This window comes from Cajanus cajan, chromosome 8 (assembly GCF_000230855.2).
Source record: "Cajanus cajan strain Asha chromosome 8, NIPB_CcT2T_4, whole genome shotgun sequence".
Classification (NCBI taxonomy): Eukaryota; Viridiplantae; Streptophyta; class Magnoliopsida; order Fabales; family Fabaceae; genus Cajanus; species Cajanus cajan.
This window is the reverse complement of record NC_138524.1, coordinates 18,314,417-18,386,505: the sequence shown is the minus strand read 5'-3', so window position 1 is coordinate 18,386,505 and position 72,089 is coordinate 18,314,417. Positions and strand designations below refer to the sequence as shown.

General features: G+C 35.5%; 5 protein-coding genes and 1 pseudogene across 7 annotated transcripts; 4 read left to right on the top strand and 2 right to left on the bottom strand.

The window, feature by feature from the left end:
* Window positions 1–8,981: 8,981 nt before the first annotated feature.
* On the top strand, window positions 8,982–11,082 carry LOC109819029 (beta-1,3-galactosyltransferase pvg3-like). Its single transcript, XM_020384605.3, has one exon. It carries the CDS (start codon window positions 9,801–9,803, stop codon window positions 10,707–10,709), a length of 909 nt encoding a protein of 302 aa, XP_020240194.2. The 5' UTR covers window positions 8,982–9,800; the 3' UTR covers window positions 10,710–11,082.
* A 25,941-nt stretch (window positions 11,083–37,023) lies between these two features.
* On the top strand, window positions 37,024–41,474 carry LOC109819028 (G-type lectin S-receptor-like serine/threonine-protein kinase At4g27290). Of its 2 annotated transcripts, none has more exons than XR_014428498.1 (7): window positions 37,024–38,489; window positions 39,464–39,589; window positions 39,700–39,839; window positions 39,918–40,128; window positions 40,218–40,455; window positions 40,582–40,688; window positions 40,806–40,827. XR_014428498.1 is itself a non-coding variant. In XM_020384604.3 (7 exons), exons 1-7 carry the CDS (start codon window positions 37,214–37,216, stop codon window positions 41,103–41,105), a joined length of 2,442 nt encoding a protein of 813 aa, XP_020240193.1. In that variant the 5' UTR covers window positions 37,030–37,213; the 3' UTR covers window positions 41,106–41,474. The 2 variants fall into 2 exon arrangements, 1 of the variants encoding a protein (XP_020240193.1); XM_020384604.3 differs by having other exon boundaries at window positions 37,030–38,489; window positions 40,538–40,688; window positions 40,806–41,474.
* Window positions 41,475–42,425: 951 nt separating this feature from the next.
* Window positions 42,426–42,779, top strand: LOC109819032 (calcium-binding protein KRP1). The gene has a single exon (XM_020384607.3). The coding sequence runs from the start codon at window positions 42,426–42,428 to the stop codon at window positions 42,777–42,779; it is 354 nt and encodes a 117-aa protein (XP_020240196.1).
* A 4,141-nt stretch (window positions 42,780–46,920) lies between these two features.
* LOC109819023 (G-type lectin S-receptor-like serine/threonine-protein kinase SD1-1) lies at window positions 46,921–49,434 on the bottom strand. Of its 2 annotated transcripts, none has more exons than XM_029268974.2 (7): window positions 49,070–49,434; window positions 48,520–48,630; window positions 48,253–48,410; window positions 47,969–48,179; window positions 47,658–47,895; window positions 47,427–47,577; window positions 46,921–47,339 (listed from the first exon to the last, which is right to left on the bottom strand). In XM_029268974.2, the coding sequence occupies exons 1-7, from the start codon at window positions 49,398–49,400 to the stop codon at window positions 47,031–47,033; spliced, it is 1,509 nt and encodes a 502-aa protein (XP_029124807.1). In that variant the 5' UTR covers window positions 49,401–49,434; the 3' UTR covers window positions 46,921–47,030. The 2 variants fall into 2 exon arrangements, with proteins under 2 accessions (XP_029124807.1, XP_029124801.1); XM_029268968.2 differs by having other exon boundaries at window positions 47,153–47,339; window positions 47,423–47,577.
* Window positions 49,435–50,479: 1,045 nt separating this feature from the next.
* LOC114915027 (G-type lectin S-receptor-like serine/threonine-protein kinase At4g27290 pseudogene) lies at window positions 50,480–55,456 on the bottom strand (annotated as a pseudogene).
* A 9,863-nt stretch (window positions 55,457–65,319) lies between these two features.
* Window positions 65,320–67,141, top strand: LOC109819030 (flavonol 3-O-glucosyltransferase UGT89B1). Its single transcript, XM_020384606.3, has one exon. The coding sequence runs from the start codon at window positions 65,508–65,510 to the stop codon at window positions 66,921–66,923; it is 1,416 nt and encodes a 471-aa protein (XP_020240195.3). The 5' UTR covers window positions 65,320–65,507; the 3' UTR covers window positions 66,924–67,141.
* Window positions 67,142–72,089: the final 4,948 nt, after the last annotated feature.

The following is a 72,089-nucleotide window of genomic DNA, read 5'->3' as shown; positions in this document are numbered from 1 at the left end:
CCAGGGATAGACCCCAAGTTCTTATGCCACCGGTTAGCCGTATGCCGAGACGCGCGACCCGTCGCACAAAAGAAAAGAAAGATGGGGGAGGAGAAGCGAAAAGTTGCGGACGCCGAGGCGAAAAAGTTGTTAGAGGCTAAATTCATAAGGGAAGTCAGGTACACGACTTGGCTAGCTAACGTGGTTTTGGTAAAAAAGCCGAATGGAAAATGGAGAATGTGTACCGACTACACCGACCTCAATAAAGCATGCCCAAGGACGCTTATCCACTCTCTTGCATCGACCGACTTGTCGACGGAGCGTCCGGGCACACGATCTTCAGCTTCCTCGACGCCTATTCCGGCTACAATCAGATAAGGATTCACCCTTCCGACGAGGAGAAGACGGCATTCATCACCGAGAACGCCAACTTCTGTTACCGAGTCATGCCTTTTGGATTGAAGAACGTCGGGGCAACCTATCAGAGGTTAATGGACAAAGTGTTCTAGGGGAAAATCGGCCGAAACATCGAGATCTATGTGGATGATATGGTGGTCAAGTCCAATTCTCTCACCGAGCACATCACGGACCTAGCCGAAATCTTCGGCGAACTCCGCAAGCACAACATGAGGCTAAACCCCGAGAAGTGTACTTTTGGGGTCAAGGGAGGCAAATTCTTAGGCTTTATGCTATCGGCAAGAGGCATAGAAGCGAACCGAGACAAATGCCAGGCTGTGCTGAACATGAGAAGCCCAAGCAACCTCAAGGAATTGCAACGCCTCTCTGGCAGACTAGTCGCCTTATTCCGATTCCTCCCACGGTTCGGCGACAAAATTAGCCCGATGACAAAGCTCCTGCGGAAGGCGTCGGCCTTCTCGTGGGACGAACACTACGAAGCAGCCTTCGCAGCCTTGAAGACGACTTTGGCGACGCCCCCGACCCTTGCAAAGCCTGACCCTCTCAGCCCAATACTGGTATATTTGGCCGTGTCCAAGGAGGCGATCAGCTCGGTTCTAGTGCAGGAAAGAGAAGGCAACCAAGCTCCCGTGTATTTTGTCAGCCGACTGCTACAAGATTCAGAAACTCGGTACCAGTTGATCAAAAAAGTGGCGCTCGGTCTAGTACACACTTCCCGACGCCTGCGCCATTATTTCCAAAGCCACCAAGTTGTTGTACACACCGACTGCCCCATCGCTAAGGTGTTAAGGAAGCCCGAACTCGCCGGAAGAATGATGGCCTGTTCGGTAGAACTCTCGCAGTTTGACATCACCTTCAAACCGAGGGGACCGATCAAGGCTCAGTGTTTGGCCGACTTCATAAATGAACTTCACCCACAAGGCCAATTCGAGGAACCATGGTGGACCCTCCATGTGGATGGATCCTCAAACAGCCAGGGGAGCGGAGCAGGAGTGATCCTAGAAGGACCTAGAAGGATAACATTAGAACAATCTATGCGCTTCCGGTTCAAAGCCTCGAACAACCAAGCCGAATACGAAGCTTTATTGGCAGGATTAAGACTGGCCGAGGACATGGGTGCATCAAAAGTCAAATGTCGAACCGACTCCAAAGTGGTGGCCGAGCAAGTTGGGGGAAACTTCCAAGTAAAGGATCACAACATGATGAAGTATTATCACGCTTGTCAAAAAATAAAAGAGGGCTTTCAAGAGGTGTCGGTCGAGCACATCCCACGCGAAGACAATGCCCATGCCGACCAGTTGGCTCGGCTGGCCGCGACCAAAAAGCCGGGACATTTGAGAACGATAATCCAACAAGAGATCGACCGCCCTAGTGTCGATGCAGAAGTGGTGGCAAATGTCAATGCCGACTGCGCCAATCAGGACGATTCCCAAGACTGGCAAGCCGAAATCAAAGAGTTCCTCGTAAGTGGAAACACGCCGACCGATCCGTCCGAAGCCAAACGGCTAAGAACCCAAGCCGGCAGATACGTTGTCATCGTCGACCAGCTGTACAAACGCGGTTTCTCTACCCCGTTACTCAAGTGCCTCAACTCCGCCGAGGCTGATTATGTGACGAGAGAAGTGCACGAGGGTATATGCAGACTACATTCGGGAGCGAGGAAAACCGTTTCCAAACTCCTACGAGCTGGGTACTACTGGCCGACCATGAACACCGACTGCGCTATGTTCATAAAGAAGTGCCAGCCGTGTCAAAAGCATGGCAATTTGATCCATCAGCCGGCCGAGCAATTACATTGCATTCCCCCAGCATGGCCGTTTGCCACTTGGGGTGCTGATATACTCGGACCTTTCCCGGTCGCCAAGGGCCAATGCAAATTTCTCATCGTTGTCGTCGACCTGTTCACCAAATGGATCGAAGCCGAGCCCTTGGCGTGTATCTCGGCTCATCAAGTCCAAAAGTTTCTATGGAAGAATATTATCACCCGTTTCGGTGTCCCACACACTCTTCTGACCGACAACGGCCTGCAATTTACCGACCGAAAACTAAACGAATTCCTAGCCGGCTTAGGAGTGCAGCACAAGGTCACATCGGTCAAACACCCGCAAACGAATGGTCAGGCCGAGTCAGCCAACAAGGTCATCCTTTCAGAACTGAAGAAACGTCTAGGGGAAGCAAAGGGAGCATGGGCCGAGCAGCTACCCGAGGTGTTATGGGCATATCGATGCACCCCCCAGTCAACCACACAAGAAACACCTTTTCGGCTGGTCTATGGATCCGACGCGATGATCCCGGTGGAAATCGGAGAACCGTCATTCCGCCGAGCCCACTTTGACGAAGCAAGCAACGAAGCCGAACTCCGAACAAACTTGGACACAGTAAAAGAGATTCGTGACCGAGCACTAGTCGTGGCCGAGGCCACCAAGCAACGCTACAAGCGAAGATCGACAGCAGGGTGAAACCAAGAGAATTTCGAGAAAGAGATCTCGTTTAGAGAGCCACAGGTGAGGCAAGAAAAGATCCGAGACAGGGGAAGCTAGCCCCAAATTGGGATGGACCATTCCGCATCCGACACAATCTAAACAACGGAGCATTCAAGCTAGAATACCTGTCAGGCGAACCTATTCCTAGGACATGGAATTTGACACATTTAAAGATGTATTACAGCTGATATAATGGTGCACTCTTTTCCTTAACCGACTCTTTTTTCCCTAAGGAGGGTTTTTGGGTTGACAAGGTTTTTAATGAGGCACTTCATTAATAAAAGTTCAAAATTTCATCATATCGTGTTTTTATTCTGTCTAGGCCGAGCACTACACCCAAATACGACGGAGCCGAGCAATACTCGACCGACGACGACAAAGTGAACTCGTGCCCAACAGGTTTCCCTCCCGAGTACCCTCCTCGGCTAAGGATGTACCTGGGCCGAGCACTATTCCCAACCACGACGAGGCCGAGCAATACTCGGCCGACGACGACAAAGTGAACTCGTGCCCAACAGGTTTCCCTCCCGAGTACCCTCCTCGGCTAAGGATGTACCTGGGCCGAGCACTATCCCCAACCACGACGAAGCCGAGTAATACTCGGCCGATGACGACAAAGTGAACTCGTGCCCTAGGCTGACCACTACACGTGACCCGTACTGAGCCCGAGCAATCCCCGGTCAACGTTCAAAATGTGCACTCGCGCACAACAGGCTTCCCTACTGAAAGTGCACTCGTTCCCTAGGTCGAGCACTACGCGCGATCCGTGCCGAGCTCGAGCAATCCTCGGTTAACCATATGAAGAACACTCGTACCCTATGCCGAACACTCCGAGTAAATCCCGAGTAAATCTCGAGTAATCGCTCAAAACACGTAATTTCAACCGAGCACTCACCAAAACCGTACACTCGGTTAAACACACGAAATATCTACCAATCATCAACACTAATCGCGAAATACGACCACTCGGTCACCCATACAGGTCGGATTGTGTCTACATTACTAAGCGTTATAAACATGCGAAAAATCAGTATCATTTATAAAAATAAAAGTATGGCCGACCAAAACGGCTACTTACAAAAAAATTAAAGTCTACCGGCACCAATGGCCAAAAATGACAAAAGGCACTTACGGCCCGGTTACAAAAAATAGGTAAACCTAAATCGTCAACGGGCCGATCCCTTAAGTAGCTGCAGAGCTCCCAGGATTACCTCCGTCGCCCTCCCAACCACGTCAATGATCGGATCTTCGTCCTCAGCTGGTTGCACGGGAGCTTGGATGGAAATACCGTGACGAGGGGCCTCGGCATCGGGTTGAGTCCCTTGGGGAAACTCAGACTACCTCATAAATTTGCCGCCTAAAAAGTCTCGGCCAACATCGAACTGAAAGTCAGCCGGAACCTCGCAAAAATGATAGGCCTGCCTGACCGCATGCCGGAAGCCAGCATCATGTTGCTCAAGTATCTGCTCGGTAGCTTCGAACTTTGCGGCCGCCTCTTTCAACCGAGCAATCTCGTTCGCTGATGCGACAGCATCGGCCTTCATTCTTTGTACGGCCAACTTCAAGTCGTCGGCCTCCCTTCGGTGGGCATCGGCAAGCCTCTTCAGTTCTTCCGCCGACTCAGTTAACTTGGCGTTCGCAGCCAACGCCTCTTTCACTGTGGCCTCGGCCTCCTTGAGTCGGCCGTGGATCCTCTCCTCGGACACGGCATGCCTGTTCATGACATGTTTCGCCACAAGGGAGGTCTGAGTATCGAGTTCGCAGAACAGCTTATATGCGGCCTCGGCAGACATGCCCTCCAAGTATTGCAGTCCACCCCCAGTAGCAAGATCTAAACCGACTAAATTTTCGGTCTGCACGTTCGGGGCAAGGAAATTGGAGCCTGCGACAACAGCTGGGATAGCGAAGTTACCGCAACCTGATTGCTCCAACGACAGCTGCTTGGCCCGCTTGGTCGAAGAGCTTGGCCGCTCCGGCTCTATATTATGCTCGGCCGCCCTCACTCGGGAGGTGCTTCCTTTCTTTTTGGGGTCGGCGGCAGGAATCAGCACATGAGAAGGCTTATCCCGAGCCATCTTCAGAGCCGACCGCGTCGGGGGAACCTGCCCACTAGCCTTTGCTTCCTTTGCCCTTTTCGCGAGCATGGCAGTCACGTCTAGCTTACCTCCGGCCATTAAACCTGCAACAAAGTAAATCTTAACATCAATTTAAAAACTGATTAAGTAACCGAATCCTAGAACGCATACCTAGCAAGGCCGTCTCAAAATGAGACGTTTCAAAAATGTCCAAAAGGCCTTGGACAGGCAAGCCTTTCGGTAGCTGATCTAACAGGTCCACGATCTCCTTATCCTCGGCAGGGAGTTTAGACGCCGACATCGCTTCGTAACGCGTCGGGCGCTTCGTCCAATAAAAGGGAAATAGCGGGTCGCCTTCTCGGTCATAAAAGCAATTCTTCATCTTCGACCCCCAGCGAACCTTGAAGAACCCATCTTTAAACCCTTTGTAGGAAGAAGTGAAGGCTCGAAGAAATCCTCGCTTCGGCACCCGAGACAATGACACCCACTTTGCCGGTTTGCTCGGGCGACTGGTATAGTAGTAAAGGAAAGCCAGGGGTCGGGGAGTCAGACCCGAACACAAGCATAGGTTCTGAAACGCCTGCATCGCGGCCCAGACATTCGGGTGCAACTGAGTCGGTGCCACGTTGAGCACTCGGAGAACCCCCATTTGAAAATCGTCAAAGGGTAGTTGAACACCGAGGTCTTCGAACCAGCACATGTAGGCGTAGAAGTAATCGTCCTCATCGTCCCCCGACTCCAAAAATACGAAGTCAGTCTCCAGTCTGTCGTCCATGCATGCCTCGGCAAGTAGGGGAAACTGATCCTCCCCACTCCCGAAACAGTTCTCCAAAGAGACAAATGTGTCTAACAACCCCTGGTCAGACAGCTTCAAAAGATAAATGTCGACCTCCCCGTCGACCCACTCGTAACCAGGCATCTCCACAGTTCCGTAGTCGATCCGTGCTCTTACCCGAGTACTCGGTCCGACAGCCCTCTTGCCTCGTGCATCACCGACCACCTCCAGTTCGTCCCCGCTTATATCAACTTGCAACGCTTGCGGTTCCGGCTGACCGACTCAACCTAAACCTCAGCCATCCACCTCGGTTGCCCGTGCCAAGGCCACGACCAATGTTGTCGGAGGCGATACCTCGACCACCTCATCCCCGCTATCCTCTTGTTCGGGGTGATCGGAAGGGAAGACAACTTCACATTGCAGCGGCGGTAACCTCGATATTTCACTTGAAGTCGACCCCTCTTTGTCTGATGAAGTGCCCGACGCTTCCGAAGACGTCCAACTCCTAGCCGAATCGTAACCTTTATCCATTTATTGCTAAAATTAAATAATACAAAATTTTACCTTGCTCAGGTTTTTCGGAAGAATATGATCTTGGGAGAGTTCGGAAAATTTACAGCGCGTAAATTTTCACGTCAACACCCCTATTTATAGGCAAGGTAAATCGGGGGAGGTAAAAAGACGCCCCCGGGCCACAACCGTTCGATCTACATCATCCAACGGCCCAGATTTAGTAACCGTTAGGCCTGTAACCGCTAGGGCCAACGTGGCAAGCCACACCTGCCGAGACCTTGGCCCAAGTCATCAATATTCAAAGCCCCAGCGCAGGATCTCACGTCCAAGGCCTCGACTTGACCTCATATGGCTGAGGTCTTGACCCAGAAAGCCTGCAAAAGGCCTCGGCCTGACCTCATATGGCTGAGGTCTCGACCCAGACAGCCTGCAAAAGGCCTAGGCCTGACCTCATATGGTTGAGGTCTCGACCCAGACAGCCTGCAAAAGCCCTCGACCTGACCTCACATGGCTGAGGCTCGACCCAGACTGCCTGCAAAAGGCCTCGGCTTGACCTCACATGGCTAAAGTCTCGGCCTAGACCGCCTCCAAAAGGCCTCGGCTTGACCTCACATGGCTAAAGTCTCGGCCTAGACCGCCTTCAAAAGGCCTCGACTCGACCTCATATGGTTGAGGTCTCGGCCTAGACCGCCTCCAAAGGGCCTCGACTCGACCTCACATGGGTGAGGTCTCGGCCTAGACATTGCCCGCAAAAGACCTCGGCTAGAGCTCATGGTCAAGGTCGGCCCAAGCATCATCAAGACGGCATCGAGATACGCCCATACCGACCCTTATTCCTCAACATCGAATACCACGTCACCATCTTCTTTGTACCGTCTTCGTCTTTTCTCATCCTTGACGCTGCGGGGGTTGTATACCGTATGGTGCCTGAATCGCCCGAATACCCGAGACCATTACTTATGCCGAGTACCTGAACCCGCCGACCACCCCCAGATGGGGCGAAACGTGTCGGCGGAGTCGGCCGAGTATGTCGGCATCATCTAGATGGTTTAGGAGAGATTAATTAACATAATGCACAGGATTAGACCCGTAATTTTCCGGGGCTCAGTCCCTAATTGTAGCCCAATAAGAACTACTATAAATAGGACCCCAACGAGGTATGTAATTAACTTTTAACTACCGCATTTATTACGCCGAGCTCTTACTTGAGCGTTGGAGTGTCTTTGCAGGCACACCTCCCCTCACATCGGACTACCCGGATAGGAACGAGAAGACCGAGACCCAAGATCAGACCCGTTGTAACAAGGATAAGTGAAGTGTGTATCCTAACACAAGAACACTACTAGAGTCCGTTGCAATGCAAACATAAAAAAAACAATAATTTAATAATAAAAATCACTCAAACTTTTCTTTTATATTTTTTTTCTCTCAGCACTGCTTTTTCCCTTGCCTTGAGCCTATCCTCCCAGCATCTGCATCCCAATGAAGCCATCATTAGTTGACTTCTTCTCTCTCACCAAATACCCCACATGACACATCACACATAGGAATAAAAGATTGAAATATGAATATTTGTCTATTTTTTTTTACAAAAAAGTGAAATAGAATGTTCTGAGACTTTATTGACTTCACAATAGTTTTGATTACGAAAAGTTAAAATTTAATAATTAATTCTTTTATGATGAGTGACAATGATACATTATATTATTAAAAAACTGTTTATAATATTTAATTTTATAATAAATATTAACATGATATTTAATAATATTATTATTAAAATAATAATATTATTAATTAAATGAGAACATATAAATTCATCGCATAGAAAATATATATATTAACATTAATTGATTAAATTTAATAACTTAATTTAATAAGTATTCGATTAATTAAATAATTATTAATTAAGTTGACAAATATGAGCCTGTATCTCCAATAAAGAATTCTGATGAAATTACAACAGTCTATAGGACCTCACACTCAAAGTGTGATTGAAAATTTGTGTTGTGACATAAAACTCTAATACCTTTCAATGAAATAAGGAATTATGATGAGATTACAATAAAATTTTGATTTTTGGGTGATAAAAATATAAATAATCAAACTAATTATAATTATCTTTATTTAAATTTGGAGTTAATTAAAAGTACGGGTAGCATAACCAGTTCAAACAAATTTACATGGTATAACGCTTTTCTGCAAGGAAAGCCCGAAATCTCTTGCCTGCTACAATTTGATTCAACAAATCATTGCCTTCAGAGATAAAGGAGTTGTTCTCCAATGGAATCACACCTTCCGGAAGCTAATCACTGGTTGCTGATATGCGATGGCAAAATATGGATTTTCTCATTATTCACTTCGTGTCTTTTGATTTCATCCTTCATTTTGTACGCATGCTAACATATTCTTGGCTCCTTTTTATTCAAAGAGAGAGAGAGATAATATAGCATCTTTACGTAGGATTTTCAGTAATCACAATGACGAATCTCGTATCATTAAATTCTAACCAAATATTCAAGTTCACTAATAAGAAAATTGATATATAATGATACACATCCCATATAATAATATAATAAGTATTACTAAAAATTATTTTTATCTACATAATAAATATAATATATATTAATTATTAAAGTATGTCAAAATAAATTATAATAACATATAAAATATATTAAATCTTATTTAAAATTAATACTAAAATAATGTATAATTATATTTATATATATTACATCTATAATAAAAAAAAATTGTATGTTATTATATGTAATATTTGTTATAATAGTTACGTACTATTTCAATTTCATGGCCAATGAAAACGCTGGCTTCGTGGCTAGGTAGTCAAGTATGGCGTACGTGAATAGTGTGAAATTAAGCCTCTCTTGTTCATGCAAATACGCCTAATTACGAAGGTTGACTCAACCACTTTACCACAACGTAACCAAACCATTCGAGACTCAAAATATAAATATAAGTACCCAAAAATTAGGCTCATCTCCACCGTCTCTCAAATCTCTCCCTTTGCCAGTGGTCAATTACCTAATTAGAAAATTAATGAATTTGCTCAACACTGGAAAAGTGGTACAACATACCATGGAAAATGATTAAGTTTTATTTTCTTGAAAAAAGTATAATTAAGTACTTATTTATAAATTTTTTATTTCATAAGAGTTTAAATACGCTATGAATTTACCAAAAGTTAAATTTATTAAAAAAAATTTAAATAAATTTTGATCACAAAACCCATTTTCTTAAAATTTATCAAAATAAGCTTTGAAATTATTTTCCTAAACCCCATTATTCAAACATGGTTAATTGATAAAGCATATGATTTCCACCCAGTGCTAATAACACTTGAAGAAAAAATATTTCCATCCCTCGCCACTTGTACCAAGAACAAAATTCAAAAAGAAAATCTCAACCAAACCATAATGCCAAGCACCAAACAATCCTCAAACTTTCATCCATGATCCATTCTATTAGTACCATCCCCACACAAATTGGCAACCCTAGTAGCATTACATTGCACATGAACACTCCGATTCCAATTCCCAACCCAACATGAAACCCTCCAACACAGACAAAGGACGCTTCATTGTCTCATGCTTCCTCATTCTAATCTTCCTCTTCATGCTAGCCTCCAACCAAGTTCCACCACACACTTCAATTCTCTCCAACAAACTCTCTCCTACAACCGCGACCAACACTTCCTCCGACAACAACCTACGAATTCTCATAGGCATCCTCACTCTCCCCGACCACCACCTCCGCCGCCACCTCCTCCGCCTCGTCTACGGCACGCAACCGCCACCTCCCGGCGCCATAGTCGACGTAAAATTCGTATTGTGCAACCTCACAAAGGAGGAGCAGAAAGTTCTAGTAGCACTTGAGATCATGCGCTACGACGACATCATAATCCTCGACTGCGAAGAAAACATGAACAACGGGAAAACCCTAACCTACTTCTCGAGCCTCCCCGAGCTGTTAAACGACACCGCTTCGCCTCCTTACCACTACGTGATGAAAGCCGACGATGACACGTATTTGAGGTTGAACAGTTTGGTGGAGTCGCTGAAACCGTTGCCGAGGGAAGATTTGTACTATGGCTATGTCATACCGTGCGGGAGCATGGACCCTTTTGTGCGCTACATGTCGGGGATGGGGTACTTGGTGTCGTGGGACATTGTGGAGTGGATAAGGGATACGGATATTCCGAGGAAAGGGTTTGAAGGTCCTGAGGATAAGGTTTTCGGAGAATGGATGCGTGAGGGTCGTAAAGGTATGAACAGGCACAATGCTAAGTGGTCTATGTATAATTTTCCTGAGCCTCATACCAAGTGTTCTCACGAGCTTTGGCCTGATACCATCGCGGTTCACTTGTTGAAGAATCAGGAGAAGTGGGTTCGGACTCTTAAGTATTTCAATGTCACTCGTCATTTGAAGCCGTCCAAGTTGTATCATATAGCATAGTGTGTGTGTTTAGATCAGTTTGAAATCACGATCCAACATTTTCAAACACAGTCTTAATGGTTTTCCTTGGATTGAAGCCGTGAAGCCACAAGTATCTCTGAATTTACTAAACTAAAAACTAATCTCTCTTGCAGTGATACGAGTGTTGCTAGCACAATGAGTGTTTTCGCACACCACAAGAATTGAATACAGATTCCTTGCTACATAAACCGTCCCACAGTGTGTAAATGGCATGGTGACTAATCACTACTTCAGTTTTCAATCCATCGGGTTATATAGCTTAGTGTTTGCTGATTCGGGGCTGTGCCTTTTTAGCTTTACCAAATTGATTTTTTAATTATAATGTGGAATACGAACTATCAATTTGACAAATCATTTATTTATGTTTTTAGTTGTTATATATATATATATATATATATATATATATATATATATATATATATATATATATATATATATATATATTATTAATTGTAGACACCCAATTTCGTCCGGGAGACACAAAACAACAAGATAGGACATCAGAGGGCCCAAAGGCTCAAACCAATTTTTTTAGTGGCCCGGAACGGGCCGTTCCCAAGTCCGGAACGGGCCGTTCTCAATCAGAACCGGCCGTTCTGGGGCTTACAAAAAGCCTAAAAATTTTAGGTTGGAAAGGGCCGTTCTAGACCAGAACAGGCCGTTCCGAACCAATTAAGGGGCTTATAACCTGTACCCCAGAACGGTCGTTCTGAAATCAGAACGAGCCGTTCTGGTTCCTCGGAATGGGCCGTTCTGAAACCAGAACGGCCCGCTCTGATTTCAGAACGGGCCGTTCCAGGGTGCAAAAATAGAACACAACGTTCGGATCTGGAAAGGGCCGTTCCTAATACAGAACGGGCCGTTCCGGCCCACGTCTGATGCCTATAAATAGAAATCTTGGCTAGCAGTTCAAGGGACCGAAAAAAATTTCGTCCAAAGCTCCATAGAGTTCGAAATTTCTCCCTTTTTTCTCTCTCTCTTCTATTGTACTTCTTGAGTTTTGTGAGGCTTATTGTAGTGTGAAAAGTTGCCACAAAGCACCTACACTAGTGGAAAAATAGGATACTACGTCACTCCTTTTACGTCGGATATAGAAACACTCGACGTAATAAAAATGCGGTGGCATGAAACGAAATTTAGTTTAATTATTTACGTCGGCCCTAATTGGGTCCGACGTAAATTTTAACATTTACGTCGGTTAAGCATTGTTGCCGACGTAGATTGTAAAATTTACGTCGGACCCAATTAGGGCTGACGTAAATAACATGTTAAAACATGACTGCGCACCAGCTAAATTTCAAAATGTGACCTTCATCCCGCGCCTCCTTCTTCTATTTTTCCTTCTCCCGCGCCTCCTCCTCCTTCTCCTTCTTCTTCTATTTTTCCTTCTCCTGCGCCTCCTCCTTCATGGCGTTCATCTGCATCTTCTTCTGTTTCTTCTTCGCGTGGTCATGGGCTTTTCTGGGATCTAGGTTCTATGAGGTAGCATCTTCCATCAAGTTTGTGTTTTTTTGTTTCTGGGCTTTTCTATGAGGTTCTATGACGTAAATGATGTTTTTTTCTTCTGTTTGTTTCGAGTTTTTGAAGATGGAGAAGGAGAAGGAAGTGAAGTCTGGGTTCGGAGAATGCGTTCCTGGGTATATCAAGCAGAACGGGCCATTCTGCTTGGAGAACGGGCCGTTCTCCAAGAAGAACGGGCCGTTCTGCTGCACTTGTTTCCTTTTTTTTTAAATTTTTGATGACATTTTACGTCGGACCTTGGCATGTCCGACGTAAATTTACGTCGGTTTTCGTGCCCCGACGTAAATTTACGTCTCCTGCTTCTACGTCGGACGTTTTTCTGATGTAAAAACCCCTAAAATAACTGACGTAAAATGTGTATTGTGTACTAGTGCTAAAACCTCCATAGTTGAAGATCCAATAAAGCTTGTTACGAGGTATTACTCATTAATCTCTTGTTTTATCTTTCTCTTCCTTTTGTTTTACATATTACTATAATAAACGCAATTATGTAGATATTTTAGGAGTTTACCGTGTAATTTAATTTTCATGTAAATAATCATTAATAAAGGGGATTAAATATTTAAACTATTAATTATTATTACGTTATCTTCATCATAGGGTACCGATTTAGGGCGTTGTACGGGTGCTTAATACCTTCCCTACACGTAACCGACCCCCGAACCCAATTCTGGTTATCAAGGCCATTATTGGACTTTTAAAAATCTTTTCTTTTTCCAATGTTTTGAGTAAAACATTGGTGGCGACTCCACGAACTTATTTTCAAAACCGTTGATTAAGGATTAGTCTGGTGTCCGGGCATTCCTTAATTAATGAGACTTTTAAAAAGGATGTCTAAACCATAGGTCGCAAGATCGGAAATTTTCGGGTTGCGACAGATGGCGACTCCACTGGGGAAGTTTAAAGAGGGTCAGACCCATTTAATTGATGAAGTTAATAAAATAAAAAATAATAATTTAAATATTTTTTCCCCTTTACCTTGTTTATTTTCTTTGTTTGACTTTGATATCTGTTTGCTTATTTAAATTCTGCACCTGTTTGAAATAAAATTGTACACAAACCTTTGCACACAACAGTTCCCCCCTACACCCGGGGGCATGAGGGTATTAAACATAGGGAGTGGTTGACGTACGACCGACCCAAGTTTGGCCTTGGAGCCTGCGAGCCTTGTCGGAAATCACACTCAAGGTGATAACCGGTTACTCTAGCTCGAAATACTGCGACAAACCTTAGAGTTTGCCAGGTGACGGCGACAGAGATACTGGGTCCCTATAATGAGGGCACCTTGGGGGCCTTAAGACCAGTGAGGATAATTAGAACCGCCTTGTACAATGCACTTTCTTAATAGGGACCACAGACCATGGATTTATACACCACTGTTCGTGGGTGTACGTTGATTGAGCATGTGTGTGTGCATTTGTTTGTACTATTTCTTCTAATAAGAGTGGATTGAAATTTTAAAATTAGCAAATAGATAATAATAAAATAATAGAAAAAAAAATAGAGAAATTTATACCCTTTTGTACATTCTTAGGTCATCATATCATCGCATCATATAAGTAGTTTCCTTTCCAAAAAAAAAATATGTACAATACCTTAAAAAATATATGTATATTCATATTATGCATCATATCTCATAGTTAATTAAAACATGATAAAGTTTAGACAAAAACAAAAGTGGCATGCATTCTAGGTTAAAATTAGGTATCAGCAACATATAGAGAAAGTTAAGAAAAGTGAATACTCTAATATACGACAAAGCCCGAATCGATTTTATAAACAAAAAAAAAAAACACTATGGTTGGGCCTTTGCTTTGATTTGTTAATACTGTCAAAATCTATTTGAGCATTCACAAATAAATAAATCAATGAGACTGATATTTATTATTCTTAACTTTCTCTTCATTCTGCATTGCATTCATTTAGAACATATCCCTCCTTGTAAAAGAATAAATAAGAATAAAAAGAGAAATTAACCTATGTGCGTTAATCGGAAGTAATGGAAACAAGTCATGCATAAAGAGTTGAGGGTAAAGAACTCCACAATCATTAAGACGCCAACTCTTACCCTAAAAAGATAAAGCCGTGTCGTGCAACCGTGAAATCCAAAGGGAATGGATGGATCCACACTCTTAACGAGTTGCAAGCTAATAAAGAGAACCTAAGGATGACGAATCTCTCAAACACTAAGGCAAAACGATTAGAGCTTTCTCAAAAGGTGATTTCAACAAGAGAGAAGCATTGCTTGTCAAGAAGCTGCTAGAATGAAAACCCGCAAAGGGCGTTCTAGGCAAAAAAAAAAAAAAAATGTCTGTTCGAGCTAAAAATCGAGAGACAGCTTTAATGTTCCTCTTCAGATTTCATAGAAAGCTCTATCACCGCGTCTCCCCATTCCTACATCTCAGGAAAGATACGGGTTGAGAAAACCTTCATGAGAGAAGAAGCCAAAGGCCCTCCCGCTACACGAAATCTTCTGAAGCGCCACATCCAAGCAAGTGGAGGACTAGCTCTACAGTTAGATGACCTAAGCCTCTCTAAGGGGCAACCTTCTTCTTTTTCTTTGTGTACGAATCACGAACTTAGGGCATGCCCGGGCCCTCAAGCTACATTAAATGGGCACGTGTAAATTGACAATTCTATTTTAATGCCATACACTTTTCTACTTCATTTCTCTTCTCCCTTTTCTCTACTCTAAGCCTCGTCAGCAAACCCTAAATGAACAAGTACATTTGAAATAAGGACGTCATTAGAAACAATGGCTTTATACAAAATAAAATATAAAGATCAATCAAACTTGGCATGACTTGTGGATAAAAGCCCAATTGAAATCAGTGCAAGGGGCACCCCCCTTTATTGAAGGAATGAAAGATGATCACAAATGTTGCAAAGACAAAAGCCCCGCAAGAAACTCATTAAATGGGCAACACAAAGATTAGGGCAAGGTCCGCTAGGAGACCCACAAACAAAAGGGTAGCCTAGGCAAAAGTGAGGATCAAAAAGAAAATGTCCGCTAGGGAACACACCTCAAGTAACCTAGGCAAAAGTTAGGACAAAGCAGCATCCCGAACTGAAAACTGAAAGGCGGCTCGGGAAGATCATTTAATCAAATATGCAATACTAAGTCATTGCTTAACTTTGAAAGAAATAATGAGCTATTACAGAAAATGATTTCCTCACTTTGAACGTGCTTGTTCATCAGCCTAAACCACTAGCCTACCTCGGCCAGCCATTCTTCTAAAAACCATTTTTGCAAAATCCTTTCTAACCACTACAAGAAAAAGTCAAATTTCCCACGGATTATTTCCTACGGACCAAAATCCGTCGGAAATTTCCCACGGATTTAGATCCGTGGGAAATTTCCGACGGAATTTCCGACGGATTTTTACATGAAGGAATTTCCGACGGACTTTCCGACGGATTTAAATCCGTGGGAAATTTCCGACGGAATTTCCGACGGATTTATATCCGTCTGAAATTTTTGACGGAATTTCCCACGGATTTAAATCCGTCTAAAATTTTTGACGAAGTTTCCCACGGATTAAAATCCGTCTGAAATTTCTGACATAGTTTCCCACCTCTGAAATTATTAAATAAAATTTAAGCCAATTATTTTTCAAATGCAACCAATCCTAATCGCATCAATACACACAACAATGCACTATATAATATTTTCATTATTATATGGGTGTTTTCAAAATATAAATAAGAAATATAAATCAAAGTGTGTGAGGTATGACTTATATTACCTTTATATAATTATATGTTTAGGTTATTATAAATTATAAACTAATTAGCGTAAATGTGTTTTTTGTTACTTATTATCTTGAAAAATACCAACACATGACGTTCAAATTTAAGAATAACACATCTTTTCTTTAATTTTTAAAAGTCACTCATCTCTTTGAAAATAACGTTATTAATTAAATAAGGGGGAAAAGAGTTAAATTATGTTCTGCAAATCATATATATGTATCTATCATGTATTTCTAAATTACATCCAATACTATGTCATTTTGACGAAAACTTTCATTGATCTTCAATTTTGAAAATAATAATTTTTTCAATTCATTTTTAAAATTATTACTTAAATTTAATATATTTTTTTAAATCACAGTGTGCATGATATTTAAAATAAATTTCAAAAAAGTTGAAATAATGAAATAAGAAATCAAATCTCATTTAATTATTGATATTTGTATTAATAAATTATTTTGCCTTAATAGTATATAAACAGTATTATCATATATAAGTAGTTGTATGTGCCACTTAAATAAATAAATAAGAAAATTAATACTCACTTAAAAATTTGAGAAGAGATATTTGTATGACGTTATTGAGAAAAACTTCAAGTAGGGGTTAATGGAATTTTTTCTATATTAAATCTTCTTTATTTAAAACTTAAAACATTAAAGTTAAAATAATTACACTAAATAATTATTTTTGTTCCTAATAACTGATTGATTTAAAAATCTCTCTTTAAGTTGTAGTATTTTCTTAAATTTACATTTTATTGATTTCTGAATTTTATATTTAAGTAAATCAGTAAAATACAAAGTAACGAGTATAAATATGCGTATTTAAAACTTCAATGAATCTATATATAGAAAGTAGAGATAAAGACAGAGAAAATGAATAGAAGAAAAATAGTTAAATATATAGTTGTTTGATTATCTATATAATAGATAAAGAGAAATATACGTCATCTTGTAACTGATTTTGTCTAACAATTAATAGATAATCATACCCTTAACTAAATTTTATTTTATATATTCTAATTTTATTTGAAATAATATGATTATATATTTAAATAGTTTAATTTTAATAATTTTTTAAGTATATTTTTGTCTTTTCACTTAAAATATTTGAATTTCTATATTTTAATTTAAATTATTTTTTAAGTATATTTTTGTCTTTTTGTCTTAAATTTTTGAATTTCTATATTTTAATTTTAATAATTTTTTATTTCTATTATTTATTAATTCTTTTCATTTTAAATATTTTATAACATTAATAAAATTTTATAATTTTAATCTCTCTAATTTTATCTTACTTTTTATTTTATAAATATAATTTGGATTATTCATTTTATAATTAAATTAAATTTTTTAAATTTTTTATGAGTTTACATTCTAAGAATTTATTGAAGTTCCTCAATATTTGATTATTAGATAGCAACAACATGGATATTCTGATTATTAGACATTATGTTATAATTCTACTACTGATCGTACTATATGTTATTTTTAAATTTGAACTCCTAAACTTTATTTGTTATGTATGACATTTTATTTTGTATGAATGAACTTGTTTTTATTTACATAATTATGATTAATTTAATATATTTAAATAAGATAATTATTTAATAAAATTTTGAATTTTAAAAAAATAATTTTTCACAAAATTTCCCACGGATTTATCCGTGGGTAATTTCCCACGGACTAATCCGTGGGTAATTTCCCACGGATTAGTCCGTGGGAAATTACCCACGGACAAATCCGTGGGAAATTACCCACGGATTAGTCCGTGGGAAATTACCCACGGACAAATCCGTGGGAAATTACCCACGGATTAGTCCGTGGGTAATTTCCCACGGATAAATCCGTGGGAAATCCGTGGGAAATTCTGTGAAAAATTATTATTTTTTAATTCAAAATTGAGGAGTTTCAATACATTCTTAGAATGTAAACTCATAAAAAATTTAAAAAATTAATTTAATTATAAAATGAATAATCCAAATTATATTTATAAAATAAAAAGTAAGATAAAATTAGAGAGATTAAAATTATAATATTTTAATAATGTTATAAAACATTAAAAAAGAAAAGAATTAATAAATAATAGAAATAAAAAATTATTTAAATTACAATATAGAAATTCAAAAATTTAAGACAAAAAGGCAAAATTATACTTAAAAAATAATTCAAATTAAAATATGGAAATTTAAATATTTTAAGTGAAAAGACAAAAATGTACTTAAAAAATTATTAAAATTAAATTATTTAAATATATAATCATATTATTACAAATAAAATTAGAATATATAAAATAAAAATCAGTTAAGGGTATGATTATCTATTATTTTTTAGACAAAATCAGTTACAAGATGACGTATAACTTTATATTAAATGTGAATTTTGTAAATTCAACCATTAAATTAAAAATATTTTACTCTTAAATCATATATACAAAATGTTATATTAATCGAAGATGATTTCTTATAAAACAAAATTAAATCTATTGAAAAATTTATATTTTTGATGAGAAAATTTTTTTAGGAAAAGCTATATTATTGATGAAATATTTCAGACAAATTTATATTTTTTGAAAATGTAAGAACAGATTTTAAATTTGATATGAAAATATTATGATATTATTAGATAAGATTTTAAGTTAGTATTTTATTAATAGTTGATAATTAAAAAATAAAACAAGGATAAATACATTTTTTGAATTTTATATGTTTGATTTAAGATAACTTATAAAATAACTCTTTGATAAAGTTATTCCGCTCAGTAACTCATGGCGTGTGTTGAATTTCATCGATATAATTAATTGTTAAATTAAAAGTTACTAAATTTTACTAATAATTAATATAAAAAATTAATTAGTTTTGGAATAAATTATTTTTGAATTAACAATATAATTGAAACATTAGTTATTTTAAATTATTTAACTAAAATCTTATTGATAATTTACTATATGATCTTAATATTTTTGTATAATTAATATCTGGTTTTACTATATGATCTTAATATTTTTATATAACTAATATCTGATTTTAAATTTGATATGAGAATATTATATATAATTAGATAAGATTTTAAGTTAGTATTTTATTAATAGTTGATAATTAGAAAAAAAAAACAAGGATAAATACATTTTTTGAATTTTATATGTTTGATTTAAGGTAAATAAATATATTAAATTAATTAATATTTTATTTAAAATATTAAAATTTAATTTATAAGTATGTATTAAATAAATATTTATAATTTTTTAAATTATATTAGCATTATAAATTATAAAATTAAATAATTTAAATTATAATTTTAAATAAAAATAAGTAGACGTTAATTATAAAAGTAAGTACATATAAATAAATAATAATTAAATATATTATTATTATTAATTATTATTATTTGTAATATAAAATTATTATATATTATTATTATAGTATAAATATGAGATTGTATATTTGAGGATGACTTAAATGAATTAATTTGTACAAGTTATACTGACAATATACATATACATTTCGGTAGCTTACTCATAAGAACTTCACAGTTAAGCGTGCTTGACTTGGAGTAGTACAGGGATGGGTGACCTTCTGGGAAGTTTCCCAGAAATTGCACAAGTAAGGTTAAAACACACTAAACAATGAAATATCGTGAAATAGAACCCTTGAGAGGCCAAATACGAGGGTTGTTACATTAATAAATTTATTAAAATTAAAAAAAAATTATAATTTTCGGGTAATTTCCCACGGATAAATCCATGGGAAAATCCGTGGGAAATTACCCACGGATAAATCCGTGGGAAAATCCGTGGGAAAGTTACCCACGGATAAAAATCCGTGGGTAAATTTCAGACGACCAATTTACCGACGGATTAGTGTCCGTCGGTAATCCGTCGGAAATGCCTCATTACCCACGGATTTTGGGCATTTCCCACGGATTTTTGCCGTCTGAAATACTGAATTTTCTTGTAGTGAACAAAACTTCAAAAAATATATGTATATATCTTTTTCCTCTCTTTCCTCTTGACCTATATGGCATTAAGATAAATTTGAGAGATACACGGAGTATGCACAGTGAACACTCACAAGGAAAAGATGGAGGTGTCCTAGAAAAGAGTCTAGGTACACCTAATCTAAAGGCTAACATATCATATCCGGCACAAGCGAGAGGGCTGAACTACACAAACCTTAGGTTCAAAGAAGCAACACAGAATTCGACAAGGCTAAAGGCTAACAATCCATGTCATTGATCAATGCGCATAGATTAATTTCTTGAAAGTAAAAATAAATTTGCATTTTAAGCATTAGCATAGAAGCATCATTGCATAACATGCATATGGCACAAGTGTGCACAAAAGGGTATAAGTTTATTTATAAAAAAAAAATCCAATCCATTCCTGCTTCGCATTTTCTTTTGCATTCTTGCATTCTTTGTGTGTGTCTATCCACCCCCCTTGTCGGAGGAATCAAGAGGCCGAAGCACTCGTAGAAAAGATCAACAACTAGACAGTTCCTTAAAGGCAAGGTCATGTCAAAAAGCATAGCCCCAACAAGGGCATTTCATACAAATGGTTTCATATAGCCACCAAGAAACAAAAGACATGTCAATAGCAAGATGGGATAGAACCGGACGAGGAAGAATAATCAAGTCCACAAGCATGAAGAGGTCATCATGCCCTGCTCCTCAATTGAATGAAGGATGATTCAAGAGAATGCCAAGACTAAGAATGGTTTCCTTACCAAAGCCAGGAATGACTTACAAAATAATACTCATCAATAAATATTAAGCAGATGACATCATCATGGGTTGGGATCCCTCCACCAATGATGATAACAAAAGATAAAACAGAAAAAGGCAAGCTTCATACATGTTGAAAAAGCCGAAGCATTTAGAAAAATAGCAAAAAAAGGCAAGCTTCAAACATGAAAAAGCCGAAGCTAAACAAATATAAAATTCAGAAAAATCTACCACAAGCAGACGCTTGGAGAGGCATCACAATACTCACATGGCAGGGGAAACACCAGAATCCCTATCACCCATCTATCGCCCATCAACACAGGGGCACATCAAGTACATCTTGCCCATCCTCCTTGGGGCATTTTCCATCACAAGTCAACAACGAGGGTACCGTCGAGTACCTTAAATCGAAAAGAAATTACCATTAAGTATCCACCCAAGATTTTAAAGGTCCTCCTTCAAAGGATATCAACAACCATCCAAGTTGAGAGCCGCCACCGAGCTGCTCAAATCAATGAATAACAACAAGGGTACCGCCGAGTTCCTCGAAATAAAAACCGGGATTGCCGCCGAGCTCCCACCACAGGTCGGTTGAAGCCTTAAAATCAGCCAAGCTTGATCAAGAGCCGCCATCGAGCCACTCAAATCAATGAATGACAACGAGGGTACCGCCGAGTTCTTCGAAGTCGAAATTGGGATGCCGCCGAGCTCCCACCGTAGGTCGGTTGAAGCCTTAAAATCAGCCAAGCTTGATTAAGAGCCGCCATCGAGCCGCTCAAATCAATGAATGATAACGAGGGTACCACCGAGTTCCTCGAAGTTGAAACTGGGATGCCGCCGAGCTCCCACCACAGGTCGGTTGAAGCCTTAAAATCAGCCAAGCTTGATTGAGAGCCGCCGTCGAGCCTCTCAAATCAGTGAACGACAACGAGGGTACCGCCGAGTTCCTCGAAGTCAAAATCTGGGATGCCGCCGAGCTCCCACCATAGGTCGGTTGAAGCCTTAAAATCAGTCAAGCTTGATCGAGAGCCGCCGTTGCGCCTCTCAAATCAGTGAACGACAACGAGGGTACCGCCGAGTTCCTCGAAGTCAAAACTAGGACGCCGCTGAGCTCCCACCGTAGGTCGGTTGAAGCCTTAAAATCAGCCAAGCCTGATCGAGAGCCGCCGTCGAGCCTCTCAAATCATTGAACGACAACGAGGGTACCGCCGAGTTCCTCGAAGTCAAAATCGGGACCACCGTCGAGCTCCCACCATGGGCCGGCTGAAGCCCTAAATATCAGTCCAGCCTGGAGAGGCTGAGCTCATAATATACTCCCTCTTCAACAAGCAACAAATAAAGAAACACACTACCATGAGACAAGTAGAAGCAGTAGGAAGCATCTACATCAAGACTAGAAGCCTAGATGTTTCGGTTTACCATTCTTATCACCCAACAGAGCATATAAACCAACACTCAGTTGCTCTTAGGGACAAGGATACAGGTAAACACCATCTACCCGAAGGAAATGATGTAGGGGGCATCTACACTATTGAAGTAAAGGAGAAGATTCGGACACAGAAAGCGACATGGGGCATTCACATGGATCTTGAAGCCTAGATGTTTCGATTCACCATCCTTGGCACCTAATAGAGCATACAATCCAATACTCAGTTGCTCCATGGGGCAAGGATATAGGGAACACCGTCTATCCGAAGGAAACAACGTGAAGGTATCTATTGTCAAAACAAAAGTGAAGATCTGAATTTTCACCTCACTGTCACAAGAGAAACAATAGAGCTTCTACTTGAAGACTAAAGATCAGATGTACAGTTTGTCAGCCTTGTTACCCAACAGAGTACGCACCTGCTCTAAAGGATGATGATACAAGCAAATACATCTATCCAAGGGAAGCTGTAACGACCCGCCACGGTCTCTACACTTAGTGGAATCGCACTACAACTAGTTAACTAAGAGAATATTAAACTGGATAACACATACATACAGGCATAAATATAAAGATCGAAATAATTAAGTTTCTGTATATAAAATATAGCACCATATATGTACAGTCATCCCAAAATATTCCTTAGTGCCGGTCAAGCACTGACAAAAAAAATGTTACCCAGAATGGTAACTCAAAACACGAGACTCAGCTCCTCGTCTCACAACGATCATCTCTACTCCCAAGCTATCCCTGACCTGCTCCCATACCAAGTATGATTGTGAAGTCCCACATCGGCTAGTAAGGTGAACGAAGCATGCCATATATATGGGTGTGGATACCTTACTCTTGAGGACGCGTTTTGGGGTGGTGTTGGCCATTCCCGAGAACAAAGCCGTGAGGCCGTGAGCCAAAGCGGACAATATCCTCATGCGGGTTGCTTGGGCTGTTACATTTGGTATCAGAGCCGGGACCCGGGCAGGTGTGCCAGCGAGGGCGCTGGGCTCCCCGAGGGGGGGTGGATTGTGAAGTCCCACATCGGCTAGTAAGGTGAACGAAGCATGCCATATATATGGGTGTGGATACCTTACTCTTGAGGACGCGTTTTGGGGTGGTGTTGGCCATTCCCGAGAACAAAGCCGTGAGGCCGTGGGCCAAAGCGGACAATATCCTCATGCGGGTTGCTTGGGCTGTTACATTTGGTATCAGAGCCGGGACCCGGGCAGGTGTGCCAGCGAGGGCGCTGGGCTCCCCGAGGGGGGGTGGATTGTGAAGTCCCACATCGGCTAGTAAGGTGAACGAAGCATGCCATATATATGGGTGTGGATACCTTACTCTTGAGGACGCGTTTTGGGGTGGTGTTGGCCATTCCCGAGAACAAAGCCGTGAGGCCGTGGGCCAAAGCGGACAATATCCTCATGCGGGTTGCTTGGGCTGTTACAATGATCATCGCAGTTCCACCACATGGAAAACAGAAGGGTAAGCTAGAATTCAAAGATCAATAATACAAGTATAGAATAAAAATTCTATACTACACATGCATCCCAAATCCTGTCCCTAAGGAACCTTTCATCTCAATCAATCATTCATTCACCAAACATGAAGTCAAACACCACACTTCATCATATTAATAATCATGCAATGAATGCAACTCATGACAGATATGCATACATATCAATCATCTAATGCGTCGTCACGCATACACCTAGGATATCTCCATAACAATAGAGTTGTATAAGTGACATTCCATCCTACCGAAACCACCCCAACCGTTTTCACGCCCAAAGCGCCCGCTCGGTCATAGCTAAACAGGATATAATCCTCCCTCGGGTTCACTCGGATGATGTCACTTACACACTTGGAAGTCCAGATCCACCGTCAGGTATAGCACAGCTGGGTACGGGCTTACCACGACTTTGGCATGCATTAACCAAGTCAATTGTGGAGTTCGCCCACCGACTATCCGCAAGGATCCACGCACCTTCCCGAGTACTTGGTTAAGGGAAAAACCCTCGACCTCATACCCCGCTCCAACACTAGCTAAGGACTTAGAGGAGACTCACCCAACCCAGTGGCCTATCTGAGCACCACTCTCCCAAATCCAGTGGCCTCCCAGAGCACCACTCTCATATATTAGTGGCCTATCCAAGCACCACTCTCAAGAGACTCTATGTGAGCTCTTCCAGTTCGAAATATTTTTCCTCTCCTCAAGTCCTAGGCTAGACTCATGCCATAGGCATCACATGCAATCATGCATCATACATCATAATGGTCTGCCCACCATCATGATCAACAACCATACACATGTCATAAGACATCACATGCAATAATGCATCATACATCATAAATGGTCTACCTACCATTATGATCAATACATACCATATGAACGTATCATATTCAAACATTCATATATATCATCACAAAGCATACATATGAATCACACCTCACCATACATCATATATCATACATACATGATCTAAAACTTCAACTTTAAACATGCATAAGCATCAATTCATTCATAAATATATTCAAGCACAGTGCCGTCAACTCGCGCCTGGCCTAACACCAACCCAAGAGCTCTAAGCTCTTCCACGCCTGATACGCTCAACCTGCGCCCGGCCTAAAACTATTCAGAGAGTTCAAAATTCTCATCCAAACTAACAAATTCAGCCACATGCAAACAATCTAGCTTCCCTTACCTGAAGATTGGCTCAGATAGCCAAAGACTGAATCAAAAGTATAATTTCCCCTCGAGGCTCAACTCGAAACTTCAGTCCTCCCAAAACAAGCTTTCTAATCTGAAATTCAAGAAAAGACAGAAGGAGTTATTGATCTAGAGGAGAAAAGGAGTTAAACAGAGAAATTTGGGAGAGAAAGGAGCTCACTGACCCAGAGACCTTCTCTCTAAAACTTCTCTCTAGAACCAGAACTCCTCACGGCCCCCCCTTCACCCCTATTTATAGGCAATCCGGAGTGGCCAGAACGGCCCGTACCGATACCGGAACGGCCCGTTCTGAACTCCCAGATCACGCACAAAATCCACGCCCAGAACGGCCCGTTCTGAAAACAGAACGGCCCGTTCCGGGACTCATCCAGAACGGCCCGTTCTCCCTCAGGAACAGCCCGTTCTCCCTCCGGAACGGCCCATTCTCCCTCCGGAACGACCCGTTCTCCTTCCTAGAACGGCCCGTTCTCCTTGCCGGAACGGCCCATTCTCAACTACAATATGTAGTTCAATTCAGTAGTGTGGAACGGCCCGTTCCAGTTTGGGAACGGCCCGTTCTAGGCTACTGAATCAGCCTCTCTTTTTTTTTTTTTTTTTTTACAATGTTACAGAAGCAACGTAGAAGCATCATACAAAGAGACAAAGAGAAGACCCGGACGAAATGTCTACGTCTTTACTTGCCTTTGGAAAAGCAACACAATTATTCCAAAGGACAAGTAAAGAGGGGCAGCTGTAGACACCCAATTTCGTTCGGGAGGCACAAAACAACAAGATAGGACATCAGAGGGCCCAAAGGCCCAAACCAATTTTTTTAGTGGCCCGGAACGGGCCGTTCCAAAATCGGAACAGGTCGTTCCCAAGTCCGGAACGGGCCGTTCTCAATCAGAATGGGCCGTTCTGGGGCTTACAAAAAGCCTAAAAATTTTAGGTTGGAACGGGCCGTTCTAGACCAGAACGGGTCGTTCCGAACCAATTAAGGGGCTTATAACCTGTACCCCAGAACGGTCATTCTGAAATCAGAACGGGCCATTCTGGTTCCCCGGAACGGGCCGTTCTGGTTTCAGAACGGGCCGTTCCAGGGTGCAAAAATAGAACACAATGTTCGGATCCGGAACGGGCCATTCCGGCCCACGTCTGATGCTTATAAATAGAAATCTCGGCCAGCAGTTCAAGGGACCGAAAAAAATTTCGTCCAAAGCTCTATAGAGCTCGAAATTTCTCCCTTTTTTCTCTCTCTCTCTCCTATTGTACTTCTTGAGTTTTGTGAGGCTTATTGTAGTGTGAAAGGTTGCCACAAAGCACCTAAAACCTCTATAGTTGAAGATCCAATAAAGCTTGTTACGTGGTATTACTCATTAATCTCTTGTTTTATCTTTCTCTTCCTTTTGTTTTACATATTACTATAATAAACGCAATTATGTAAATATTTTAGGGGTTTACCGTGTAATTTAATTTTCATGTAAATAATCATTAATAAAGGGGATTAAATATTTAAACTATTAATTATTATTACGTTATCTTCATCATAGGGTACCGATTTAGGGCGTTGTAGGGGTACTTAATACCTTCCCTACACGTAATCGACCCCCGAACCCAATTCTGGTTATCAAGGCCATTATTGGACTTTTAAAAATCTTCTTTTTCCAATGTTTTGAGTAAAATATTGGTGGCGACTCCACGAACTTATTTTCAAAACCGTTGATTAAGGATTAGTCTAGTGTCCGGACATTTCTTAATTAATGAGATTTTTAAAAAGGATGTCTACACCATAGGTCGCAAGATCGAAAATTTTCGAGTTGCGACATTAATAAAAGAATATTTTTTTAAAAAAAATTTAGACTCAAAAGCCAAAACTACAATCTCAGACTCACTTGTCTTTTAACATTTTTTTTTGCCTTTAAGAATTCAAATATTTCGTATTAATTTTAAAGCTAAATTACTAGCCTTTAATTAAAGATACTACATTTTTAATGATTTTTAATACTAATTATGTATTTACAATTATTTTTATTTGATTTTTTTTTATAAATTTTTTGAGTTTTCTATTAGTCCATAAATAAATTTTTTTTTTCACTTTTCACTTTGTGTTCTCCTCCTACACCTCTTATTAATGTGTACTTTGTTAGTTTTTTTTTTTGTGGCAACGATTTTTTTATTCAATGTTTTTGTTTTCTCTATAAATGATGACAAAACTTAATATTAGTTTAAAAGAATGTGCATGATTGAGAGAATTTTAGTATTCTCTTCTTTCTATATTTTCTTCTTCCATAAAAGTTTACTATAAATATAGTTTTATTACTTTTACAATTCAATATATTCTTCATGATTCTATGTGAATTGTGTTATTAATAAGTATTCAATTTTTTCTATATTGTCCAATTTTGTTTTCACATTATGTCCGTTGTTAAGAAAATGAAAAATATATTTTCACCTTTTATTCTTATTCTTCTCATTATTTTATCACACTTATTTTTGAAATTTAATAATGTCTTTTACATGAAATGGACGATTGAAAAGTTAAAAAATATTGTACTTTTATTGTAAAATTAAGTTTTAAGTGTTTTTAGAAATTAATAAAAATTATACAAAAAGATTATAAAAAAAAAATAATAATAATAATAATAATAGTAATAATAATAATAATAATTATTATTATTATTTGTGATTCAATGCATTAATTAAACATGAATTATAATTATTTGCTAATGCAAAATAGTTAATTTTGCAAGAAAAATGAAAGAAAGAGAATATGCTAGTGTTCAATTGGAAGGGTTAATATACTTCACTAAAAATTTAAACCTCTTATGACAAATACTAGACAAGCTATATATATTATTGGAACCAAAATACTTTATTTGTTTATAAAGAATTGTACACGGCAAATTTGATATATTTTCTATTGTCTTAATTTTTTCCTGCTTCCTTTCTTAAATAAATCATATTTTTTAGTATTCAATAACAAATAATTTGAAATTTTAATTAAAAAATCAGTTATAAAAAATAGTAAATATTGTGTAATATTTATATATTAATTATAAGTAATAAAAACAACTTTTTGTTAATTTATGAATATTTTATAGTTTGTTTTATGTTTAATAATAAATATTTATTTTATAATTTACTAAATATAATTTATAATTTAGAAAATATAATTTTTATTAACCCACTTAGATTCTGCCAAAGTTCATTTTCAGTTGTCCTTAGTATCCTTTTCATATTTTGTTAAAAGTATCTTATTTTCTTTTATTTTACTTATAATAAAGCGAATAACTTATTGATATTTGATAAGTTATTTATGCAATATTTTTTCATAAATGATGATTATTAAGTACATAATTTTCATATGTTCTCCATGCAATAATTCTTCTTTAAAATTACTATCAAATTGCATGCATGTAACTAAATTGATATTACTAAAAAATTATTTATTTATATATTGTGTAATAATTAATTGGAGTTTTATTTGATTTACCTAGCATTAATATATATATATATATATATATATATATATATATATTAAAAATTTTGAAATTAATTTCACAGGATTAATTTATATGTAAATTATATTTTTCTCTGATATTAATTTTATTTTTTTGGTTCTTCAACTCCTAAATAAAAATAAATAAATAAATGCTTATAAAATGGGAGCATATTAAATGATATATTAATATTAAATATTTAAAAATTTCAAACATAAATTGTATTATATAGACACTTCTATTATAATTCAAGAGACAAATTAAAAAAGAAAACATTGTAATAAATGGTGTTTGAATGTATTAAATAATAAACATAAATATTTATAATTTTTAACATAAAAAATAATCTTATTATTAGTGACAAGATAATATATTAATAATTTTATTTTTGGTAATATAATTTTATGATTTAATATTTTTTATAATTTTTAAATATGCATAAATATTTTATTCAATTTAGGCAATTATTAATATATTTTATGCTTATAAATCTTTTTTTTAATATAAAACACTTATACAATTAAGATTTAATTTTAATTTTATGATTTAATTGTTAAATATTAGGTATTTTTAATATTTTTCTTTGTTGAGATATAACATAGAGAGAAATAATTTGGAAGCTACAAATTTCAATGGAGAACCATAGCTCAGAGCTAGAAGAACTCTGAGCTAGCCAAATTCACTTAGAGAGACCAAATTATTGCTTGAAACGAGCAACAATAGAAACATCAGCTCGCTCAAAGCAAGTTAATTAATTACCTGAGCAGACTGAGTTAGAACAAAGAGCATCATTACAGCACTGATACACTCGCACAAAGTAGGCTACATGGGTGCTCCAAGGGAGCATATCTAATCTAAAAAGCCATTAGAAAATATTATGAAAATAGGGTCGATCTCTAGGAGATCTTTAAATCCAATTCTTATTTTTTTAACATAATTCTAAAGAATTCTTGTGAGATTATTCTTATAATCACAAATGGCTCAAAGGTCTCTCTTCTATTGTGTAATCCTTAATTATGAGTAACTAAGTTATCTATTATTAAATATTAATATAACTATTATACTCATGTAATCTTTATTGTTCTCTTTCAATTTTTATTCAATTAATCACTTTTACTTTGTATTTTATACTTGCTTTGGCAAATGCATATGATTTTATAATTTTAATCGAGGTTAAGAAACCCTTTTAAAATTATGATTTAGATGAAACATTGATAACATTTATTAGCAAAGAATTTGGATAAACTTTATCAGTCGACTTTTAGTCCTTAATCTTAATGTAGAACTGTTTAACAAAAATTAACATGGAATTGATATTTCTCTTAAACTTCTTAGAATTTCTCACTTGAAGAATTAGGATTTAAATATAATTGTGGGCTATTGAATTAATTGTATAATTTCTAATATTGAATGAAAATTGGAGATGATTTACATGGAGAAGGTTAGTGAAATCAATCTCTAACTAATCTTATCATTATATAAATTAAAATTCTTTATTTCTTTTCATATGTTTTTCTATAAATTTTCATATTTCTTTCTAAATAATTTTAAATTCCTTTTATTTATCTGTTTAGTACCAAAATTATATTAATCAATTATAAATTCAAGTCTATGTGGATTTGATACTTGAACTTCTATCCTCTTTACTCTCTAGGACAATTGATATACTTGTCAATTGCATATCATTCTTTCATCAATTATATTTAAGTTTTATATTTGGGCTATAATTAATAATTAATGTAACACATTAAATTATATTATTATTTTAAAATAAAATGAATATATGTTGAATGTTTATAAAATTTTAATTTAAAAGATATGTGCATATTTAGTTTATATGTTATATATAATATACATAAAATAAATATAGGTTTTTTCAAAATTTAAATATATCTTCTTATATTGCATTGCTAACTACACTAATAAATGTATATTTTAGCTTTTACAATGACATACAAGTATATTTTTTCAATTGCGTCTATTATGTATTCTTAAGCAATTAAACCTTTCATATCTAATACTATTTAATAAATTTTTGACTTAAATGCATTTTGATTCTTTATGTATTGTTATTGTACAATTTTAATTTCTCAAATATACAATTCTATGATTTTGGTCCATTATTTTTGTGAAGAAAAGAAAGAGACTAGAAGGAAAGGTCGAATAGTGTCAATAAAAAAAATCTAACCGTGAAATAATATCCAAACCTTATGAGTGTAGACGGAAAGATAAAAGAAAAGAACGCATAATATTTTATACTGGTTCATTTTAACCACCAAGATTGTGTCCGATTCTTAATCAACTCGATCAAGCTTCATTATCTTTTACAAATATACAAATATTCTTTTACAAGTTACTTCTGTCTCAACCTAAGTGTTCTTTGACTTGTCTCTCAAGCAACTATCCAAGTATTCTTTAAATATGAAGCCTTTTTATACTTTAATAACCAAAGTTTTTTTACAATCAAATCTCTTCATGCTCAAAGCAATAATACAAAATTAAAGTTGAAAAATCACTTTGTTGTTTTTCATCTTACTACCAAAACATAATACAACCAATTTAAGTACAATGTCTTTTACGAAAAGAATGAATATGAAATTTTACAATTGAAAATTCTCTATTCTTTTTGAATCTTCAAGCTTCTTTCTATAGGTGTTTCATGAAGATGATTGTTGTAAATCCTTGAGCATCTCTTGTAACATTGTAAGTTGTGATAGTGTTATAATTATTCCTAGTCATTTTATGTTGTTAAGTTGAGTTGTTAATCTATGCTGAGAGACTCTAGAGTTTGAGAATCCTTTAAGAGTTCTTGTAGTGTTGAGGGATTTTCTCTAGTCAGAGATTTGATTTGATCCCAAAGGGAAGAATATATAAGGTTTTTATTTTGTATAGAGTCTCATAAACTTATTTCCCTCAAAAGTCTAGAGAAAAGGTTTTCAGTTCATGAGTTTTTTTTCCTCTCAATCCCCTCCTTTTCTTTCTTTGATTCTCATTAGAGTTGTGTTGTTGTTAGATTCAGGTCAAGAGTAGTAAGAATCTTATGGTTGATTCATCAGAGCAATGTTGTGGATTGTTGATATTTCTTCTCTTCTACCTCGGTCCCAAGTTACCTAAGATAAGGGAAGTTAGACCTGATGATTTTTGAATTTTGTCTCTAAGTTGTATGTTACATGAAATTCCATTGAGATTCATGGTTGAGTTGGTCAATCGAAGTGGATTGCAAAAAAGAGTTGAGGTTTCGCTTCATGAAGATGAAAATTGTTGAAAATGTTGTTGTATATGAGTTGTATATAACATGTATGGGGTATATTTTTGTGTTGTAGGTGTGGTATCTTTGTTGGATTTTAGGTTATATGTTTAAATTAGGTTTTGCTGATGCAAAATTTTGATATCGTACTAGGCACACCTTTGTGGCATCGAGTATCATTCTAATGTGAGGCTCTCTGTCTCGATCATGTTGGGCACATGCAAGATCAGTGGCATCAAGTTTAAGGAGAGAAACTCGTCTCAAGTTGGCATGGCACTGAGCGTGATTCAAATGACACCGAGCATGAAAATGTTGGGAGTTCTTTGACTTGGTGATGTCAAACCCAAAGTTGAGTGGCACCCAACATGGCCAAGTCAAAGCTCTATGTCTGGATGATGATGGATGCCAATTGGGCAAGGGTTACGTAATATTTATGGGTAAGGTAGAAAGCTCCCTGCTTGAATTGCATCAAGCACTGGATGTGTGGCACTATAGGCACTAATTGCTGAAGAAAAGCATGTTGATATAATTGAATTAAGTGTTGAATATTTGTTGATTTAGTTGCTAAATGAATAAATGATAAATGTTAATTGTGTTATGAGTTGTTAGTTGAGAAATTGAATATGAGTTGAGGTGTGTGTTGAGAGTTGTAGAGTTGTATGTTGAGTGTGCAGTTGTGTTGAATATATGATGAGTTGTTATGTTGTTGAGATAATGAATGCTGAGAATGTTTCAAGCATTTAGGCATGATGTTATTAAGTTGTGATGACCATTTAGGATTAGAGAAAAAGTTTTAAAAAGTTGCTAATTCCATTGTCTGGATATTGTGTTATGGTGTTTTGAAAGCCTAATTTGTTGAAAACCCATCTTGAAAAGTTGACCCTTAAAGTGAACAACTATGTTGATTCTCCTCTAGGACTTTGTTTGTACCGTATGTGGACAAAATTGAAACATATGTATAAATCAACCATAATATAGGGATCAAATCGATTTATACTGATTATATACTACAACAAATGTTCAAAATAATGGATGTTATTTTTGTGTTTAGTGGAAACTTGTATGACACTTTTTCTCTATTGGCAAATTTAACCACAATTCTCTTGTATTGCTTGCTCTTGCCTCGATCAAAAGATGGTTTATCCATCAACTTAATGTGAATAATGTGTTCTTTCATGGTCAACTCAAGGAAGATGTTTATAGGGAAATTCCTCAAGGAGCTCAATGAGTCAAAAATAATATGGTATGCAAATTAAATGTCTTTATACGATTTAAAATAGGCTAGCTGCAAGTGGTATGAATGACTATTCATCTTGTTTATTCAACTTTTAGCAGGCAATTGTTGATCATCCCTTGTTCACCCTAGTGACTGAGCATAACTTCACAACATTGGTAATGTATGTTGATGACATTGTATTGGTGGGTAACTTTATAGTTGTTATCAACTCAATCAAAAACATAGTTGACAAGCAATTTGGGATCAAAGACCTTGGTATTCTTAAATACTTTTCGGGCTTGGGCTCACTCTCCTCGAGGCATATCTCTTTACCAAATACAATATTATCTTGATCTAATTCATGATGTAGGAGTCTTAGGCAGCAAACTAGCTAGTACTCCTTTTGATCCTGACACTCGACTTCAACTACTGAACACTGCCAAACTACTCAACATGTGCTTCGTTACTTGAAAGGAACACCTGGAAAGGGATTATTTTTTCTTCGATTTTCCACACTTCATTTATCATGTTTTACTCATGTTGATTGAGGCAGGTGCATTGACTCTATGAGATCAGTAAGTGGTTGTTGTTTCTACCTTGGAGATTCGCTATTTTGTTGGCGTGTCAAGAAAAAAATTATTGTTCCTCACTCCTCTTCATAAGCAGAATATAGAGCATTCACATATGTTTTATGTGAGCTCCAATGGTTGCACTAACTCCTCCAAGAGTTGCATGTCCAATGTGAAAAATAGTTTCTCATTTATTATGATAATAAAAAAGCTTTATACATAACAACTAACCTGATTTTTCATGAACACACTAAATACCTAGAGATGCATTGTCATGTAGTAAAGGAAAAGTTGATAAATGGTCTCATGAGGTTATTACCAATTACTTCTCTTGATTAGACAATAAGCATTTTCAAGAAGGGACTACATTTTGTTCACTTTCAATGGTTGGTGGTCAAGCTTGGGATGGCAGACATCTACCAACCCTCAACTTGTGGGGGGCTATTACATAATGAGAAACAACAGAGAGAGGAGTTTGTTAGTAACTAATTGTTTTTTACAATAAATTTTCTAACACACTCGCGCACACATTTTGAATGGGTGTTAATTACAGTCTTTATATTTTTTTTTATTAATATGATTTATTTTAAACATATTTTGTTATTTCATGTAAATATATATATATATAGGAGGGTTCAAATAACACCGGTGTAACTTTTACTGTGTGTTACACAGCTCAATAACTTTATATTAAAATTATTAAATATAAAGTTTTTAAAGATTTTTTTAAATTTTTTATCTGATTTTTATTTATCATAATTTTTATGAATTAAAATTTAATATTTTAAAAATAAATTATCAATAAGTAAAATTAATATTGTGTTATAATTTAATTATTTATCATAAATCTAAAATATATTTTATATATTTAAAACATCTATTTATATAAATTTTAAATATAACTTAGATATTCTAACATAATACTTATTTGTGTATATGATTTATTATAAATTTTAGTTATATATAATAAATATTTAACTTAAAAGCAGGCTAAAATACTAATTGTAATAATAAAAAAAAGTACTATAAATATCCATTTATCAACGATAATAATAATAGGAATAAGAAGCACCATTTAGATTTTTTTTCAATATTATAAAAAATGATGTGCATGAAAAATGACAACAAAATGAGACATGGTCAATGCAGATTTTAATATCTTCATCTTCATTTTCAAGTTCATAGCCTATGCTTATTTTCATCTCTATATTTAACAGGTATGAGATTTGTGTCTCATTCTTGTCCTTGTTAAGTATCGTATAAACGTGTCTCTCTAAAAATTAATTAAAATTTATTTTTGCAAAAATATATATAAAAAAATTCTAACATGATGTAGAAATTATAAAACTATATTGATTAAGTTGCATTTAACATAAATTTAAAATTGAGTAAGAATTATGCAAATATCAAGTAAATTTTAAAAAAATTAAATTAAATTTTTTAAAATTTAAAGTGAAAACATACATGAATAGAGACAAATAAATATATATTTATTTTTGTTCCCATATATAATTTAATAAATTAAATATTACTGTATCAATCTCTATTCAAATTAAATATTCTTCATCAAATTAAAAAAAAAATATATTAGACACATACTGAGATTTATTTGGTATAGGTTTGTTATCCTATACCAACGCTTTAATGTTCAACGGTCAAATTAACTTCACTTTAGTGATATGTCAAAGGTGAAATTAACTTTACTTTTTTTTTTTTCCTTACAAAATTAACTCTACTTTAGTTAGTAACAAGTCCATTTGTATAAATAATTTGTAAAAGTGTTGCAATTCGGTCATTCATAATAGCGTATGCTACGTGAACAACACCACGTATATCTTCTTTTCAAATTTAGAAAAAGAAAAAACATAACATGGCATAAAAAATATTAATTTAATTAACGTTTTATTGATTCAACAGTCAAAAGACTCAAAAAAGAATATTAATTTGATTAACTTTTTATAGATTAAACAGTCAAAACAACCACAATTTAATACTCACTGCTAAAATAATTGTCACAAAGTAATTATCATTTTAACTTTTTAGGTAACTTAATTATGTTTTTTTTTCTTTATACCCTTAATAAAGTTCTTTCTCATATTTATTATTTTTGGTAAAATTGAATAAAATTAATTGATTAAAATTATCACTCTCATTTATTTATTATTTTTTCTCGTTATGTATAAAGCACTCAAAATTGGCAATCATTTTGAGACAAATGGAATAATATGTTTAAAAACAAATCCATTTTTGATAAATAGTTTCTACAAGTGTCGCGAATTCGGTCAATATTAACCCAAAGTTCTTTTAAAAGAAATTAACCCATTTTTTAATATATGTAATATGAGTAATTTCTCGTATGTAGATCGAGGTAGGGATTCAAACTTCATCATTACAATGAAGGAGTCTAAAGACTTGAGCCATTTGAACTTCCAGCTCCTTGGTGTATAGCATATTTCCCACTCATATATCTCTAAAACTACCAGAGTATGCACCTTACTTCAATTATTCTTATTATTCTATTTTATTTTATCATTTTGTACACTTTGCTTTTATACTTTGTTTTTTTGTAATGAGCTTCTTTGTTCTCTTTCTGTCCCTATATTTGTTGTGCAATTTAACATTTTGTAAAAAGTTTAGAAAGCTATATCTAAGTCAAGCATTTTTCTTATTGCAAAACTCTTATGACTTTAAGCAGTGAGTTACGATAGCTTGGTGACTTGATCATGTTTCAATTGCCTCCACTACCCCAGTAAAATTTGCAAGTTGAAATTTTCTAAATAACAAGACTCATGTCATTGTCAGTAACAATCTCACCATTAATATTGTCATCAAAGTAGTGCGTTGTATCGTTCATCGTACGGTATGTTTATAGCCACAAACCAACACAGTCGTCACCTTTTGAATATTCTTGCTTGACATTTTCTAAATAACAATACCTCATGTCATCATCAGTGACAATCTAACCATTAATATTGCCACCAAAGTTGTTCATTGAATAGTGGATAGTACTTAGGGATGGCAAAAATATCTGCACTCATGCGTATTTGCGGGTAAAATTCGTTATAGATAATAAATTGATAGGTTAATTGGGTACCCGTGAATAATGGGTATGATTTTTTACCCGTTTATAAACTGGGCGAGGGCAGGTATAATGATATTTATACCCGCGGATACCCGTTTAATAATATTTCTTAAATATCATAATTATCCTTGTATCACATAACCTTAAAACTACACTCTCACATCTTTGTGATATGAGACTTTCACTTACTGGTGAGATTAATGTATTTTAAGTTATTGATTATCTTGTATTTTTATTATTATTTCAATAAAATTAACATTAAATACAAGTTCAAAATTAACATTAAATTTTTATTTTTAATATTTCAATGACATTAAATATAAACTTAAAATTATTTGTAATATAATTTTTTAATTTCTTAAAAATTTATAAATATCCATGGATATCGGTAGGTATTCAAGAAATTCATGGATACTCGCTTAATGGATATTCGCACGGATATGAAGTGAGTATGGGAGCTAATTTTCATCTAGCAAGGCTGTGACGGATTTACTATTACTTGCTTCCACGGGGTCCATTGGCACCCTAATCGTACTGTATAGTTAGTCATAACCACAAACCAACACATTCATCACTTTTTGAATTTTCATGACCTTGACTACATGCAGCACTCCTTGGAAGGTTTCTCTCTTCCCCCTTTGGTTTTAACTAACCATAGGCACTAGGATCAACACCACACTTGGTCAGGATAGGCATCAGAATAGCACCACAACCACTTTGTTTAAGAAAGAAACCGTACCAAAATCAATGCAAAGCTTTGAAATGCTTGGTGTGTGCATTTTGTTTCTCTCCTTGATAACCATGTCCTCCACGTTGGACATGACTACTCCAACCCAAGCCGTCATCAAAGATGGTAAGAATGAAAATGAAACTCTTGTTTCAACAAAAGGAACCTTTGAAGCAGGTTTCTTCACCCCAGGAAATTCAAACAACCGTTACCTCGGAATTTGGTACAAAAACATATCTCCCATAACAGTTGTTTGGGTAGCCAACAAAGGAGCACCACTAAATGACTACTCTGGAGTCTTAGAATTAGATGGTGATCAAGGCCTTCTTAGTATCAAGGATGGTACAGGAGCAACAATATGGTCCTCAAACGCATCGTTGGCACAACCAAACAAACCAGTTGTGGTGCAGCTGTTGGAATCAGGAAACATGGTTGTGAAAGATGGACTTAAAAACCTTGTGTGGCAAAGCTTTGATTACCCTGATGACACTTTACTTCCAGGAATGAAACTTGGAAGGGACTTAAAAACGGGTCAGAATCGCACTCTTAGATCATGGAAATCCTGGGAAGATCCTACTCCAGGTAAATTTTCATTTGGTGTTGATACTCATGGCCTTCCTCAATTAGTTATTACAAATGAGGACAGTAAGAAAACAGCATATAGAGCAGGGTCATGGAATGGCCTTAGTGTCACAGGACTACCCGAAGAAATAACTGACCAATTCACCAAATCCCTTTTTGTTATGAATCAACAAGGGGTCTTCTATGAGATTCAATCCTTGAATAGTTCAACTTTACTTAGAAGCAGATTGAGCCCAGATGGATATCAAGTACGTTTAATATGGTCATATCAGAATAAAAAATGGGATATGCAATTCCCTGGTTCGTTTGATGTGTGTGAGACATATGACTTGTGTGGTCCAAATAATATTTGTTTAGTTGGACCAACTAAACATTGTGAGTGCTTGAGAGGATTCAAATCCAACTTTACAGATTCAGCTTGTGCTAGAACTACTCCTCTAGGCTGTGATAAGGGAGACACATTTCAGAAGTACGAGAGAATGAAATTGCCAGATACATCTTCATCTTGGTATGATGAGACAGTTAGTCTTCAGGAATGTGAGAAATTGTGTTTGAGCAATTGCTCTTGTACTGCATATGCTCAATTGAATATTAGTGGCACGGGAAGTGGTTGCTTGCTTTGGTTTTTTAATATTGTTGACATGAGAGCACTTTCAAAAGGTGGACAAGATTTTTATCTACGAGTGACTTCAGTTGCAGCATCAGAGTTACAAGGTATTGTTTATTTTCCCATTATCTCTTCAATCAATCTATTACTTTTTCATACTAACTTGTCATTCTGGTAGTGGTACTTGAGGCTTCTTAAGCAAAATGCTAAAATGTAGAAAAAACACCTTTTTTTTTTTCAAAAGAGAAATGTTATTCGTATCCTAAATTATATAACTAGGAGAAAGAAACAGAAAAATAGAAGTAATAAATTATGTGATATAGAGATAGATAAAAAAAAATATTGTGTAAATTATTATATGAATAACATTCTTTTTTGAGAAATGCACAAAAAAAATATAAATTTACAGCAAAAAAATGTCATTCTTTTATTGTTAAAAAAAATGATTGATCTAGGGCTTAAGACACACCTAGTTATACTTCAAGCCGCATCTAGTCCAAATAGAGTCATACTCAAACTACGTACAAGTTTTCAAAAGCAAATTCCTTTGAATAAGTAGCTAATTGTATCATACATGTTCTAGAGTAGGTTTGACAAAATTAAGTATGTCTTAGAGATTTTATATCAATTAATAATAATATGAACCAAAAAGATGTATATAAATAATCAAGGGTTAATTTTTGAGGTTGAGTTAAGCTCAAATTCAAATTAAGGAATTAAAAATGATTTGTGATATGTTTAAATTTAACTGATTTTTCTTTTTAATTTCCAAGTAGCATTGTTCCTTACTTAAACTAAGAAAGTGGTGCCTATTGAATGTTAGCCCTTCTTCTCATACTCTGAACTCTTTCATTTATCCATTTCTTCCCTAAATTATTTCGAAATTCACAGTCCTATCTTCTATAATTCCATTATAAAATACTCTGCACTCTTTCATTTATCCATTTCTGGCATTTATAAGCTCTACCAGATGTTCTATATGCTACTTTTTCTGTTTTTAATTGTATTAATTTCTTGTGTATGCTCCAACATGTGACTCTTCTGAGTTAATTATTACTTGATTATGTTCTTAATATTTCAGATCACCGCTTCAAAAGGAAGAAGATAGCAGGAATTGCTATTGGTTGTTCTTGTGCTATTTTCCTCGTTGCTATTGCAGTATTAGGATTGAAATGTTGGATTAGGGGGGAGAAAATCAAGCACAGAGGTGAACTCCTGATAATTAAATATTGAAACTTTTCTCGTATATTTTACTTTTAAAAGGTCATTTATGAAATGTGATAACAGAAGATCTGAAAATATTTGTGTGCATTGCAGAAACAAATTATTGGAAGAACAAGAGTAAGAATGGTGACATTGATTTACCAATATTTGACTTCATGTTAATTTCCGATGCCACAAATAACTTCTCAGAGAGAAACAAATTGGGACAAGGTGGCTTTGGACCAGTGTACAAGGTATGAAAATTAAACTTAACTCAGGAATTCTTCTTCATGCAAATAATTTTAATATTTCCAAAATTTATATAATGTTAGGGCATATTACTAGATGGGCAAGAGATTGCAGTTAAGAGGCTTTCTAAAACTTCTAGACAAGGTTTGGATGAGTTCAAAAATGAAGTCATGTTGATTGCAAAACTTCAACACCGCAATCTTGTAAAGCTTCTTGGTTGTTCCATTCAACAAGATGAGAAGTTGTTGATTTATGAATTCATGTCAAATAGAAGTTTGGACTACTTTATTTTTGGTTGGTGCTTTGTTAGAATCTAATCCTCCCAATTTTTTAAAAATTCTATCAAATAGTTGTCATGCTTACTTGGTAGTGATTTTTCTCAGATTCAAAAAGATGCACATTATTAGGTTGGGCTAAACGATTTGAAATTATCCGAGGAATTGCTCGAGGACTTCTTTATCTTCACCAAGACTCTAGACTAAAGATCATTCACAGAGACCTTAAGACAAGTAATGTTCTTCTTGATAGTAATATGAACCCAAAAATATCAGATTTTGGTATGGCTAGGGCATTTGGACTAGATCAAGATGAAGCAAACACAAATAGAGTGATGGGAACATAGTAAGTTTTATATAGTTGTTTTCTCTTTCCCCTTTTACAACTGTTTCTAGCTTATCATCTCGTCTCTTGTTTTTCTGTACAGTGGTTATATGCCTCCTGAATATGCTGTACATGGATCTTTTTCAGTCAAATCTGATGTCTTTAGCTTTGGTGTAATTGTGTTGGAGATAATCAGTGGGAGGAAGAATAGGGGATTTTGTGAACCACACCATCACCTAAATCTTCTTGGACATGTGAGTTGTGAATAATGATGTTTTGTTCCTTGAAACAATGAGCATTGTTTAGTAGTTTCCAATATGGAAAATGAACTCAATAGTTGCACTAAATAATGTTTTTCATGTAATTTTCAGGCATGGAAACTATGGATCGAGAAAAAGCCAATGAAACTTGTGGATGAGTCAGTGGATGATCCAATTGTTCCATCTGAAATATTTAGATATATTCATATTGGTTTGTTATGTGTACAACACAAACCAGAGGATAGGCCAGACATGTCTTCAGTAGTTTTAATGTTGAATGGTGAAAAGATATTGCCTGAGCCAAGTCAACCTGGGTTCTACACAGATAATTCAACCACCACAGATTCTTCTTCAAGAAATTGTGAAGCGTATTCACTCAATGAAATGTCTAACACATTGGAGGCAAGATAAAGAAAGCTGAAATGGTACAGAAAATACAAAAGTTTCCTACATCCAATCCCAACAAGTACTACTATATGTGTGGAAGAAATAGAATTGTCCCTAAAATCTGATTTTTCTTATCCAACCTATGACTTGAATCAAATCCCTCTTTCTTCAAAAATAATTGTCAGTTCCTGAAAATTCTTCCAAGCTAAATTCAAGACCTCATCCTGAACCATGGGTTGACAGTGAAATTTGTTGAAGGATTTTTTTTTTTTTTTTTTTTGTATTTTGGAAATGTATTTGGACTTGAAGTCGATCATAACATTGTTTCACTTTGTTTCAAAATGACAGTATTGGAGGACTCAATTAAAATCCACTATGCGTTATAGTATGCTAGTATCGTTTAGCTTTCGAATTCTTGATTCAATATTTTGATAAAGAAAAATAATCAAATTCAATTTGATTGTTGAAAATCGAATTCAATCGACAAAATTTCTTTGTAATCTTGAACAAGTATAAATACTTGCACAGGATGTACAAAACGTTTTCAAATTACTTTATCTTACATAATTAATACAAATACTAAAATACTAATTTGAAGTATGAAACTTTTTTAATTATAATTATAATTATAATTTTATTACAATAATTAAGAAATAAAAGTTTGCATTGAAAAATTACATCAATTAAAAATCCAATTTTAATGAATAATAATCACAAATACTAGTAGCATTTAAGAAAATATATCTTATTTGTTATAAGTGGTAATAATTTATATCGTTTAATAAATTATTAATATTGGTATAGATATTTTGACTGAATACCAAAGTTAAATAAAATTAAGAAATTGTATCTAATTTTTTATTTTTATTTTAAATATATTTTTTATAATGCATTGCTATTAAAATGGTTGGTTGGAGCGTTGAGGTCTTCTAATCTTTTCTCATTAAAAGACAACATTGTGAACAGAGACATTACCCTAAAATAAAATTATGATGGGGTCCCACTTTAATTAGCCTGGAGCCGCTCCACACTCTGCAGTCCCCTAGAAGCCGGAAACTAGCAAATAGACAAGAACACCAAAGCATCTCCAAATTTGCTGGTGGACGATTCTACCCTCGTGCCACCTTCTGCGAAAGTCCTTGGCAAGTAACTCCACCTTCTTCCTCATCTCCACCTCATTCCCTTATCTTCCATCAATCAATGCATTTCATTGCCCTCTCTTTCTCGGAACCTCCCCCATCAACCCCTCTCCCTACATATACCATTCCCCTCTACACCCTCTCTTCAAACAAGTCCCACATTGAATAGAAATAGGCTTGAAACAGAGTATATAAACAGGAAGTAATGGCATCATCACAGAACCCACATCCCCATTTCCAAGACTGCCTTCCCCTTATGGCCAACAAGCTCGGCGGCGACGGCCTCATCGACGAGCTCTGCAACGGCTTCAACCTGCTCAAGGACCCCCACACGGGCCTCATAACCTTCGAGAGCCTCAAGAGGAACGCCGCTTTGTTGGGCCTGGATGGGCTCGCCGATGAGGACCTCCGCTCTATGCTCCGGCAGGGCGATTTCGACGGCGATGGGGCGCTGAGCCAGTTGGAGTTCTGCGTTTTGATGTTTAGGTTGAGCCCTGAACTCATGGAGGGGTCTAAGCTGTGGCTCGAGGAAGTGCTGCAACAAGAACCTGAATGTTGATGTTTGTTTTGTTTGTTTGGTCCTTTTGTTTTTTCGTTTTCACTTTCTGTTTCCTCCTCTCAGTTTTGGAAATTGAAATTGTTCCACCTCTTATTATTGAGTACTTGTGAGGAGAAACTAGAAAGATAGATTTTCATTTGTTTACTCACACCCAGAGTATTACTCAATTTGATTATTATTTACACTATTTTATAAATTAAATTAGTTTTACATTTAGCATATGATTAAATATTACTTTCTCATCATGTTCAACAAACTGAGCAAAACTCTTATACATAGTTTTGTTTGACAGGGGGCTCTTTTACATAGTTAATTAGAAATTATATATAATTTTTAAAGTGATTACTTAATAATTTTACTGTAACACTCATGATTGCGAGTCACTAGATCAATATATTTCATGTTGGAAAACATATTATGAGTCACAATGATGTTTGATTTAATTACTTGATTAATCTAATTAATTATTTAATAATAAGAAATTATTACAGAATAATAATAAGAATTATTAAGAATCTAAGCATATTTTATTAGTTTTTAATAGAGAATTATTATAATAATAAGTTAAAGGATTTTTAGTGTTGTCTATAAAAAAAAAAGTTGTATCTTTTATTGTCTAATAGATCAAAAGAAAGATAAAAATCAAAAGAATTCTCTTAATTTCTCTAAATATTTAAATATTATTAGATATTTAATAATTTGATAGTTACAAGAGATATATTTTCGGTATTATAAGTTAGAGAGTAAGGTTTTATTTTTCTTACATTTGGTATCAAAGCTTATTTTGTAATATTATTATTCAACTTATTTTTATTTTGACTATTAATTTAAATTATCGAGTATTATATTTTTTTATTGAATCGTCATTACCTATTAATTGTTATTGAGACAATTGATTATATACCTATTATTGTTATATCTGATACAATCATATATGTATTAATGATCAATGATCTATTATTTTTATTTTAAATGAATGGATTAATATATTGTCTAAAATTTATAGTTCAATTATATTGGATTATTTGAATTAAATGCATACATCTTCTATATTTAATCTCTTTTTCATAATTGATATGTTTTTTAATCGAATAGATTTATAAAATAAAAATATACACAGGAATGAATATATTCATGATGTTGATGGGTTATTATTGTTCCAATCCTTATTGTGCATATATGTTTATAATTTTGAGAAGATGATTGTGTCTTAACTCACATTAATTGCTATAATTTAATTTAATTTTAATTTATATTAATTAAAACTATCGTGATTATTTTCATGATTTGAATTGAGTTATAATTGTTAATTTTAATTTATAATGACAATTGGTATTGAGCAAAAATTATCATATTTTCAATTCAAATTGTGAGTTATAATGTGTCTCAAATCTTGATGATTACGAGAATCATAAAGTTTCTAAAAATAAGGAATATTTGTCTAGTGATGCTTATAATTTTGATTAATTATTGATTAATTAGAACATTTTTAATTAATTAAATTATATAGTTTGTTGCTTAAAATCACGTAAAGAATTAGACATAATATTGTGATTAATTATATTTAAATATAATAAGTTTATCTCACATGAATTATTGTTATATGTATAATCAATTAAGTTAAAATATCAAATTATATTTCTTAATTTACTCATAGGGATTAAGAAAAGAAGCATAATTTGATAGTTTTATCATAAGGTTATGTGAATAATCAAATTGAGTAAAGTTTTAGTCTACAGGCAAGTTTTATGTCATCAGATTCACAAATGTATACATAATTTACATTTATCTCATATTATGAATAATGAGTGATCATGTTTAAACTTTGCAATTATATATGTAATTTGTAAATTTTTATATTGTAAATTATGATAAATGATTAATTCATGAATTAATATAAGAATTACATGTTTAGAAGTAGCCATAGCATCCTAGACAATTTTACAAAAGAGTTATTTTATAAGGAAGAAATAATTAATTAAAGTTATGAACTAAATGTCATTTAAGATATTTCTATATCCATAAGCATGATGTATTTTATTGTGATATTTATTTTCCATATATAAAGTTTGTAAATCATGTATGTGTTTTGTACTAAAAGTTTTGAATTTACTAATTTATGAATTATCATACCATTAATATTATATTATAAAAAGGATATATAGTTTATTATCCTATATAAACATTCCAAAAGTTAGTGGAAGTCAAATAGTGAAAGTGAATTATCGACAAGAGAAATTTGAAAAAATAAGAAGTATATGATACTCTTGAATATCACTTTAAAGAAAATATTTGTTGGATGTTGAAATTATATCACAAGCATAATTTTTTTTGTCTTAAAATTGTCAATTTTAGTGAAGACTAATTAAGAACTCTCGTTTAACTATTCTTTTGAAGAATATTAAAGGTGAAAGTCAAGAGAAATAAATTGATATAAAGTAGACATCAAAAGAGAGTTAATCTCTATTGAATATATTGTTGCAAAATCGAAGATCCAGTATAAGATTACTAGCTACAGGATTTTAGGATCATATACTCAAATACTTGCATTAAAGTTTGTCTTTTTGATTTTATGACTTTGTACATATTAAGTTTGTCATATAAACATATGATTCATTTGAATCATTATAGTTTGGACGTTATTAGAAAATATTATGCATTATAATATATGGAAGGAAATGTTTATCTTGAAACACAGCCATCATGATTCATGTAAGATAATTCAATATAGTTTTGAAGAATTTCAAGTTTCAAGTTAAATGTTCATATTTAGTTGTTGATGATAAGGCTCTAATGAGTATGAGCCAAATGGGAGAATATTGAGAAAAAAAAAACATTATGTGACTCATATTATTTATATTTAATTTAATTATATATCTCATTAATTTAATTAATTGTTTGATAATAAGGAACTATTACAAATTAATAATCAGAATTATTAAGAGTCATAATAAACACATTTTATTAGTTTTTAATGAAGGAATTAATGAAAGACTTTTATGATAATAAGATAGAAAATCTCTAATCTTACCTGTAAAAAGTTTATGGTATTTTATTGTTTAATAGACTTAAAAATTGACAAACAAACTAGAAAAACTATCTCTATTTCTTTAAATATCTAAATATTATTAGATATTTAATAATTTGATAATAATGACTACAACAGATGTTATTATAAGTTAAGATTTTATTTTTCTTACATTCCAATCATATTCTTATTATTTATGCGTAATGTTGTATTTTAGACTTTTACTTAACGTGAAATTTGTGCTTGGGCCTAAAATCCTTAATATATGAATATTTACTATTGATAGACGGCCATTGAGCGTAGTTTTATATGTTGCAGATTGACAATTGAGTTACTGGTGCTTATGGTGTGATTAATGGTTAACTAGTTCACTAGTTTATAAATGATACTCAATATCAATGGATTTACAATAATTCAAAGTCTGATTAACCAAACTAAACTTCATACATAGTTTTAATTAAGTTGGAAGTGAAAATCACATTTTCTTTAATCTGTGTGTTTATATTTTGAAGCTTTTAGGTGAGGAGAATCAAATCAGTTTCTTTTGTCGGATTGAGACATATTTGATGCGTGAATGTCATGTTCCTGATAATGGTACCGGCATTTTGAGTGTAAAGTTGAAACAAGGAAAAAAGTGAGAACGGAATATACCTGTTAGCATTATCTACAACAGTAAATACACTTTTCTTTATATGAGAATAGTATAACAGCAAAGTTTTATATCGCAGTGAATGAGGCTACAACTGTGATCACGAAACAGCTGCAATAGACTTCTAAATTTTTTGCCAGTATGAAGCAAGTAAAATTAGATGGCTTAGTGCGTGTTTTGATTCAACTAATTTTAGAAAAATAATCACTTTTATTTCTAACTTATTTAAATAGCTTTAAAAAATATATATCACTTAGAAATAACATCTGTTTCTGTGACGTAAAGTTCTAAGTTTTTTGCTTTTTTGTGAAGTGCTGAACAAACTTAGAGGGATATAGGTTGTTTCATGATATCCAGCACCAGAAAAGCTTCACAACCATGTTCTATTGCAAATTGCAATTAACGATTTTTGTCTCTGTTGTAGAACTCTTTGGTTACGTGTATTTGGATGCATGAAACAAACATAAAGCTGAAGCTCGTAACATCACTTTCACAAATTATGCATGTTCAAATAACCGATACATCCCACATTCGAAGGTCAAGCCAAGCCTTAACATTTTCTTGCCTCCATTTCCTATCTTGCATCTAACGTTGTGATGGAAACTTCATTAACTGAGAACAACTTGTGATTTCCTGATGAACAATTTGTTTCAGGTTTAACATCTGTTTCTGTGTAAAAACCAGGAACCTTTGGCTTTGGCAATAGTTTATCACCATTCAACATTAAAACCGCTGATGACATATCTGGTCTATCTTTTGGTCTTTGTTGCACACATAATAGGCCTACTTGTATGCATCGTATGACTTCAGACGGCAAGCATTGTTCTCCTAACAATTCATCCAATAGTTCCAGTGCTCTCTCTTTGGTCCATAATATCCATGCCTGAGATGGTGAGAATTAAGTTACTTGGCTGCAAATAATTCAATTTATATTGTTTAGCAAAATAGTCATATCAATATGCTTACATACATGTCCAAGGAGATTATTGCAGTGTTCTGTGTCTGAAAATTCCCTGTTTTTCTTCCCACTTACAATCTCTAATACTATCACACCATAACTAAAAACATCTGATTTCATTGAGAAGTGTCCACGTGCAGCATACTCAGGAGGGATATAACCACTGAAAATTAAATTTTCCATGTTAAATAATTAAAAACTGACTCTGCAATATCAAAGAATCATAATCAGATAGAAACTTACTAAGTTCCAGCCACCTTATTTGTTTTTGCCTCAACTTGATCTCCCAAAAATAATCTAGCCAAGCCAAAATCTGATATTTTGGGATTTAAATTTGTATCTAGTAAAACATTGCTTGTTTTTAAATCTCTATGAATAATTCTCAGCATAGAGTCTTGATGAAGATACAGAAGTCCTCTAGCAATACCACTAATAATGTTGAAACGCTTGTGCCAATCTAGCAACTTCCTTTTGGTTTCATCTAGTAGAAAATACTCACATATTTAGCATAGCATTTGCTAAGAAGCATTGGAATAGATCGTAAAGGGACCTACCAAAAACAAAGTAGTCCAAGCTATGGTTGGGCATGTATTCATAAATCAGCATTTTTTCCTCTCCTTCAATGCAGCAACCAAGAAGCTTTACAAGATTACGGTGCTGAAGTTTGGAAATCAATGCCACTTCATTTTTGAACTCTTCCAACCCTTGTCCAGATTCTTTTGAAAGCCTTTTCACAGCTAACTCTTTCCCATCTATCAGTGTGCCCTGAAAAATTTCTGCTTTATTTAGAAAGCTTTTAAGGAAAATAGAAGTTCTGGATATTAGTTTGCTTAATCACCTTGTATACTGGTCCAAAACCACCTTCTCCAAGTTTGTTTTTGGTTGAAAAGTTTTCAGTGGCATTAGCTAAGACTGAGAAACTGAAAGTTGGCAAATCAATGTCTTCCTTCCTCAGTATATTTTTGTAATGCCTGTTGTAAATTTTTCTTGCAACCCCTGATTGGTTTGAAAATAACAGTGTATAAACATGGACTCGTAATATGCACATATATTGTATTCAGCCTAATTGCCTGTATTAAATGCTAAATTATATCTATATACTTACCTGGATTTTTATTTATCAATATGCATGCACATATGCTGATTAATCCAAAAATAGTCACACCAACAGTGATTACTACTATCTTTATCTTGATTTTTCTGTGGCCGCCATGATCTAAAAGAAACAGAGCTTGATTAGTCACCAACTTTAAAATAAACAGCTCAATTAACAGAAGCTACGAAGAGAGTGAGTGTAGGGTTGTTTATTTAATATGAGTACGGGAGAAACACCTTGTATTTAATTTAAAAAATAAATGTCATAATAATTAACATACTCTACTAATAATTTTTTATGAAATTGTCAGCAAAATCTTGAAACCACAGATCTTAGTTTGATTTATTGTCTCCCTTTGACATGGCATTTCAAACCGCAATAATAAAATGTTTGTTTTACTCACCTATGAATGTTTTCACTTTTCATGGCCTAAGTCTTAACCCTACTCCACCCTTTTCTCTTAGACTTATGCAATACTCAACAAGAAATCAAACGGGAAAAGAGAGCAAAGAAGTCAAAGGCAAAAATCAAAAACAAAATCCAAAATTTGATGCAGTACCTAATTCTGAAGCAGGGAGTCTGATATAAAAGTCTTGTCCCTCTTGAGAGAAGTTCATCATGTCAACTAGAGTATTAAACCAAAGTAGACAGCCACTTCCTCCATCACGGATATCTAAATTTGCATATGCTGTACAAGAACAGTTTTTAAGACACGACTTCCTGCATTCTTCAAGGTTCATGGTCTTACTAAACCATGATGAAGAGGTGTCTGGCAATTTCATGTTTGTGTACTTGAAGAAGCCATCTGTATAACTGTTTTTGCAACTAGATTTATTCATTGGAACACAACCGTTGGACCAAATTGCTGTATTCCGTTGATCATGATACATGGGAACATACCCTCTCAGGCATTCACTGTTGAATATGGTGTGGCAAATTTAGTCCCACATCGAATAAGTTTTTTTTGATGTGGCCAAATTAGTCCCACATTGGATAGGTTTGGGAATGTGTAGTGCCTTAGGTTCTATATATAGAAACCCTTCCCTTCACTTTGAAATCATCCCAACTACAAGTTCATTTGTAACTTCTAAGGCTTGTAGTTTTCTCTTCTCTCTCTATTGTAATATTTCTTAGTGAAATATATTTGGTAGTGTCCGAGGAAGTAGGCATAATTGGCTGAACCTCGTTAAATTCTTGGTGTTCTTTCTTTCTTGTTTTGCTTTTGGTTTAAAATTTGCTAGACGTTTCCGCAACAATTGGTATCAAGAGCCAGGTTATTTTAAGGAAAAAACACTATGCTCTGTGCGCTGTAGGTATTCTATAGTCGGCACATCAGAAAATTTTTCCTTAATCCTGGATTTTTTATTATTTGACATTTAGCAAATTTTAAACCTCTGTTCAAATTGAGCTGAGATGGCAAACGAAGAAAATCCACTTAGAATTACATCATCAACTTTGAATGCTTCTTCAAGCATTTTCAAAAGAGCTGTTGGTGGGAATCCAAGGTTGATGGTAGAGATTTTCGATGGCAGCGGTCATTTCGGCATGTGGCAAAGTGAGGTTCTAGATGCTCTTTTTCAGCAAGGTCTAGACATTACAATTGAAGGAAAGAAACCAGAAAGTATGGGAGAGGAAGATTGGAAGACCCTCAATCGATTGGCATGTGGTACAATAAGGTCATGCTTATCAAGAGAGCAGAAGTATGCATTCTGCAAAGAGACCTCTGCTAGTAAGTTGATGACGGAGTTGGAGGAAAAGTTCTTGAAGAAAAGCAGTCAGAATAAACTTCACATGAAGAAAAGGCTGTTTCGGTTCACTTACATTCCTGGTGCCACAATGAATGATCACATCACTAGTTTTAATCAGCTTGTTGCTGATTTGTTAAACCTGGACGTGACTTTTGAAGATGAGGATCTTGCCCTAATGTTGTTGGGATCACTTCCTGAAGAGTTTGAGTTTCTGGAAACAACTCTACTCCATGGGAAGGTTGCTGTGTCTCTAAATGAAGTTTGTGGAGCCCTATACAGCTATGAACTGAGGAGAAAAGACAAAAAAGATAGCTCAGAGAAGGCTAATGAAGCTTTGGTTGCAAGAGGACGTCCGGTGATCCAGGCGAAAGGAAAGAAGAAGCGATCGAAGTCGAAGGCTAAAGTTGGGAAAGATGAGTGTGCCTTTTGTCGAGAAAAGGGGCATTGGAAGAAAGATTGTCCTAAACTAAAAAACAAAGGTCAATCTAAGACTGTTGCAGATTCAAATGTAGCTGAGTATGTTGATGACTCAGATTATTCACTTGCTGTTTCTGGTTCAACCAGCTCTTCTAGTGCTTGGATTCTTGATTCGGGATGCAGCAATCATATGTGTCCTAATCGAGAATGGTTCTATGATTTCAGAGAACTAGAAGAAGGAGTTGTTTATACAGCAAATGATGTTCCTCTTACCACACATGGGATTGGTTCTATTCGATTGAAGAATCGTGATGGAGCAATCAGAACTTTGAAGGATGTTCGTTTTGTCCCGAGTTTATCAAGAAATCTCATTTCTGTGGGAGCCTTAGAAGAGAAGGGTTTCATGGTGCACGCAGAAGGTGGAGTAATGAAGATAATCTCTGGAGCTCTGGTGGTAATGAAAGGAGTTCGGAAAAATAATAGGTTGTACTATTACCAAGGTACTACTATTATTGGAACTGCAGCAGTGGCATCCAGTGACGAGAAGGAGTTGGAGTCGGCCAAGTTATGGCATATGCGGCTGGGACACGCTGGTGAAAGATCCTTGAATTTACTCATGAAACAAGGATTGTTGAAAAATATTCAGGCTTGCAAATTGGACTTTTGTGAGCATTGTGTCAAAGGGAAGAAGACAAGGGTGAAATTTGGAACAGCTATCCATGATACTAAAGGTATTTTGGATTATGTTCATTCTGATGTGTGGGGACCTTCAAAAACAGCATCATTGGCAGGAAACCACTACTATGTCACCTTTGTTGATGATTTTTCCCGGAGAATTTGGGTGTATGCAATAAAGACTAAGGATGAGGTGCTTGGAATTTTCCTTAAATGGAAAAAGAGGATGGAAACCCAAACTGGGCGAAAGATCAAGCATTTTCGAACAGACAATGGTGGGGAGTACACGAGTGATCCATTTAAGAAGGCTTGCGAAGAAAGCGGCATTGTCAGACACTTCACAGTCAAGCACACACCACAACAAAATGGAGTGGCAGAACGCATGAATCGAACATTGCTGGAGAAAGTTCGGTGTATGTTGTCCAATGCTGGATTGGGCAAACAGTTTTGGGCTGAAGCTGTTGTATATGCGAGTCATCTTATCAATCGCCTACCATCAAGTGCAATTGGTGGCAAAACACCACTAGAGAAATGGTTCGGAAAACCTGCTACAGATTATGATTCCTTACATGTATTTGGCTGCACTGCTTATTATCATGTTAAGGAGTCAAAATTGGATCCTCGTGCAAAGAAAGCAATTTTCTTGGGGATTGCATCTGGTGTAAAAGGATATCGTCTTTGGTGCCTAGAGACCAAGAAGACAATCATTAGCAGGGATGTCACCTTTGATGAATCTACCATGTTGGGAAAGGTGACAACAGAACAAAAGAAGAATGGTACTCCAAAACAGGTGGAGTTTGAAAGGAAGATTGTTTTTCCAGCAAATGATGAAGAAAAAACTCCTATGGTAGATGAGGAGTCAGATGAAGAAGAGGTTCATATCCAAGAACCTCCACAGCAACTTGAATCAATTGCATTAAGAAAGCCAAAGAGGACAACCATAATGCCTGCTCGTTATGTTGATATGGTGTCCTATGCATCTCCAGTTGCAAGTGATGATATTCCTACCACTTATATTGAAGCAGTCAAAGGTTCAGAAGAAGATAAGTGGAGAAGTGCCATGTCCGAAGAAATGGAGTCCCTTAGAAGGAACCAGACTTGGAAGTTAGCAAATCTTCCAAAGGGAAAGAAAGCAATTGGGTGCAAATGGGTATATGCAAAGAAAGATGGATTTCCTGACAAGTCAGAAGTGCGCTACAAAGCAAGGTTAGTAGCCAAAGGTTATGCTCAGAAGGAAGGAATTGACTACAATGAGGTGTTTTCTCCAGTTGTAAAACACTCTTCCATCCGTGTTCTGTTGGCTTTGGTGGCACAATTGGATATGGAACTGGTTCAAATGGATGTAAAGACGGCATTTTTACATGGAGACTTGGAGGAGGAAATCTATATGACTCAGCCTGAAGGGTTCAAGGTTGCTGGAAAAGAAAATATGTTTTGTAAACTTGAAAAATCGTTGTACGGATTGAAGCAATCACCAAGACAATGGTACAAACGATTTGACAAGTTTATGTTGAGGCAAAAGTACACAAGGAGCAAGTACGATCACTGTGTGTATTTGCGCAAGCTGCATGATGGATCTTTTATATATCTTCTTCTTTATGTTGATGATATGTTGATTGCTTCCAAGAACAAAGAGGAAATTGAGAAGTTAAAAACTCAATTAAATGGTGAATTTGAAATGAAGGATCTTGGTGAAGCAAAGAAGATTCTTGGCATGGAGATAAGTAGAGACAGAAAATTGGGAAGACTTTGTTTAACTCAGAAAGAGTATTTGAAAAGGGTACTAAAACGTTTTGGCATATCTGATGAATCCAAACCTGTTAGTACACCACTTGCTTCTCATTTTAAACTCAGTGCAAATTTATCTCCAAGAGATGCAGCAGAGAAAGCCTACATGTCTAAAGTTCCATATGCTAGCGCTGTTGGAAGCTTAATGTATGCTATGGTGTGTACAAGGCCTGACATTTCTTATGCAGTAGGGGTTGTGAGCAGGTACATGCATAATCCAGGAAAAGAGCATTGGCAAGCTGTGAAATGGATTCTACGGTACATTCTGAACACTGTAGATGTTGGTTTGGTATTTCAGCAGGAACAAGATGGTCAAAATGTGGTTGGATATTGTGATTCCAACTATGCTGGAGATCTGGATAATCGTCGATCAACTACTGGCTATGTTTTTACTTTGGCAAAAGCACCGGTATGTTGGAGGTCTACTTTACAGTCAACTGTAGCTTTGTCTACAACAGAGGCAGAGTATATGGCTTTGACAGAGGCTGTGAAGGAAGCAATTTGGCTTCAAGGGTTGCTTGGTGAATTAGGAATTCTACAAAAGCATGTGAAGGTGCATTGTGATAGTCAAAGTGCAATCATGTTGGCAAAGAATCAAACTTACCATGCAAGGACGAAGCATATTGATGTTCGTTACCACTTCATAAGAGAGATTATCGAAGAAGGTGGAGTGGCTATCCAGAAGATAAGGACCACAGAGAATTCAGCTGATATATTGACAAAGGTAGTAGATTCAATCAAGTTCCAACACTGTTTGGACTTGATTAATATTATCAAAATTTGAAGACTGCATTGGTAGACACTATCAAAGATGAGAGATTTGAAAATATGAAATTTGCCAAGGTGGAGATTTGTTGAATATGGTGTGGCAAATTTAGTCCCACATCGAATAAGTTTTTTTTGATGTGGCCAAATTAGTCCCACATTGGATAGGTTTGGGAATGTGTAGTGCCTTAGGTTCTATATATAGAAACCCTTCCCTTCACTTTGAAATCATCCCAACTACAAGTTCATTTGTAACTTCTAAGGCTTGTAGTTTTCTCTTCTCTCTCTATTGTAATATTTCTTAGTGAAATATATTTGGTAGTGTCCGAGGAAGTAGGCATAATTGGCTGAACCTCGTTAAATTCTTGGTGTTCTTTCTTTCTTGTTTTGCTTTTGGTTTAAAATTTGCTAGACGTTTCCGCAACATTCACAACTTGGAACGTTACCATCATAAACGCATATAGAATTTGCACCACAGAAGGCATAACTCTGGCATTGATCTGTGTCCTCATTTGACAAGACAACTTGCGGGGTGCTTCTTTGAGTTGTCCAAAACATAATCTGTCGTGTGCCTGAAGGTGTCAGTGTCAACACGCTGAAGGTTGTTCTACTAGGCTCGAACTCAAAATACACCTCTTTTTCATTCAACACAAAATTTTGTGAACGAGTTGAACCCGGATCGGGATTTCCAACTGTAGACAATCCATTCCATGACCCTGCTCTCGATTCTATATCAGGCCCCTTGAATTTAATAATTTGAGGATACCCTCTAAGATCAATTTTTATAGCATATTCTCCCTCAGCAGGATCATCAACACTTCTCCAAGATAATAGAAATGTTTCTAGACCAGTCTCCAAGTTCCATCCAAGTTTCATTCCTGGCATCAATGTATCACCTGGATAATCAAAACTCTGCCACAAGATGTTGTCATCGTTATTTTCCTGTCCATATTTCACCACAAAATTTCCCGAATCCAAGAGATGAGCAATTGGATTATTCACTGCTTTGGTGGACATATTGGATGACCAAATGGTGCTGTTTGTGCCATTAAGAAGCTCAAGAATCCCTTTTTCATTGAGTTTGAGAACTCCTGATTTATTCTCAAGAGGTGTATTTTTGTTGGCCACCCACACCACTGTTAAAGGGCTTACATTTGTGTACCATATACCCAAATATCTTCTTGTTGAATTTCCTGGACTGAAGAAACCCACTTCAATAATTCCACCTGCTGAAACCAAAGTCTCACCGTCTCTGATCGATTCACTCACTGCTAAACTGTCTAGTGAAGTGGATGTTCTCAACATGTGGAAGAGAGAGAAGAACCAAATACATAACACTATGATGCTATGCACCATTATGTATTCAAAGCAATAAAATGACTACTAAATTAGGGAAGATAAGGTTTTGCGTTGCAAGACCATATGATAAAATGAGATGAAATCAAACAAACTGCTTTGAGACATATTGGGTAATAAAAAATGTTGAAATGCTTAACTATTGGTGGCAGTTGTTGTTGAAGAAGACTGTTATTATATGTTAATGTTAGAGTCCACTTTAGTAGCTACTTAGCACCATAGAAAAAAGGTTTCGTAGAGAATAGGTGAAGTAGAACTTTCCAATACCAAGTTAAAGTCTTAGATATCAAGTCTTCCTTTTCCTCATTTTTCAACCATAAAATTTTATCCAATTCCTCCACTGTAGACTATTTAAATTCCTCACCCGCGACTTTAGACACAACAACCGAAATACTAATACCCTAGTTTTTCCTTTAAAATTGTTGTATAAATACAAATCAATCTATTTGTGAGTGGCTCATTAGGATTGTAAGAGTCATAATCACTTAGTTAACTAATTGTTGTAAAATAAACGTAAGTAAACGAACTACAATTAAATTTTTTTGTCTTTCTTTTTTGACAACTTTTATTTTGTGTATATTATTATTTCATTCATTTAAATCTATTAATTAAAAGACATTTAACACCTTTTCTCTCTGATTTCTCTTTTTTATTTCTCTCTTTCATCTAGCTAATTTACCAAAAATAGAGGGGACTTTAGCTAATACTACAATAGATGATCATCAAGTACCTACAAGAAAATTGTCATATAGTGACATACATCCTATAGTGACATTATACATGTCACTAAAAATCACTTTTACCCACACAATAATTACAATATATGTTGGTATATTATTAAAAAGTGTGGGTATAGGTTATAGTGACACACAAAATATGTTGTTAAATCTCATTCAAAATCAACACAAAAATTGTGTGTAACTATATGTCAAATAGACATATACCTACATATATTATACCTATAGTGACACTTTTTATATGTTACTATATGTAACATTTTGTAGTAGTGAGTGAATAATTTCCATGTTCGACATTTGCTAGTTTTTGACTTTTCATTTTCTGGTTTCTAATCCATTTAAGAAAGTCATAAAATTAATACTCCTCCGATCTATTTATTAAAAAAAAAACTACTTTAACACATAAAAAGATTAATTGAACTTATTTAATTTTTACAATTTTATATAAAACATACATTATAATTTCAAATTATTTTTAATCATGCTTATTATTAATAGGACTCCCATTTATTATCTTGAGAATATTTTTTGGAATAAGAATATTAAATAGTTAAATTTGTTAAAATTTGTTTATATTTCAATTAAAAAAATTAAATATTTTTTTATTATATATAGGTTTAAAGACACTACTGCTAGTAGAGTGACTCAAGATGCACCACTTTGATCTCATGGGAACATATTTAGTTAGTGTTTGTTTAGATAAGTACTTATAGAAGAAAAATTAGGAGAAAAAATGAAATAAACTTATCTTTAAGCTATATTGGTTTACATAAGATAATTTGTAGAAGTTCTCTCGTATTAGTTTTTAAGATTTTAAATTTATCTATAAACTAATTTTAGTTTAAAAAAATATTTAATTTTTCTTCATTTTTTTTATAGAAGAGCTTTTAAAGAAATTTATTCGACTAGATCCTTAGTAAAGATAAAGTATGAGAAATATAATAATTGTTATATCTTATCATGAATAATCAAAATTAAACAAATCAATTCATGAGATTTTAAAACAGTGGATCAGGTGACTTGTTAAATGATGTAATTAATGTTAAATTTTAATTATTTATGTATAAGAGGAATGACTATATATAATATTTTCTTTCTAAAAAAAATTTAGTTGGTTATTTTTGTAAAATTATATGAAAGAGTGATATATTTATTGTACTCTTTATGTTTTTAACTGTAAGTAAAGTAAAACTGATTTCACACATTAGTTTAGTTGTTTATATTAAATTTTACTAATTTCAATATTGTTGTTAAATTGTTCTAAATATAAATTTCAAATAAAGTAGTGTAACTAAAATGTCATCCGTGAGAGATATTTTAGAGCATCAAATGATGTAAAAAGTAGTTGAAATTTGTTTATATTTAAAAGCAAAAAAATATTCTTTTTGTTTATAATAGATAATAAATAGTTTTTTTAGTAATCATGATATTGATATGAAGTATCCACCACCAGAAACAGTAATTAATTTCTATCGGGGACCATGAGTTCATATAAGATGCATATTCCCCTTCCAAGATAGTTTATTCCATATTCAATGTCAGAATTTAAACCATGAACAACTTGGTTAAGGGGCACAAGTTGCAACCACTTATGTCAACCAATGTTAGTTAAAACCATAAAATGAAATCATTGTGTGATGGAGGAAGTATCTCACTAACATTTCTCTTATGCATGTATAATCAAATGATTCAAATTTACTCCTCCCATTCTTATAAACCCTTCGTTTCATAATGATTGCAATTTTAGTATTTGAAAAATATTCTAAAATGAATTATTTTCTTACTTTTCAATGTAATGCTAATTATTTTTTTTCTTAATTTGTTCTTTCATAACTTATTCAATTACTATAATTAAAAATATTGCATTTAATAAAAGATTGAATTATTTTATTAAAATTATATAAAAATAATAATACACTTATTGTTATTCTTAATTTGCGTTGAAACTTTAAATTGTAGTTAGTTATTGTGAAATGAAAAGAGTATAAAATACGCTTCTTTTGTTTTTTATCATATGTAAAAAAAATTAAAATATAAACAAATTTTAACTATTTTATTTCATTTATGATCCTCTTTCTAAAATATTTCACCTTTAATGAATGAACTCTTTATTTGACATTTATAACAAAAAATAATTTAGAAAAAAATATTACGAAATCGATAAAATTTAGTATAAATAACTAATTTCTTCATATATATATATATATATACTCCCTTGACCTCTCTAAGAATTATTTCATATGTTCCATTTTGTTTCATGTTTAAGGCTTTGAGTGAAGACTTAAAATATATATTTAATATATTTGAATTTATTAAAAAAATATAACTTTTCAAATATACTTTTAAACCTTTTGAATTTTCATCAATTAAACAAGTATTAAGAAATAGTTGGTATGTCTTCCTTTCAATTAAATAAGTATCAAAATATTATATACTATATAGGATATAATTTACAATTAATAGGCAACAAATCAATTAATATGTCTTCCTTCTTGGTATTTATGGAACATGAACAAATACACATTTGGTGGTTGGTGATAATTGTCAAATATGCATTCTTATTTTATTTAATTAAGACAATTATTTATATATATTATACTTTTAAAATCTTGTTTTTTGTCAGAAAATATTTAATCAAGAGATAATTTTAATTTTAGTTTAATTTTGTAAAAATAAGGTATTTTTGGTGTTTTCCTTTATTGAAGTAGAACACAAGAGAAAATAATTGGGAAAGTTACAAGTTTTAAAGAGAAAAAATTACTCCAAGCTTCACATGATCGTCACTCCAAGCTATCAAAATTCACTCAAAGCTACTATAAATTCACTCTGAGCAAATCGATCAAGTCAAAGAGTAACACTGGAAGACCACATCAAATTGCTTATAGTGAGTAACAGAGGTACTCTAAGCGACCAAAATTCGCTCAAAACTTTCACAAATTCGTTATGAGTGAGTAAAGATAGAGGACACTCCTAGACATATTCACTTGGTCATTTAGAGCAAGTAACATGGGTGCTCTAAGCAACTGGACTTAACCCAAAAAGCCCATCAAAACTTTTTCTTTTATAAGTCCCTTTAGGAGTTCATATTATAACACATTTTCTTTAGTACAATTTTAAGAGACACTAGAGAAGTTTATGTGAGATCAATTCAGGAATCACTAGTACAAAAATGACTTTTAAAATCTGGGTTTTAAAATCGGTCATAAGGTAGCCGATTTTAAAAGTGACGCGGTGGCAATTTTGTAAATAATGGCATTACTTTTAAAATCGGCTACGTTATGACCGATTTTAAAAGTTTCTGACGCTACTTTTAAAATCGACTCTTGAACAGCCGATTTTAAAAGTGAGACTTTTAAAATCCGCTCTTCAAGAACCGATTTTAAAAGTCTACTTTTAAAATCGGCTATCAAATAGCCGATTTTAAAAGTATCACTTTTAAAATCGGTTATTGAACAACTGATTTTAAAAGTAGCATCAGAGACTTAATCTATACTATCTCCGCTCCCATTCTCCACATAGCTCCATTATCTACTTTTTGCTTCAATAGTTCATATATTCTTCTCTTTACTCTCTCGGGCTCTCATCTGAAGTGTGCAGCTTGTCATTTTCTTGGAAGAATACAACATCAAGGTAACATTCTCTTCTCATGTCTCTTATTTCGTTGTTGTTGGGCGAATTTGAGTCTGGAACGGCCCCAGAACGGCCCGTGCTGCAAGCAGAACGCCCTGTACTGCTTGCAGCACGGGCCGTACTTCAAGCAGAACAACCTGTACTGCTTACAGCACGGGCCATACTGTAATCAGAACGGCCTGTACGTACTGCTTGAAGAACGGGCTGTACTGCAAGCAGAACGGGCCGCACTGCAAGCAGTACAGACCGTTCTGATTGTAGAACGGGCCGTACTACAAGCAGTACAAGCCGTTCTGCTTGTAGCACGGGCCGTACTACAAGCAGAACGGGTCGTTCTGGTGCCGTTCCAGACTAAAATTATAGGCATTTTTCCAATTCCGGAACAGGTTGTTCCAGTTTAGGAACGACCTGTTCCAAAGTGGAAAAAAAAATTTTAACATCGGTCATTGTTGACTGATTTTAAAAGTGGGAATTTTAACATCGATTAACATCGGTCACTGTTGACCGATTTTAAAAGTCTCACTTTTAACATCGGTCGCTGACCGATGTTAAAAGTCCCACTTTTTAAAATCGGCTCTTTTAAAATCGGTCAAAGAACCGATTTTGAAAGTAAAAAATGACCAATTTTAAAAGTATTTTTTTCACTAGTGAATCATGGAGGGCTCAAAGATCAATCTGGAGTTGTAATCCTTAGTCTTGAATGACTAAGTTCGTTATTGTTGGGGATTGAGGCAGCTAGTAGAACTATGTAAGTTCTTCTTATTTTTCATTCAACAAACGTATTATTTAGTTAATTATTTTTCTTCTATTCTTAATACTTGTTTTGGATTGATCACCCAATGCATGATTTATTAGAATTAATTGAGGTTGGGAAATCCTTTTAAAACTATGATATAGAAAAAATACTAATGACATTTATTACCAAGGAATTGGAATAAACCTCATCAATCAACTTTTAATCCTTAAATTAAATGTAGGATTGTTTAACAAAAATTACTAAAGAACTGAGATTTTTCTTAAACAACCTAAAATTTGTCACCCAAAGAGTTAGGATTAAGTACATGTGTGGACTATTGAATTAACTATTTAATTATGAATTGAATGAAAAATTTATATATAGAATTTTACCTAGGGAAAGTATTAGTGAATTAATATCTAACTACTTTTATTATATATCAATTTTCATCCAAAATATTGTTTTCTTTAAATTTTTGCAATTATTTATTTCTTTACATAATTCAATTTAATTAATTTTAATTTACTTATTTAGTATCAAAATTATATTAAATAACTATAAACGCAAGTCTTTATGGATTAATAATTTAAACTTTTTATCTTTTTTACTACTACGTCAATTAATATATTCATCAAATATGTAATAGTTGACATAAAATTTAATTTGAATTTGATTCTGTAGTCTTGAATTTTAGATCATTCTAAGCTATCAAAGTATTTTCAATCAAATAAGTTTTACCTTCTTTCAAAATGTCCTGGAACCTGGATATCAAAACCTTTTCTATAGATGCATAAATATTTACCACTCTACAATAGATATTAAAAAATAAAATTAAAACAAATGAATAAGATGTTAAATAAAACCTTCTAATAAAGTAGTATATATTATCTCAAGACTGCCATCTTCTTTCGGATTTTTGTATTCAGGTAACTTCCACAAATGGATCACACGAAATCTTGATAGGCCACTGAATTATGCCCGAAATAATGTTTGCTATCAATGTAACTTTGGATGTCATTTCACCTTAAAATAAGTACTAATAAAATTTTTATGTGGTTAGTATTCATTGCTTAAACAAAAAGAACTCCCAAAATACACGCTTATATAAAATGGTGTTTACATGAATTCTAAGTTTTAACTACATATAATTGATGCTACATTTAAAATTCAAATTCAAAAGAGCACGATTTAATTAAGGCTAAAAACCTATTTTGGTTTTTTATAATCTTTTTTTGTTTCAATTTAGTCCCACATTAACTTTTGGTCTCAATTTGGTCCCAAATTAATTAATTGATTTTAATTTAGTCCCAAATTAATTAATTAGTTTCAATGTGGGATTTCTGTCCAAATTATTTAAACGGAGTTAACTTTTGGCCACGTGGATGCCACGTAAATGCATACGTGGCATTCACGTGGATGAGAATTTTTTTGAAAACACCTGGACCCGGAACGGCCCATTCTGAAACCGGAACGGGCCGTTCTGGTTGCAAAATTAAAACACCACCAGTGAATCAGAACGGGCCGTTCTGAAACCAGAACGGCACGTTCTGTTTTCAGAACGGCCCGTTTTGTTTTCAGAACGGCCTGTTCTGGATTCAGAACGGCCTGTTCTGGATTCAGAACGGCCCGTTCCAAAACTGTGAATAAAATATTCTTTACTTAATTGTGTTTTTGATATTATAATTATGCAATTTTGATCTCTAAAGTTTTAATTGAGTAATTTCAGTCCTTAAAAGATTATAGTTGTGTAATTTTAGTCTCACAATTTTTAATTGAACAATTTTAATCTCTCAAATATCATAATTGTGCAATTTTAGTCTTTCTCATTAAAAATTTAATAATTTTAAAATTTTAATATATATATATATATATAATGTTTTAAAACTATATAATTGTTTATTTATTTAAATTAACGTATATTATTTTTTTTAATGTATCAAATGATATATATTTATTATTACTAAATAAATAAAATTTATATATTATTAGTATTTTAATATTACTGATAAATTAATATCAATAATATTTTTACTATATTTATAAATAAACTAATAATTTGATAAATATAACTTAATATATATTAATTTACTTTTACAAAAATATAAATATATAAGATCAGATATATATTTCTAATTAATATACTTATATTTTTGTAAAAGTATATTAATATATAACAAGTTATATTTATCAAATTATTAGTTTATCTATAAATATATTAATAATATTATTGATATAATATCAAAAATTATAATATACGTTAATTTGAATAGATAAATAATTATTTAATTTTAAAACATTATATATATATATATATATATATATTAAAATTATTAATTTTTAATGGGAGAAACAAAAATCATACTATTATGATATTCGAGGGACTAAAATTGTTCAATTAAAAATTGAAGGACCAAAATCGCGCAATTGTAATTCTTTAAGGACTAAAATTATGCAATTAAAATCTTGGAGATCACAAAACTGCACAATTGTAATACTTGAGAGATAAAAAATGCAATTAAACCAATATTCTTGATTAATTTTATTAAAAAATATAATAATTTTGAAAAAAAAAATTTATGGTAAAAATTTTAAAATTACTTATTTTTATAAAATATAATTGTCTTATAAATAGAGTAATAATTTTTTTTTCTCTTTCTGTTTGAAAAAATATTTAAATATCACTTTATAATTTTTCGCAACTTATTTAAGATTAAAAGAATAAAATGATAAAAATTAATAAGATAAACATAATAAAATAAAATATAAAAAAATATTAATATATTTATTTTATTAGATATAATAACATAATTAAAATATAATTAATAATATATATTTTATAAAATTATTAATATTTTATATATAAATAAAATAAAATAAAACCGGAACGGCCCGTTCTGAAACCGGAACGGGCAGTTCTGGTTGCATTTTCGGTGTGTTAATTTTGCACCCGGAACGGACCGTTCCGGATGCAAAATTAACACACCAAAAGTGCACCCAGAACGGCCCGTTCCGGTTTCAGAACGGGCCGTTCTGGGTCCAGGTGTTTTCAAAAAAATTCTCATCCACGTATGCATCTACGTGACGTCCACTTGGCCAAAAGTTAACACCGTTAAAGCAATTTGGACAGAAAGTCTCACATTGAAACCAATTAATTAATTTGGGACTAAATTGAAACTAATTAATTAGTTTGGGATCAAATTGAGACAAAAAATTAATGAAGGACTAAATTAAAACAAAAAAAAAATTATAAGGGACCAAAATAGATTTTTAGCCTTTAATTAATTAAATATATTTCCAATTATATGTAGTGGTCTGCTATACTACATTTAAAATTTAAACTTGAAAGAGCATGTTGTAATTAATTAATTAACTATATTCCCTATATGTAGTTGTATGTGATGTGACATTTCAAAATTCTCAATTAAGTATATGCTGTATTTTGTATTTTTGCTAAAATATATTGAGAAAGCCTCATTTTGTTTGAATTGGGAACTCAAAACATGTTTATTATATCTTATACAATTCTTAATTTATAATTTGGAAACCCATAAGTTTTTTTTACATAAAATATATATTTCATGACATTTTATAGAGGCAACCTAATTATATTCTGTAAAAAAAAAGTATAAGTCATGTTGAATATGAAGCACGTCGATATATAATAATTATATAAAATAGAGAAAGCGGATATAAAACTATCATATTGTGAAACATATTCACTATGAAAAACAATTCTTCATATTTTTTAGCATTTGTTATTCTTCTTTGTGATTATATCCAGACCATTAATTCATCTACAAAATGATATTAAAAAAATTAACACAAAACATTGTAAGAAAGGGGAAGGGTAGAAGGAAGTTATTGTGAGATATAACTATTAAAAAGAAAAAAAATTATGAGAGTTGAAGGGGTATTGGATGAGAGTGGGTGGTTATGAGATGAGAGATTATAAAATACACAATATGAGAAGAGTATCCAATTATACCTTATAAATTAAAATTAATTAAATAGTGAAACAATGTTAGGAGAGATTATAATATCTTTATATATGGTTAATAAGTGGGATGTGAATAGACATTCAAATAGTGGATATGCAGTAATGTACATAAAGAAGTGAATAGACATTCAAAGTTATTTTTTTGAAAAAAATTGATACAATGAGAAATCTATACATAAGGAATATGGGCATAGGAAAGTAAATAGACATTCAAAAACACTCCTAAAGGATTTGTGCAACTATTATATTTTATAACATGACAAAGAACTACTTCACTTTTTTATATATAAAGATATTATAAAACATCAATCAAATTGAAATAAATAAAAAAATTATAAAAAAATACATAAAATAGGAGATAGGGAGTAAAGTAAAAATACAGATGAGACGTAACTTCAAAGGATATATATTTCTTTCTTTTTAGTGCAATGATAATTAAGCCTTATTATTTTATACATATCACTATTTTTTATTTATTTATTTTTACTTTTTTATCATATTATATTATATTTAAGACTTAGGATTAGGCTAATAGTTAAACAGAAGTTGGAGTAATTAGAAACATGAAGACTTAGATTTAATCTTCATTACGACTGTCTTTGTAATTTTTCGTATTTTTACCAAAAAAAAATTATACTTATTATATCTATTTTTTTTAAGTGTCAAATTTCTAATTCAGTCTTCACTCTTCAGTAATCATTTTTGTTTTTACATACTTAAATAATTATTTTTTCTCATAAGCGGCAAAGGGAACGTCAGATATTTTAGCTCCATTTCATTTTACTCGGTGGTCTTTTTAAAGAATACTTGCCAGCTTAAAATTATGACACAAAAATGTAATTAATTCTTTCCATTCAAGGTATCATAATATTGTATCTTATTAGTTAATATCTGTCATTTATTATTTCCATTTCGATGTATAAAAAATTGACTGATAAAATAATGAATACTCTCCTATAGAAGAGAATAATATGCATCAAGCAAGGAATCCAGGTTTTGGTTATGAAGAATGCTACGTAACTAAAAAGAGAGAGTAGAAAGTAGATTGTAGAATCCGAATGTGATAATATCGTCAGCAGTGACGACAAAAGTGAAAAGCGAAAAGGGCAACGTAGATTGTACGCTCTCTTCTTAAGCACCATGTTGGCATGTTCCATTTCATTTCCCAGAAAGAAAACATGTCCACCGCAGAAACTCACGTGCTGGCCTACCCCTTCCCTTCTTCGGGTCACGTGATCCCCCTCTTGGATCTCACCAAAGCCCTTCTCTCCCGCGGCGTCCAAGTCACGCTTCTCATCACCCCCAACAACCAACCCTTACTCCCAACCAACTTCCCTCCCAACCTCCACACCCTTATCCTCCCCGAACCTCTCTTCCCCAACCCAAACCAAAACAGGCTCGTCGCCATCGTCACTTTCATGCGACAACACCACTACCCCATTATACTAGACTGGGCCCAGGCCCAGGCCACTCCCCCTTCCGCCATCCTCTCCGACTTCTTCCTCGGCTGGACCCACCTCCTCGCACGTGACCTCCACGTGCCCCGTCTCGTCTTCTCCCCCTCGGGAGCCTTCGCGCTCGCCGTCGTATACTCCCTCTGGCGCGACCTTCCGCGAAACGACACCCCGCAAGGCCCAAACGCCGTCGTTTCATTCCCCAACCTTCCCAATTCCCCGGTTTTCCACTGGCACCAGTTAACCCTGCAGTTCACCAAACCCGAGAGAGGTGGCCCCGAATGGGAGTTTCACAGAGAGAACATACTTCTCAACATCGACTCGCACGGCGTCGTTTTCAACTCCTTCAATGACTTGGAACGGGTTTACCTCGACCACATGAAGAAGGAACTCCGCCACGAAAGAGTCTGGGCCGTGGGCCCGGTTCTGCCGCTTTCCCCATTACCCGAGGAACGAGGCGGGTCCAGCACCGTTTCGCGACACGACATCATGGGGTTTCTCGACTCGCGAGAAGACGGTTCGGTTGTTTACGTTTGCTTCGGGAGCCGCACTTTTCTGACGAGTCATCAAATGGAGGTGCTGACACGCGCGCTGGAGCTGAGTGGGGCGAGTTTCGTCTTATCGGTGGGGGTTGCGAAGGCGAAGGAGCACGGTAAGGTGCCGTGTGGGTTTGTGGATCGGGTGGGGGTGCGGGGGAGGGGGTTTCTGATAGAGGGGTGGGCCCCGCAGTTGGAGATACTGGGTCATCGTTCGGTGGGGGCGTTTTTGACTCACTGTGGGTGGAACTCGGTGTTGGAGGGGCTGGTCTCGGGGGTGGTGATGCTGACGTGGCCGATGGGTGCGGATCAGTATACGAATGCGAAGCTTCTGGTGGAGGAGCTGGGTGTGGCGGTTGGGGCGGCGGAGGGGGAGGAGAAGGTGCCGGAGGCGGAGGAGTTAGCGAAGAGGATCGAGAGGGCGTTGGGGAGGTCGACGAAGGAGAGGGTGAGAGCGGAAGAGTTGAGAAACGCTGCGTTGCGTGCGGTTGGAGAGGGTGGGAGCTCGCAGAAGGAGTTGGATGCGATGGTGAAGGTTCTCGGTGAAGTTAAACATGAGGGAGATGCCACTTGAAGAAAACTAGTTTTTGTTGTTGTCATTGGTTTTTTTTTGGAGTCTTTTGATCGTGTTTGCGGAGTCTGTTTCTTTAACCTTGTTATTGGTAAATCAGTTTTTTTTTTTTTTTAAGACTAACTTCTTCCGTCAGAAGATTTAGTGATTATTTTTAGTCAAGTTTGTTTTCTGAAGCACGGGTTTATATAAATATAAGACTCGAGTGATTACTTACGTAAGTATTGTTTGTGGCCCGGTATGAAAAGGGGGTTGTTGTATTAATATTCATGTTTATCCGTTTTCACACTTTTGGAAGAAATTAAGGAGAAAACAATTAGTTATTGGATTGCGGCGATGTCTCTGATAGTGAAGTTGGACAAGTGGTTCATGGGTGGTACATCTAAAATCACTATTAGGGATGACAAATATACTCGTACCCGTAGGTAATACTTGAACCCGTCCCGACTTTGACGGGAAATATTCGGTTTGACCGGGTACGGGTACAGGTAAAACCCGATATATTAAATCGGGTACGGGTACGGGTACGGGTACGGGTATGTACTTACTCGTCCCGTACCCGTCCGTGTTTTCATTTTTAATTTAATATTCACTTTTAATTTAATTATATTAAAAAAAATTAATATTTTTTATGTGTGATTATTTATTATAATATGAGATAGAAAAATAACTTAATTATAATTATAATATAATAATAAAAAATTTTAAAAATATTATTTTTTTTATAAAAAATAAAAAATAAAAAAATTGACGGGTACGGGTACGGGTACGCGTATACCCGATACCCGACGGGGACGGGGATGGGGATGAAAATCACATACCCGGCGGGTACGGGGACGGGGACGGGGATGGATTTGACTCGCGGGGACGGGGACGGGTATCATAAAACCCGTACCCGCCCCACCCCGTTGCCATCCCTAATCACCATAGATATAATATTAAAAACAATGAATGGTTGAGATTGTGATTTAGTGAGTGTACCTGCCGAAGGGTACACTAGTAATCTTCTCGTGTTCTGAGGGCCGAATGAGAGCTCCTATCGAATACTCCGGTGATGGGGAGGTACCTGCAAAAGGTACTCCGATGCTCAAGTCAGGATAAAGCACAAATATCGATAGCAATTAATGAACAGTGACGTTACCTTGTGACATGAGCTATTTATATTGACCTTTATGGGCCCGGATTCCCATGGGCCCTGCACAAGATTACCATATTATGTAATACGCCTCTAATCGGCTTATTAGTGTGATTAACTCTTAACCCTTGATTAAGGATGACTCTTGTCCCTTGATTAATGATAATTCACATTCACTAGGTATCCATTTGACCGATTAGCCGTCGGCAACCTGGTTCGGCCCTTTGGGTGCCGATTGGATGTCGGCAACCTGGTTCGGCCCTTTAGGTGTCGATCGGGTATCGGTCAAATGGTGGCCGAAAGGCCTTGCCAGTACACTTGCCTCCAGCCTTGGGGAAGGTGTACCTTCTTCAAGGGTATAGCGGTTATGATGTAGGAGAAGTTGAAAGGTTAGGGTCATCTTTGCCGTTGGATCGTGTGGATTCATTGGTTTTAGGGTTTTAAAGATTTGAATTTTCCCGCCATTTTCCATGGCTATATATAGCCTTGCGTGGTAGGGCCTCTCACGCGTATCGCTTTCAGCCGAATAGCATCATTTGGGCAAATCCGATACAACAGCACACGCCGAGTGATCGTTTCAATCTCAACTTCCTGGTAAGTTTTATTGGATGGCTACTGCTTCCGAGAGCTCTTCAGCGAGTGGGGTTCGGTCGTCATCGTCCGGGGGGTCGTTGTCTAGGGAGACGTCGTCGCCGAACGGGGACAGGTCTAGCGAGGATGTGAGTACTTCCGAAGAGGCCTCAACCAGCGGTAGTGAGGAGGTGCCGATCCGCGTGAAACGTGTTTCCAATCGGCAAAAGTATGGGCCTTCCGAGGTACCTGGGTACGAGTGGGTCAATGGAGAAGTTACTTCCTACTATTCTCGTTATCAAGATACCACGATGATAACCAATTTATTGGGGTACACCAAGTGTTTGAATTTCGATGCTGGCGAGAGTCCGTATCCGATTGGCGTGCGTGCTTGCCGAAACAACGCATTTCCCGATCTAGATACGGTGTGCTTGGACAAGCAAGCCGATAGGATGGCCTCGTTTTATATTTATGATTGCCTTCTGCGAGATCTTAAGGTAAAACTACCATTCGATGAGTTCACGATGGGAGTGCTCAAGGTTTTGAACGTTGCGCCGACACAACTGCATCCGAACAGCTGGGCCCAACTTCAAGGTTTCAAGCATCTGTGCCTATGTGTTAACATTAGGCCGTCACCCCTACTTTTTCTTTCTTTCTATTCCTCCCGCCCTTCGGATTTGGCCAAATGGGTGTCTCTTAGCCGAGTGGGCTCTCGGCAGCTATTAGATAGCTTTACGTCCTCGTATAAGAATTTTAAAGCGGGATTTTTTCGAGTGACCATTCGTCCGAACGGGAGGCGTTTCTTCTTTGGAGCCGACGACAAGAATTTTTTTCCGCTGTTCTGGACCCTTGCCCCTCGGCCGTACGATGTAGTGCCGAATGAGATGCTCACAGCCGAAGAGCAAAGGGATTTACAATTTTTACTTCAACTTCCTAGGCGCTTGCCGACTAAGTCTTTAATAAACGTAGTTGAATCTTCCCGATGGGAGAACGATTTGATAGGTATGTAACATTCTTGTTTCGGCCTTTAAGTTAATTCCTATTGATGTTTACTTGGTTATTGGTGCAGGAATCATGGTTACGAGTGGTGCCGATGAGTTCAACATCCGCAATCTTTTGGCTGGTCGAATTCAACAAGCTAAGGCCTCGGGGGTTGTGGGCAGTTCGGCGCCTGCCCAAACGCCTCGTCCAGTACAAGATGATCGAAGTCCGCCTACGCCGGAACGAAAGCGCCGAAAGGTGAAGAAGGGGAAAGAGGTTCTTCGGGAGGGGCCGAAACGAAAAAGTAATGAGGAGAGGCCGGAAAAAACCAAGAGATCTAAGCACTTGGCGTCCTCCCCGGGTGGGACAATTATTTGTGTGCCCCCCATGCTGATGTCGAGGGCCTTTCTGAGTGAAGACGTCATTGCCGAATCAGTGGTTCGGTCTAACTCAGTCTCGGATCATGGCCGTGAGTTCTTAGGCCAGTTGGATACCGTGGCGAAATGGAAATATTTCTGCGAGGTGCAGTCTCGGTCATTGGCACTCGCGCACCATCTCTCTATGGAGCCAATCGGCGAGTTGGTTCAACTGAGGCAAAGGGTTGAGGACGCCGATAAGGCCACAGCCGAGGCTATGGCGGCATCTGAAGAAGCATTAGTGAAAAGTCGTCAACTTGCGGCCGAACTTGATGTGCAACGGCGCAACAATGATACTCTTCGGCTGGACATGCAAAAAGCCGCGAACGATGAAAAGCGCCGACTGGAGGAAGCTAAGGCGGAACTGGAGCGAGTAAAAGAGCAAGCCAAGGAGCATATCGTTGCTCAGCATGAAGCTGGGTTTCGCCATGCTCTTCGGCAAGCACAATACTTCGGTCGTTTTAGGGAGGGATTTGAGTTTGACATGTCGAAAGATTTCTATCAAGGGTCTTTCATGTCTTTCCAAGATATGCCCGAGGGGGCCGTCCCTGACAATGACGCGCCGAATGATGACCGCGAGGATGAAGAGACCCTTGATGCTTCGGATGATGAGGCTGAAACCCAATAGGAAGAGCCGAACCAAGTTCAAGAGGGAGAGCCCGAGGTGCAAGATGACGCGGGCAACAACGCCGAAGAGTGATTATGTTGTATGGCAGGCCGATAGAGCCTTTTTAATTTGACTTTAGTGTAGGTTGATTGTAGTGTTGGCCGATAGAGCCTTTTAACATTTGTTAATGACAAGTACTCGTTTTTTGAAGAAACTCAAAATTGGATTGTGTAACTTGCCCTTTTATTTTGATTGTTTGAGTCAAAACCGAATGGGGTCGTTCGGACTTGACGCTTTTTAAGTCAAAATCGAATGAGGTCATTCGGACTTGATGCCTTTTGGAGTCAAGACCGAATGAGGTCATTCGGACTTGATGCCTTTTGAGTCAAAACCGAATGGGGTCATTCGGACTTGACGCTTTTTAAGTCAAAACCGAATGAGGTCATTCAGACTTGATGCTTTTTGGAGTCAAGACCGAATGAGGTCGTTCGGACGCTTTTGGAGTCAAAACCGAACGAGGTCATTCGGACTTGATGCCTTTTGAGTCAAAACCGAATGAGGTCATTCGGACTTGATGCTTTTTGAGTCAAAACCGAATGAGGTCATTCGGACTTGATGCTGAGTCAAAACCGAATGAGGTCATTCAGACTTGATGCTGAGTCAAAACCGAATGAGGTCATTCAGACTTGATGCTTTTTGAGTCAAAACCGAATGAGGTCATTCAGACTTGATGCTTTTTAAGATTTTGAAGGTACATCCTTAGCCGAGTTGGTTACTTGGGAGGGAAACCTTTGTTGAGACTTGGAAGGTACATCCTTAGCCGAGTTGGTTACTCGGGAGGGAAACCTTTGTTGAGACTTGAAGGTACATCCTTAGCCGAGTTGGTTACTCGGGAGGGAAACCTTTGTTGAGACTTGAAGGTACATCCTTAGTCGAGTTGGTTACTCGGGAGGGAAACCTTTGTTGAGATTTGAAGGTACATCCTTAGCTGAGTTGGTTACTCGGGAGGGAAACCTTTGTTGAGAAGGTACATCCTTAGCCGAGTTGGTTACTCGGGAGGGAAACCTTTGTTGAGAAGGTACATCCTTAGCCGAGTTGGTTACTCGGGAGGGAAACCTTTGTTGAGATTTGAAGGTACATCCTTAGCCGAGTTGGTTACTCGGGAGGGAAACCTTTGTTGAGATTTGAAGGTACATCCTTAGCCGAGTTGGTCACTCGGGAGGGAAACCTTTTTAAATTTTTCAACAAGTAGAAGAGTAAGAATAACCACGACATGAATTGCCTTTCATTGATATGTGCCTCGTTAAAAACCTTGTCGGCCAAAACCTCTTTTCACTTTTTTACAAGAGGAGAAAAGATCGATCAAGGAAAAGAGTGCACTCTGTATGTATACAGCAGATACTAACTTTACACAAAACATTGCTAACTAAAATAAGCCTTCAAGTGAGTCGAGTTCCACG

Bases quoted from the DNA above. Each gene is read 5' to 3' on its own strand.
- LOC109819029 (XM_020384605.3), top strand. From the start codon at position 9,801: ATGAAACCCTCCAACACAGACAAAGGACGCTTCATTGTCTCATGCTTC.
- LOC109819028 (XM_020384604.3), top strand. From the start codon at position 37,214: ATGCAAAGCTTTGAAATGCTTGGTGTGTGCATTTTGTTTCTCTCCTTG. The intron at 39,840-39,917 runs GTATGAAAATTA...ATATAATGTTAG, and splicing joins GCTTTGGACCAGTGTACAAG to GGCATATTACTAGATGGGCA. The intron at 40,129-40,217 runs GTTGGTGCTTTG...GATTTTTCTCAG, and splicing joins TTTGGACTACTTTATTTTTG to ATTCAAAAAGATGCACATTA.
- LOC109819032 (XM_020384607.3), top strand. From the start codon at position 42,426: ATGGCATCATCACAGAACCCACATCCCCATTTCCAAGACTGCCTTCCC.
- LOC109819023 (XM_029268974.2), bottom strand. From the start codon at position 49,400: ATGTATCATGATCAACGGAATACAGCAATTTGGTCCAACGGTTGTGTT. The intron at 47,896-47,968 runs GTAGGTCCCTTT...ATTTTCTACTAG, and splicing joins CTTGGACTACTTTGTTTTTG to ATGAAACCAAAAGGAAGTTG. The intron at 47,340-47,426 runs GTATGTAAGCAT...TCACCATCTCAG, and splicing joins GCAATAATCTCCTTGGACAT to GCATGGATATTATGGACCAA.
- LOC109819030 (XM_020384606.3), top strand. From the start codon at position 65,508: ATGTTCCATTTCATTTCCCAGAAAGAAAACATGTCCACCGCAGAAACT.